The 71,587-nt window shown below is 39.2% G+C and overlaps 3 protein-coding genes, 1 long non-coding RNA gene and 1 other non-coding gene across 15 annotated transcripts; 2 read left to right on the top strand and 3 right to left on the bottom strand.

The window, feature by feature from the left end:
- Window positions 1-2,254: 2,254 nt before the first annotated feature.
- Window positions 2,255-5,040, top strand: LOC103695940. Its single transcript, XR_005507841.1, has 2 exons — window positions 2,255-3,231; window positions 3,299-5,040. It is a non-coding gene; the product is annotated as an uncharacterized LOC103695940 (long non-coding RNA).
- Window positions 5,041-9,698: 4,658 nt separating this feature from the next.
- Window positions 9,699-18,295, bottom strand: LOC103695943 (uncharacterized protein At1g03900). Of its 2 annotated transcripts, none has more exons than XM_039117922.1 (8): window positions 17,994-18,295; window positions 17,824-17,855; window positions 15,737-15,843; window positions 15,564-15,636; window positions 15,345-15,376; window positions 12,405-12,495; window positions 12,127-12,238; window positions 9,699-10,175 (listed from the first exon to the last, which is right to left on the bottom strand). In XM_039117922.1, exons 1-8 carry the CDS (start codon window positions 18,090-18,092, stop codon window positions 9,879-9,881), a joined length of 843 nt encoding a protein of 280 aa, XP_038973850.1. In that variant the 5' UTR covers window positions 18,093-18,295; the 3' UTR covers window positions 9,699-9,878. The 2 variants fall into 2 exon arrangements, with proteins under 2 accessions (XP_038973850.1, XP_038973851.1); XM_039117923.1 differs by having other exon boundaries at window positions 15,743-15,843; window positions 17,994-18,293.
- Window positions 18,296-18,557: 262 nt separating this feature from the next.
- TRNAG-GCC lies at window positions 18,558-18,628 on the bottom strand. Its single transcript has one exon. It is a non-coding gene; the product is annotated as a tRNA-Gly (tRNA).
- A 7,640-nt stretch (window positions 18,629-26,268) lies between these two features.
- LOC103695942 (UBP1-associated protein 2C-like) lies at window positions 26,269-45,585 on the top strand. 9 transcript variants are annotated; one of them, XR_005507842.1, is made up of 5 exons: window positions 26,269-27,707; window positions 44,297-44,439; window positions 44,545-44,755; window positions 44,853-44,904; window positions 45,022-45,585. XR_005507842.1 is itself a non-coding variant. In XM_017840332.3 (2 exons), the coding sequence occupies exon 1, from the start codon at window positions 26,357-26,359 to the stop codon at window positions 27,704-27,706; it is 1,350 nt and encodes a 449-aa protein (XP_017695821.1). In that variant the 5' UTR covers window positions 26,269-26,356; the 3' UTR covers window position 27,707; window positions 42,375-42,763. The 9 variants fall into 9 exon arrangements, 3 of the variants coding, with proteins under 3 accessions (XP_017695821.1, XP_008775614.1, XP_038973853.1); XR_003383223.2 differs by lacking the exon at window positions 44,853-44,904 and having other exon boundaries at window positions 45,028-45,171; window positions 45,266-45,585; XR_003383221.2 differs by lacking the exon at window positions 44,853-44,904 and having other exon boundaries at window positions 44,513-44,755; window positions 45,028-45,585.
- A 17,493-nt stretch (window positions 45,586-63,078) lies between these two features.
- Window positions 63,079-66,683, bottom strand: LOC103698199 (protein trichome birefringence-like 42). 2 transcript variants are annotated; one of them, XR_001878987.2, is made up of 6 exons: window positions 65,713-66,683; window positions 65,414-65,588; window positions 64,694-64,875; window positions 64,220-64,378; window positions 63,812-64,018; window positions 63,222-63,564 (listed from the first exon to the last, which is right to left on the bottom strand). XR_001878987.2 is itself a non-coding variant. In XM_008780186.3 (5 exons), the coding sequence occupies exons 1-5, from the start codon at window positions 66,396-66,398 to the stop codon at window positions 63,234-63,236; spliced, it is 1,533 nt and encodes a 510-aa protein (XP_008778408.2). In that variant the 5' UTR covers window positions 66,399-66,674; the 3' UTR covers window positions 63,079-63,233. The 2 variants fall into 2 exon arrangements, 1 of the variants encoding a protein (XP_008778408.2); XM_008780186.3 differs by lacking the exon at window positions 63,812-64,018 and having other exon boundaries at window positions 63,079-63,564; window positions 65,713-66,674.
- Between the last annotated feature and the right edge of the window lie 4,904 nt (window positions 66,684-71,587).

A 71,587-nucleotide genomic window follows, 5' to 3' on the forward strand; every position in this document is an offset into this window, starting at 1 on the left:
CATCAAAATCAAATAGGGGTTTTAATCAATCACTCCACATGAATGAAGAAAAAAATTTATGTCAAAGGATTACACTATTATATATATTGAACTTTGGATGTCTAGTTGATATATCCAAAAGATAATAGCCAGATCAGTGGTGGAGCACTAAACTCACTTAAGTATCAGCCTTTCTTAGGCACGTATGCCTTTTTGACAAGTTTTTCTTAGATACTATTATTTAGTAGATATAAACACTAGATATCACACAAATTTAGCTTTTAGAAAAGTCTAAGTGCAAACTTAAATTAGTTATTATGGATTAAACAATTTTTGAATTATTCATTTGAATGGGATGTGAAAATTACTTCTTGAGGAGTCCAAATGGATGTATGATAAATCTCTTGGAGGTTAAGCAAATTATTACCTTTTTAGAATAATTGATTGCCTTATTAAAATAATTGATTACTAATTTTGTGCTAGCAAAATAATTATTGCAATTAAGATCTAATATGTCAATTTAATAAATTATATATTAGAATAATTTATTATCTTATTAGAATAATTGATTACTAATTTTGTGCTAGCAAAATAATTATTGTAATCGAGATCTAATATGTCAATTTAATGAATTATATATTAGAATAATTTATTATCTTATTAGAATAATTGATTACTAATTTTGTGCTACCAAAATAATTATTGTAATTGAGATCTAATATGTCAATTCAATGAATTATATATTAGAATAATTTATTACCTTATTAGAACAATTGATTACTAATTTTGTGCTAGCAAAACAATTATTATAATTAAGATCTAATATGTCACAAATTGTAATAAACAATTTAACGAATTGTATATTACTAACAAAAATAAATACTTCTTTAGATTGTTAGCAATAAATCACCTAAATAAGCAAATAAAACTATAATAATAATTAATAGAAAGATCTTAAAAAGAATAATATATATATATTATTCAGAATCAAAAGAAACCTATTTTAGCACAAAAGAAATCTATTCTATGGAATATGTAATAAATTTAAATCATAAATTGTAAATACTATAGATCTACTAATATTAAATTTGAAATAAGATAAAAGAAGATAGCCTGAAAGAAGGCAGGTCGAACTGCGTTGACGCTGTCCCAAGGAAGTATTTGTCCTCACATATGGGTCTTCTGGCAATCCTCCTTAGAGATATGATGATCGTAAGCTTCTTCTTCGGTGTATCTCGGAAGAAACTAACACGAATCCGATCGGACTTGCAGATCCAGCAAAGAACGAAATAAAAAAAAATAAAATAAAACTTCACTAAAGGTAGGCGCAAAAAACAAAAACAGAAAATGGATAAGAGGAGGAAGAACAATTTTTTTCTTTCAGAATTTTTCCAAAATTTTGCCACAATTTTTTTCGTGTCAAGAAAGGTGGAAAATGGGGGTATTTATAGCCTTCTTGGGCCAACGTCTCATTGGCCCAAAAAGGCATCAAGGAGGCATATCCACGGACGCGTCCACGCCTTTCGAGGAGGCATCCGTGCATTCCGTGGACACATTCTGTCCGCGGAGGGTGCCAGCGGGCACCAGCAGGTGCCTGCGAGCTGGTGCAGGCGTGTGCCGGAGACACGCGTCTTGGGTCGTGCGCCAATTAATTTTTCTAACAAAAACAACATGCAAAGCCTCTCTCATTCCTGAGCACCACAAATTTTGCAGGAACTCTGGACTTCAAGTTTCTTGCTAGTCCATGCATGTGCCTCATACTATTATAGTACTAAAGCCCCATTTGGGGAGCTATTGGCAGTAGAGTTTTTAGAAGTAGAGTTTTGAAAGTAGATATTTTTGAAGTAGAGCTTTTATAAGAAGCTGTTTGCTATTTGGTAATTACATTTCTAAAGTGATGTGCCACTTTAACATATGTTTGGTAAATAAACTGAGAAAGTACTTTTGGTATGACAAAATAACTATAAAAGACATTGCATAATATTATACAACAGAGTATAATAAAATATTATATATATTAATACACAAATATATGATATAGTACAATACTACTGTAATGTAACAAAAATATTATTATAATATAGTAATATAATATTGTTACTATAGCATAATAATTTAATATAATATTAAATTATTTAACATAACATATCAATGTATTATAATATTATATTATATTATATTATATTTACAGTATAATACAATAATAAAGATGATGGGGACATCAGAGCCATTCCTTCAGATAATAGAGCCATCAGGCCCCTTGCCGCCGTTCGCACCGAAAATCGACATCATTGTGGCTAGGAGATGACCTTGAGCCATCAGTTTGAGTCGGGCCCTAGATTGGGTCCATTTGAGCCTATGTTATTTCTATTCTATTTCATTATTGGTTGCTTTTGTTTGAGTTGATTTGGTTGTGCTTTTGTTATTATTTGAGTTGATTTGATTGTTGAGTCAAGTGATTAAATCAATTGATCAATGTAAGACCTAAATTATAAAGGTCCAATGTTGGATGTGATCAATTGGTTTTATGGTCTAATGTTAGTAGGGTTAATTGATTTGATGTATGGCCCAATGTGTTAGGGCTCAATTATTGTTTTGTTGGTCAATTATTTGACTTGATGTAAAGCCTATATAAAGGCCAATCCCTCGTGAATTAGGAAATTGATGATTGAATGAAAACTCCTTTCTCTTTGGCTGCCACCTCCTCTCTTCTCTTCTCCCTTCTCCATGTCGTGCGTGGCTTTTCTTCTCCCTTCTCCATCTCTTCACGCTGTGTGGTGATCCCCTCTTTCTTCTCTTCTCCCACGCCTCTTAACCTTCTTTCCTATTTTGGTGTCTTCCTACTCCAACAAGGAATCAAATTTTTCTGCATCGAAGGCGTCCCATCAACAAGCAATCCTAATCCAAATAGGAATAGAATCTTCCTCCAAGTGCCTCCAACTCCAAAGAGGTTTTCCTTGACCAACAAGGACTTTCATTCTCCCACACGCCTTCCCCCCTGGTTTCGTCCTGTGAACCATCTAAGAAGGACCCTTTGATCAGCAAGGAATTCCTCATGCCACTGCATCATGCCAACCCAATCCACTTCAAACTAGGAGTCCTAGTCTCCAAAGAATTCCTCCTTCATCCGCCCGCACATGATCTTTTCTTCCTTTAGATCTGAGCCTTCCATCTTCAGATCTAACATCAGCTCGCGCATCAGCAGCATCCCCTCCTCCGCGGGTCATCAGCCAGCCATCCATCATCTCACTGGTATTCATCTCCAACGCGCAACGATCCAAATTCAGCAAATCAACTTGCTTTTTTTTTTTCTGTGCAGCAACCTTCATCTTTGTCATCGCTTGGGGATCCACCAACGAAGGGTTCTGAATCTCTTCTTCCCTACAGGCAAGGTTCCTCCTTCTGAATTTGCTCACTGATTTATGTTCTAAGTTCTCTTGCATGAAATTTATACCGTTGAAAACTTTGCTGCTAAAATCTCAAAACTTAGATTTATTCATTTCCACCCATCCTACCAACCCTTTTAAAATCTTTGTTATTAAATTAGCACACCCTAGCAACGGAAAGTTTCTCAACATCCCACGATCAGATTACTTTTGGATCAGAACAACCATAATACTCGTTTGTAACCTAATCTCTTAAATTGATTAATCTCATACCTTAACTCCGAATAACTGAAGTAAAAATCAGCAACCATTAAATTTTAAGTTACTCTTGTGAACGCTTGCTGATCTCTGAAATCATAGTAGGTTGCATTGGTAGGTTGTCCTGCATCATATCAATGTATTATGATATAATGTGATATATAATTATATTTATAGTATAATACAATAATAAAAATATAAAATAATATAATTATTAGCATACATTATATTTTCATAATACAACAAATTTTCTAGCTAGGTGATAAAATTGGTTAAATAATTATTAAAGAGACATTTTGTGTAATTATTATATTTTATCATGGATATTTTGGTAAAGAAAAAAGCTTTCCAACCGAGCCTAAAAGTGTTTTGCCAGAAATCTTCAAAATAAAGCTTTTTCCAAAAGGCTATTTTTAGCTTTCTAGAAAAACTAAAACAGCTTACCAAAATTTTTACCTAACACTCATATTTTATTGGAGGGCCCAAAAGCTCCCCAAACGGGGCCTAGCACCTGGGATGTACATAAAGGCATATACATTAAAAATCTGCAAATTATAAATGATTATGATCTATTGATCATTTTCATTATCACTGAAATTTGATTTTATAAAAAAGATAAATTTAAATCTGTTGAGTTTTTCAAAATAGTAAGAATCTGTATGATAAAAAAATAATTTATTTTTGAAAGGTAGAAGAAAAAAAGAATTTGATGGTTCATTTTAAACCTGGGTTTTATATTATGGAGTCTAACATCAGCATGGCCTGTCCTTTTTTGTGGGTCATATTATGGAGTCTGTTGAGATTTTCAAAGTAGTTAAAATATGTATTATAAAAAAAAATTTAATTTATTTTTGAAAGCTAGTATGCTTTTTTTTTTTCCTTAAGAACTTTTCTAATTTGTGGGTCGTAAGCAACAAAAATTCATGGGCTTTTTTTTTCTTTAAGAAATAAGTAAGGAACTAGATGATATTGTTAATCAGAACCAACTTAAGAACCGTAAAATTGTTGAGAAATGGACAAGTAGAAGAAACTTCATTTGGATCATTCCGATTGATGATCAGTTCAGGAATACATAACGTTCATGGTTGGTAGAATTTATCAGAGGAACATGCTATGTGGGATAGAGAGCTACAAGAAGCACCATGTATAGAGAGACATGATAATGGATTCCTGGTAATGTATTACTTGTGGTGAAAAGATGCAATAGAACTTTCAGTCTCCTGCCTTCTCTTCAACCGAAGAATCAAACAATGCAGAGGCTGGAACTGCTTTGGTGGTAGACTCTACTTTTCTGCTCTTCGAGGCCTCAATTTGATCTGCAAGTGAATTTTTTCTTTGCATTCTTTTCATCTTGATATGTTTTATATCCCATTTCTCAATGAGTTGCTGAGGCTCAACTGTCTTCTTGCTTCGAAGACCAACAAATCTCTCCAGCTGCTTCTTACGGTGGTGGAATTTCAATGATAAACATAAAACATTAAAGGAAACACTCATTTAACGTCAAAAATTAGCAGCACATTAGACAGGGTAAACATAAATATATCAGGCTGAGACGTTGCAAGGGATTCAGATAACAAGTAAAATTAAAACAGGAGAATTTCATAATACGTTTGGGAAGTGTAAAAGTAAATACATTAATTTTCTATGTCAATATTTTAATGAGTTTTTTTTTATGAGATAATGGTATTAGTTTTCAATGCTATATCTTAATGATAAGAGATCTACGGGATCATCTTTATAAATTCTGTTGGATCTAGGGAAGATGAGCAAAATGCAGACAGAGTCAATCGCAATAAATAAACAGGGATCCAGTGCGATTATTATAAACAACATGCATAATGAGGCAGGTGCTGCTAATTGAAGTACTGGTCAACAGTTATAAACAGGATGTTTTAAGTGTAAAGCAATGGAGAGAATTTGTGGTATTACCTTAGTCAACCTTGCCTTGAGTTTTAAGCCCCTGGACTAAGCTTTCTTCTTTTTTCAATGGCAATGCCCTAGCCTTTCTAGCTTTCGCCTTCTCTGGACTACCTTTTTTCTGTTTAGTAAACTGTGAAGACCCATGTAGGCGTACGTTTAATTCCATATCGGTTATTCGCCAAGAAGATCTTGAATGCTTATACAAGACTAAGAAACCCAAAAAATATCTTTCAGTAAGCCTTTTTAGGTGACGTCTCGGTTGTGACAAATTGTATCAGAGCAGACTCGACCCATAGCTTATGTGGACTAGAGGACACTACAACATGGGTTTATGGAGGCTGACCACAAGCCCATCATGATACTTGTGATTAGATTTGAATGGATTTGAACTCTTAGCCTGATGATGACGTTAGGGCTCGAACGAAGGAAGTATGTGACGATCCATACGGGCGTGTGTTTAGTCCTATATCGGTTATTCGCTGGGTAGGTCTCGGGTACTTATATAGGATCAAGAAACTTAAATAATACTTTATGGCTAGTCCTTTTGAATGAGGTTCTGGGTTGTTGCACAAATTTTGCAACATTTTTTGCCCTAATCTTTGACACTCTCTCTGCCCTTCACTTTGCAATTTCTCTGGCCCTCGCTTTTACTGCTTCCTCCTGAAGGTATTGATATCTAATATCAGCTTTAATTTTTTCACAGCTATCCCAGTTCAACTCCTGTTGGTCTAGAAAAAAAAAAAGATTTTCATGTCTCTAAAACATAACATGATACATTCATTGTTACGTTTTCCTATCAAAAATTAGGGGAATAGTCTTGACATATCAGGTACCTTAACGCTCCACAAAATAGAAGCCCTCCATGCGAGCCCATTCAGGACATGGTTTACATCTCCCCGCAAAGACGATGCTTTGAATATGACTTCACCAAACTATTAGAAACAAGAAAACATCAGAGGAGGCCATACTGTACAGTATCATCACACAAATATATGTATCTGAAAGGGAGAGTCACGTTTAATACACATTTCGCAAGATTATAGTTTTCTGCGAGAATTTCAGATTTTAGTTTTCTCAGTGGATCTATTTTACTAGGCACAAATAACATTTTGCAAGATTTTACAAAATTTGATGAATATATGCCTAAACGTTATCTAAATTTCTTCAATCCTTTCCTCTGATTATATTCTATTACTTTCTAGAATATTTTGTTCGGACATTTTCTCACAATACTCCTCTGTATCTGCCAAAGTCATAACATGCCTCTAGTTAAATGACTCCAAGTTTTGAATTACCCAGCTAAGACTATCACGAACAAGATTCGTGCAATCTTTTTGGGACCAACTAATTATTCTTCTTCCGTGCTATATCTCCTGTAATTTTACGCTTTGAGTTTTTCTCTTTTTTTTACTACAACAAATGACTCATACATTTCTAATGTGAATACAACCAAAAAAGTCAAAAAATAATAAGTCTTAGAGCGCTCTAGACAACTCCCTCTCACCAAACTAGAGAGCTCCTTTAGAGTGGTCGGCCACATACAAGACCATCCAATCCATAGCTCCATGGGCCTTCATGTAGACATGCTTGGCCTGAAAGACAACTTCTTCACTTACCATGGCCCAAATATTTTGAAGCAATGAGTGGTAGCCATCCATGTCGCCTGTGACCTAGCCCGACCAGTTGTTGATTTGTCTCGTGTCTATTGGCTATCATCTGAGACTGAGACGGGCTCAACGAGCATGGTTGTTCGGCATAAATGCTCGTGCCGGCAACCGTATCTAAGAATATGGACAATATGCTTCCTTTTGTTTCATGTCTTTTCCACGGAAAAAAAATATCTCACTCTTCAACCAAAAAGTCCCACTTGCTCGGCAATATTCTAACAAGCCACGGGAGGATTGGCAATGGGATAATTCGTCTGCATAGATTAACACAATAATACTAGAGTTAGGAATGGCAATCGGGTCAGATCAAACATAAACGGGTTGGGTTAGATGTAGGTTGGGTCAGAAAATTGTAAATCTGAACCCGACCTGTTTATTAAATAGGTCAGAAAATTACAACCTGAACCTGACCTGTTTATTAAACGGATAACCCGACCCAACCCGTTTAATAAAAAAAAATTAGGGCAGCCGGCCCTAGTTTCTTCACGCTACCGTAGCCCACTTCCGCCTTCCCTTCCTTCCGCTGACCCGCCAACGACCGACTCCTCTCTCTTCTGCCGATGATCGAGGATTCCAAGGAGTCGGTCGTTGGCGGGTCGCACTACTCTCTTCCTCCCATTCAAAATTTTGCCCGGCAACGGTACCTCGAGCTCGACAACAACGACTCCGGCGGTACCCAAGACAACGACTCCGACGGAGGGCCCGACCCTAACCTTGAGAAGCTGCAGAACTCGTACCTTCTCATCGTCGCTGCCGTCAACGCCGGAACCCTAACCGTAAGCCGCTAGAGTAGGCTCGGGGTCTTGAGGGCCAAAGAAGGAGAACGAAGAGAGGGAAGGACCTGAAACCCTAACCCTAGCCCCTGTCGTTGCCCTCGTGCTCTCGGATCACCCCCCCCCCCCCCCCCAGGCCATCAAACTCCCGGTACCTTCGTCTTTGGCATCCTCCCACCCCTCGATTTTAGGCCGGCGGCGTCCGAGGGCATCGCGGGGGTCGTCGGGGCTGAGGAGGGGGGCTTTCAAGGGTCCGTGGATGGCAGAGGGTGGCAAGGGTGATCGCCGACTAAGGAGGAGGAGAACTTTCACTACTTGCAGCGGAGGTGGGGCTCGGAGGGGGTGGAGTCGTGGAGATCTTCCGCCATGGAGATGGAGCTGTGGTCTGTTTACAAAAAAAAGGGTTAAACGAAAAAGGGTTAAACAAAAGACAAGAGCTGTGTTACTGTGGTCTGTTTACGGAAGAAGAAAAAAAAAAAGGGGTCAGACTCCCAGTCCCAGCAGGCCAACAAGCAAAAAAAAAAATTATGGGCATCAAATTATAAACGGGTTAAACGGTTAAACGGGTCAGACATCTAAAACTCATATCCGACCCAATTAATAAACAGGTTAAACGGGTCAATCTGTTTACGACTCGAACCTATTTAGGCCAAATTCAAACCTGTTTATGGCGGAACGAATACAGATCGGATTGGCGGGTCGAATTATATTTTGACATCCTTAACTGGAGCGTATCTACCAACGCAGCATAGTAATTCATATACGCTACTTTGAATGATAGTATCGTCCCAACCAAAATGAAAAACAGAAAGAAAGATAGCACCGCTCAAATGAGATCCGACTTCTACATGCAAATTCAGATGACAGCTCGGTCGATGCCTGACTATATTTAGATATGAACTTGAAAAATATATTGTTTTCATGACATATTGACAAGACGTAGACCTTTGTACGCCATAATGCAGATGAAATATCTGAAAATAATCCATACCAGGGAAAATACTAGGCCAAAATCATTTGGGCTGTTATGGCACTCAATGCGGCGAAGCATTCCAGGTTTCGCTATATTTGTAAGATTCCACCACTTACTTTTAAAACTAGTTTGATTCGTAGAAAAAAAATATATATTTAAATATTTTATAACAAAAATTTATATCTAAAAAAATAAAATAATTGCCGTAATTGGCCATAAACAGCTTATATTTAATTTAACATTTACTTTACTAAAAACATTATATAAAGTATCTATTATGTTCTTAATAAAAAAAATTATCTTATTATATTTAAAAATTGAAAGGCACTTTAAAAAAAAATATCCCTGTTTTAAACTCGTGAAATTTAAAATTTCTCATGTTCCATATAAATTTTTTTCTATAAATATAAAAATATTATTTTTAATTAAAAAACTCCTCTTTTTTTCAACTAAATATGAGATATTTTTTATGTTTTTGATTAGCCATATTTTTTCACCCCCTCTTAACGAGTCCTCAGGCTTATGCACCGAGCACACGGTTCATCCTCGTTTCAAATCGATGGATGGCACAAACGCAAGACAAACCGAGACAAACTACATACATGATGTTATTGCCCATATACACCTTCCTGACAAAACTACAACCCTAAGCCGAACTCTGAAACCTGGGCATACGACTGATGACTCCACTTTGCATCCAAACAGACATAGCAATTTTAAACAGCTGGTGTCCCTAATCTTCTTTATGAAGAAAGAAAAATTATGAATAGATTAATAATTCTCATAGCAAACCATAGCACATATATCTAAAATGGCCAAAAACGGATTGTAGTGTCATATAACTTTTTGCGCATTAACCAACATAGCAAATTGAAAAAGATGGTGTAGGCATATCAGCAAAAAGGAAGGGAATATAAAAAATTCAGACAGCTGCCTGAAAATCCCCAAAGTCATCTTCTGGGAAATCCTCAGCACTCTTTTCTGTGGTAGAAGATGATTCTTCGGAATCAGATGGAAATTCGAATTTAGAATGTACACTGGCATCGCTGGTTGATGATCTCTGAGGGCGACCGACGGGAGAAACAGGAGAAAGGGGTCCAGGCGGGGGAGGAGGAGGTTTCAGGCACATTGGAACCTCTTTGTTGGCTGCCTTCTCATTTAATGAGAGATTGCTGAGGCCTTGCTCAACAGATGCAGGCTTTCCTCGGTGGCCTCCTTTCTGCGGCATAAAGAAGGATTAGTCCCACAAATTGACCAGCTAAATTTGCCCGTAAGGATGTCAATGTACAAGAGAATGCAATAAGATTGAAAAATATAGACATGTAATGGGAGCCAAACTTCATGCCATTTAAACTGCATCAGTATTATTTAGAAACAAACAAATACTCAGTCCATCTACAAAGCATGGTCTATGTTTGACATGACTAGTACTTTATAAATGCATCAGCTTATGTAGTAGCACTGGCTACATCACGCATTTCTAGCCACAACTGGTATAGTGCTTATTATGAGAAGTGGTACTATATCGGAACAGGGTTAAAAAGTCAATGTACATTAAGCAACATATGCCAAATGCTATCTGAATGAAAATTGTAATGAAAATGGTTATGAAAATGGGAATGAGAATGACTTAATCTAGTAAGTAATAGTCTAATTTGATGTTCTTCCTTTTCCATATCAAAACTATTGCATGGAAGAATGGAGATCTCCCTGACGAAATATGTAATAGATAGGATCAAGGTGAATGGAATGAGGTGTGTATGGGGTTAATATCTATGAAAAATGCACTCTAAGGAAAATTTTGATGACATAAAAAAGCTTGCAAAGTTGTATAGATTTAAAATTGGGCAAATGGAAAGACCATGCACCTGGTGACTGCTTCATGGATGAACATGGTGGGGATAATGTGGTAAGTCCAGAACAAAAGGACTCGATAAAAGATACGCCACTAAGGGCATGTTCAACTAAAATCTAGGACCCAAGTGCGAAGGAGCTCAGCTTTGTGAAACAGGGGGCTGTGCATGATATCATTAAATGGAAATGATTAGTGGAAACTAATAAAAATTCAGTTGAAAAATGTCGCCTTATGAGATCCACAAAAGCCAATCCCAATTAGTTAGGGCAACTGATAATTGGTCATGGCTATGGTCATACAGCATGCAAAATGTGAAACAGGGGAACTTCGATTTGTATCAACTGAAAATAGAGCGATCTAACAGATTGAGACCAGTAAGGGCATGTTCAACCTTAGTCTAGGGCTCAAGTAAGAAGGAACTCAGCATTGTGAAACAGGAATGCGCATGATATCATTAAATGGAACTGATTAGCAAAAATAATAAAAGTTCAGTTGAAAAAAAAGTCACCCTACTGGATCCACAAAAGCCAATCCTAATTAGTTAGGGCAGTGGTAATTGGTCATGGCTATGGTCTACAGCATCCGTGTAAATTATTAACCGTGGTACTCACTCTATGCATATATATTGACTAGACATTGGCGCACACAATGCATGTGAGCAGCTGTGAATAGTTTTCCTTTTCTGTATATATTCTCAAAAATACAAATCTTTTAAGAGAGTAAGAGAGAAAGACAAGGGCATCGAGATCTGATATTTTCAAACCACCATAGCGATTAGGGATATTCATTTAGCAACTATTTCAAGGAACACTCAATAGGCTTCTGCATTGGGACTCTAAGAAAGAGATTGGTTAGAATAGATTAAGTCGTGTTTCTCTCGAAAATGGATTTAGTGTTGGGACTCTAAAAAGGAGATTAGGTTGAAAAAGACTATATATTCTTTCCACATGCTTTTCACATGAGCATACCATGGAATGTCCAACCAATGGATGACAGATGCTTTAGAGTTACCATTATATATAATAAGAGATGATTCTGCACTGGTTGTATATTTTGACCAATGTTTCTAAATGATATTAATAGGTTTTGAATGATAATTCTTAGTTTTCAAGTTAATGATTCTTTTATTACGCAATTCCTTATATTAAATCTAACAAGAACCAGCAGAGGCGTATGTATAATACATAAAATGTATGGTGAAAGATGTAATACAAACCTGCACCAGCACTGTATCATCCTGATATCAATAAGAACACTGGCCATGGGCTTGTTCTCAAAGTAATATGTCAGAACAACTTCGGCAAAGGAAACTTACATTTTTTATTTGGAGCACCAGAGTTTCGCCTTCTTTTAGACTATAATCAACTGATGATGTAGTCTGATAATGCTGTTCCATCTCTTCAGCTGTTTTCTTTTTGTTTAAATATCTTTGAGATTGTAAAGGAGCAAACATTCAATGAAATGGACTGTTGAAAGTATCCATCCCTACAGAAAGCCAAAGCTCAAGGCCCAATTTTTTTTGGATGCCTGGATGAAAAATGTTTTCTTTTAATTTCTAAGCCACATAGACAGGTGGAATAAACATAAGGATACTTCATATGGTCATAGAGAGCAGCTTGAAAGTCATAAGCTTCCGGCCTTTCTCGGAAACCCAAACCAATGAAAGCATGCCGTCGGCGACCATCTGCAGGTTTTTTATGTTTCAAATTATTAATTTTGTGTTTGTGATCACATCCACGAAATTTGATAAATTCATACAAAAATTAAATGCTCGCCAAAGGAATAGGTCAGTGTTGCATAAAAGCTAATGAAGGCTAGGGCACTATTGGGTTAAGAAAAAGCACTGATTATCTCAATTATTTCAGCAATAACACCAAAGTAAGTGACATGATATCAATGGCAGCACTATGAATAGATCAAATATAAAGCAAGCACATCTCACCTAGCAATGATTTATAAAATTCCAATAGACAATTGGCATTATTTTGGATTTGTAATAATGTCTCCACAAAACTTCAGTTTAGCAATATCTATATAAAGAAAACATAAATCAAAACTAGCAGGTTTTAACGGTTTCTCAAAATGCATCTGAATTCAAATTAAATGTCAGATCATGGGACATGTTCCACAAATTTTAATGCTCTTATAAATTACACTTCATAAGCTGTATTAAATATATTTGGAGTTAACTTTAAGAAGATTCCTTAAAAAAAGTTCTCTACATTCCGCTACCAACTTTGAGAATCTTAATGTTATTTTGATGTTTACAAAGCCATTAAGGCCATATGGAAGTGTTAATGCCATTAACTCAAGTGATTAATTACATAAACACTCAAGGAAGAAAGAAGCGATACATACTCAATACATCCATGATGCACTCTTCTACTACGTTTAAAAAGGACTCTCAAGAACTCATCTTAGGATAAATCTTTTAGAAGAACTTGGGAAAAAATCTAATTTTCAGTTTGACAAAATTGAGAGTGAAGTTTTCTTGATAAAGGGCAATTCTGTCTTTTTACTAATCAAAGAGATGAAACTTGTATGTGCCATTCATCCTAAATTCATTGGAATATCTATTTATTGATTTAATGAGCTGAACTAACCTTAAGATGTAGAAAATCAGGATTAGAGTCGACCCCAGGAAGTTTGGAGTCGACTCTGATACAATTGGCACGCTTTGGCATGCTATGGCACACTATTGAACACTTGGCACAGAGTTGGAGTCGAGCCCAGACGAATTGGAGTCGACCCTGGCACATTTGGCACGCTTGGCACAAGGTTCGAGTCGACCCCAAAAATCAGCATTGAAGCTTGAGTCGACCCCAACAAGTTTCACAAGAAAACAACCCTCTGGATTTAGTGTTAGAGCCGACCCCAAGATGCTTGGAGTCGACCCCAGTCAAGGTCGAGTCGACCCCAGTTAAGCTCGAGTCGACCCAGCTTGAAACATCAGAAAAACAAGTCTCTGAATTTTCTGAGAGGGCCGACCCCAGCCAAGTTCAAGTCGACTCCAGCCAAGGTGGAGTCGACCCCAGCCTATAGAACAATAACTCGAGCCGACCCCAGATTTGCTCGGGTCGACCCCAGCACGACTGACAGCATAACGACTAGTTCTGCAGATGTACTTTTTAGTGCTCCAACGGCTAGAAACGGCTAGTTTCTCCATTCCAGCAACTGGGGAGTAATCATTTGAAGTTGGAAAAGTATTTAAGAGACACTATTTATCAGAGAAAAGAATCTTTTGCAAAAATCAAGAGTGCATTCAAGAGAAAAAATAGCCTAAGTGTTCTTCATTTATTTGCAAATTCTGAAACAAGGTAGTTGGGCAGTCTTCAAGTATCTTCAAGAGCTCTACCAACCCCTTGAGGAGCCCGCCAAATTGCGCAGATTTACTCGTCTGATTGGCCCTTATTCTTTCTGCTGACTTTTTTTGGTCGGCCGTACCGATACTTGCTTGCCGGGCTATACCATCTGCTCTTTCTTCGGCTATTCCACTTGTCGATATTTTTTTCTATAGAATATCTGTGTGATGTCCTTTCCTGGGCAAGCCCCCTTCCTTTCGGTTCTTCGGTAGGGCCTAGGAACACGGTATGCCACCCTGCCCTGCTGCTTTGTTGGCATTGGCATGATGAGGTGTTGTGAAATGGTTCGATGGACTATTGGAAGATGCACAATTGCAGACGGCATCGCGAGCCATTCCGACAGCTAGTCGTTACACTTCGGAGCTTGCCTGAAGCTTAATTCATTAGTTTTGCTTGCGAGGTCTCAAACTAACAGAGGCACAGATGCGAAGGAACATTGGCAAAGAAGAGAAGAGCAATCTACAAAGCGATAACTATTCTCTTACCTCTTCTTTAAGTGCATAATTGTATTACTTTTTCTTTGGGAGCTCGTAAAACTAACGGTGTAGGTTGTTGGTGAGCCCGTAAAACCAATAGTTAAGTTTAATTGGTGATCCCGTAAAACCAATTATAGGGTTTTTGGATTGTGAGCCCGGTAAAACAATCCAACTGTAATCCGAGGAATTATAGTGAATTTCTAAGGAGACGCTTGGAAAGTGGACGTAGGTGCCTTGGGGTGCACCGAACCACTATAGCTCTTTTGTGTTTGCGTTGTGTTTATTTTGCTTCTACTGCACTTATATACCTTAACACAAGCCAAAACAATTCACCCATCTATCAACTTAATTAAGGTCCTAAAAATTTAGAAAACCCAATTCACCCCCCCCCCCCCCCCCTCTTGAGTTGTTATCTTGGGCAACAAGTCCATCCAGATCTCTTAAATACATGTCACAGGGGGTTTCTCAATATCTAACTCATTCACAGATTACTGGGTTATACTCATTCTGTACAACCTTGATTCCTTTTTCCATCACTTTATTTTCTATCATTGCAAATGTACAGTTTTCACTGGCTCAACCTAGAATTGTGCTTTTGCACCAATTATATGCCTAAAACTTGAAAGGAAATTTAACAAGAACCTTGTAAAGTGAACTAAATATTTTAGCATCCAAGGGAAGGACAAGAAACTTACCTATATCTTCTTCAACTCGAAGCACAAAGTATCTGGAGAAACAATGAACGATGATTTAGTGACAAAAAAGTTCAATTGCAGATAAAAATAATTGTTCATGTATTGTCTGTGCAATAACTCAGAGAGCATAGCTTGTATCATCCAAATATTTAAACCAAATGGAATTTGAAACTGGTTCCAAGAATTTATTAGAACAAACAGAAAGATAAAATAATGAACCTGCTGCTGTCAATTACAGGCTCCACTGGATGTGGCTCACCCTCTCTCAGAAATGCTCTAGCATAAAGTTCTCCTGAGTCAAAAGTTTCAGATGACCAGTTAAAATAAGAACTATGAGCAACATCAAAGAATATTCCCTTCTTTTTGATTCTACATACTAACTAAAAAGACACCTGCACCTGTAGTCTTGTCTTCCAGTCTAATAATACACTCCTCCCCCTTGCTAACAACTTTTAGCGCCCCTTCCCAGTTCCATTTGTTCACATTCCACTCATCAGCCCTAAACAGCAACATCATGTTTCAGATTCGCTCAGCTAACGGATTTTATTGTCAGCAAAATCATTTAATGTGAATATATCTTAAATGAGAATGTATTTAGGTGTGCACAAAGAGATCAAAACAGACTGAAGCTTCCATGGAGCGTCAGCACATTTAAATCAAAGACAGAAAACCCATTTTTAAACATAGCAAAAGAAATGTTCAGCAACCACTATTGCCAATATTTTCTAGTTCAATGCAAAGCTAAGATAAACGCTATCAATATCAGCTGTGCAGACCATCTTGATCCTCATGCCAGGACGGCATTCACACATTTACCTTTTTACAATTTGAAAAGAGCTTAGCATAGTGCTACTAGAATTTCAGAATCTTCTTCTGAAAACAAAGCATTGTCGAAAACAGGATATCAACAACAATTTGCTACCCATGGAATTCAAGTACCCCACCCAATATGCTTATCCAAAAAGGGAATTAAATTTATTTTTAAGTATATGACAGCTTATTAATCAAACAATCAAAAGAGGTTTCCGAAACAGTTGCAGTTGCATTACCAGTCCCTCGTGATACGTTATTTCAACCAGCAATCAATGGAAATCCTACGAAGTTGTTTTGAGATATAGTGGAATTACAGTATATAAGAATTGATCTAAGATTGAAGCCGAATTCCCTAAGAAAGTGCTAGAGCTTGTAACGTTGTATGGTTCAGAATCATGGCTAATTAAGACTTTCCAAGCATGAAGGATGCAGCACGAAATCAGGGGCGGCCTAATACATTTGGGGGCCTAAGGCGAATCTAATGAATGAGGCCTCTTTTTTTAATAATAAATTTTTTTAATAAGTATAAAATACTTAAAAAAATGATATGAAAATAGATAGCTATCAAGTACACTATTTCAACAAGGATACATAAATCTAACAAAGATAGACAAGAAGCCTTTTCAATTTAATATAATTCTTGAATGGAAGCACAGAAAAGTAATTGTCCTAAAAGAAGGGCCATGAAACTGATTAAATAACTGGGATAATGCTTGGCAATACTGTTTACCATGTCAAGCAAGAGCAGAATAGGAAAAGGTCATCCCATGGCACTTTATGGTCAAGGTAAAGAAAAGAATTTGTCCCGAAAGGGACCTCTCTATAAGAGAAAGTAGGGGCATTATGGGAAATTCACTCGATCCAATTAATAAAAGTCCCATCCCACCATCTCCCCTTCAAGTGAGTACCCAAGCAGCCACTGCAACATTACAGCACAGCAGCCATTCAACACCCCTCCCTCCTTTTCTTTCTCTACCCTCCAAGAAGTCCATCTCCAATCCCCCTATCTTTCTTCCTGATGGCCCAGCTGGATCAGGAGTAATGTGAGGGAAGGAAAACCAAGACCAAAACCAAAAAAGAGAAGGGATGAAAGATAAAGAGTGGCTTCAGACGTGTATCAAGCCAACCAAATCCCTCCTCTCTCTCTCTCTCCAGTCTCCACCCAAAACAAAACTACTGTCCCCAACTTCCCAAATTGCCCCTCTACAGGCCAGGAAACTCTCCACCTCCCTTCCATCAAGGGGGGAAGACTCGTAGCCAGCTCCTGTTCCCTTTTTATATGGGGCCTTTGCTTCCTTTTGGTCAGCCTCCCGGAGGCCTTCCATTGGCCCGAGGCCTTAGGCGACCGAGGCGGGCCGGCCCTGCACGAAATTTAACTACATGGAAGGAAATCATATATTCATCTTTGAATCGTCAGTATCAATATATCACATAAAAGATTCCATATCTCGTCTCGAGTTGAGCAGTTCATTCCATAAATTCCAAAGAAGCATTAATAATCGGGTCAAAATCCATCTATCCAAAACCCTAATTTCTCAAATAATGGTCTCACCCAACTCCCAGATTCTTCAAGATTGTATCTTTGTTGCAACCTAATCATCGAGAAATAACTACAATTCAAGAAATTAAATTCGAGAAAACGGTGATGAATTAGTGGAAGCAAAACCTGTAGGAAGCTGCGCTCTTCCTCGGAGGTATCTGTTCAAAACCAATCATATATAAGACCCAATGAATCAAGAAGTGGAATTGAAATTTTCAACAGAGGGGATGATTTCTACTGGGAAGACAATAAGAATATGGAAGAATCGGTGATGGGATTAGGGAAAGAGTGGGAACCAAATAGACGTAGCACTCGTTGACTTGGAACAGGACGAGTTCGACGGCTTCGGCCTCTTCGGTCTCTTTCCCCGCGGCGGCTTGATGCTGTTCTTCCATCGGACGGCTGTTCGGAAGGGATCAAAAGATCGCCGCTGTGGCCGCTGCTGCCTCGGTTTGGGTTGGTGTTGGATTTTGGAGGAAGAGGAAGGTCGGTGAGGAGACCCTTCAATTCTATTCTCTCTTTGGCTATTAATTACCTTTCGTCAGGTTCTGGAAGTAGAAATTGAAAAAGATTGGATCCTTCTGGTAGAAAAGATGGATTGAGAGAGAAGGGAGAGAACACAAAGACTGACCTGGCTAGGAGTAGAAATTTACGGCCTGATGTGGATCAAGGAAAGAGATCGCAAGTAGGATTTGTTTAGAATTAGATTTGATGATGGATATATTATGAAAGGAAATTACCAAAAGGACCAGGACTTTCATATATTGAAGGCGGAAGGAGACAAGAATATGCTCCGAAAATTGCACACGCGCCAAAAGAAAACGAGGGGGAGAAATAAAAAAAAAAAAAAACAGAGCCAGTGCACCAGCCGGGAATCGAACCCGGGTCTGTACCGTGGCAGGGTACTATTCTACCACTAGACCACTGGTGCTTGATGTTGAATTTCCTCTTTTATATTCTACACAAATGTAGGCTTCAAAGACGTGCTCACCAATGCCGTTAGTTGAATTATGATTTGCTGTTAGGCCATGAGTCTATTCAAACTTCGTTCCAAAGACTTAGGGCAGCTACCAATGGTCATTCTCATTGTTTGGTAGAAGCGCACTGCTAGGCCTGGTAGGGACGAACAAGAATACTTTATCCCAATATTTCTCACATTCACCGGAGGTTTTCAAAGCTTGTGAGGCTCGTTTGGTTCGCGGAAAGCATTTTTCCTCATAAGAATATGATTCCTGAGACGCAAATTTTCAGAAAAAAGATGCCTGAAAAAGTACTTTTGGCATGTTTGGTTGACCATAAGAAAGTAACAGATTTTCAGAGTGCTTATGTTTGGTTGACCATCCATTTTTTGAGAAAGTTATGTATAATTCCTATTATATCTTTAATAAAAATTAAGTCTTTAATGACTCTTTAATGCTGAAGGGCCTTTTTGAAAAAAAAAATAAAAATGGAGTGGTTTCCGCCTCATGGGAAAGTAACTTTCCATGTTTATTATAGGAAAGACTTTTCCATAAAATGTGGAAATCATATTTCCATAGGAATACAACTTTCTCATCTATCTCCTTTAAAAACTACAACCAAACAAGAGGCATCTCATTACTTTCTTGTTGACCATATTTTTTCCCCTTTTTTTCCTGCGAACCAAATGAGCCCGTGATGTTGGGCTTTATTGACATTGAGACAAGCCATCCCTATGCTTTATGCAGGATATTTCAAGATCATGGCCACTCTTTGACCAAAATTCAGGATTAGCTGTTGTTTTTAAAAATAATTTAATTTTGACTATCAGAATTAATTTAGAATTGCAAACATTGAGAGGGAATTTGAATCCATATGTTAATAATGTAGTACCCCGAAATATATTAGCTTGTATCAATTTAGATGATAAGGGTTGAAATATCAATTTTATCTCTATGAGAGAATGTTTACTGATGATATACAGCAATATCCCATACAGCATAATGCAGATGTATAATAGATGCAACACGCCTATCCCGTTGATAGAAGGAGAGCCTTTATAGGCATAAAAAGCTACATTTGTTGAATAACTAATTGGCTTCAAAAACTTCAATATTTAGGAAAAGGATCAACGGTATATATTAAATTCAACACCCTTTACTTGCAACCCATACCATGCATGTGGAGAGATGATAACAATTAAAATGAGTCAACACAATAATTGAGATAAAAAAATAGTTAGCGTGGAGTGATCAAAGCTCAAGCTATTGGGAAAAAGGTAATCAATGAAAAAGCTATTGTGTAAGTTAGATAACTTCAGGTACTAATAAATAACTAGTATAGATGGGATTCCAGTAAATTTAAATTTTGATACTATGTTAAATAACCAATTGGCCAAAAACTTAAATCACTAAAACAAAAAAGCAATGGTTCGACGAGGATGTAGATTCGGCTCGACAAGATTTAGATATTCCATATAAAATAAATCTACACAACTTATATGAAGAGATTTACATATACCATCTACATTGACATATTTCATATAAGATTTGAAAGGATTGCACGGAGATTACTTCTATCCATAAAAGGAAAATATCTCCTAATTGCATCGCAATCTGTATCTTATTTAATATATCACAAGAATATACAAAAAAAAAGGTAAAGGCAATAGAAGCTGGACTTGCGAAGATTATAGTGGGGCCTTTCCTCCAAAATCATTTTTTTCATATTTTCTTTGCATGAGATGGAGAATTAAAGCATCATATATGGTTAACTAACACTCTTAAAAAACAACTCGTCTCTTAAAGAAAGACAGATCTCCAGATAGTAGACCTGCACTAGCCGCTTAAAGAAAGACATGAAAGATGGCTTGGCCGCCCCCTTGCAATTCTAAGCTAGAATCTTCATAAATCATAATCTACATAGTCGGCCTCAAAATCATCCTCCCCCTGGGCCAGGGAGCTGCCTCAAACTCGCGGCCAAGGCCGCCTTGCTGCTGGTCCTCATCGCATGCATCGGATGCGACACACATGACTGCCGCCCTGGTGCGTTACATGATAGATGGGTGATCCCCATCTGCCCTACCAGCCATAGCTCTGCCCATAGAGCAGTCGCCATTGCCTCCCACGTGCGTGACTCCCTCACAGAGTGCCCCTACTAGCTGCACCCCTAGCGCACCCTCTCGTGGCATCAGTGGCTCGGCCAGACTCCCCTCCAAGTGCGGCACAGGGTGGCCCCCGACCTCACACCCACCGAGGGCAGCCTCCAACTGCTCACCCAAGGTTGGGGTCAGACAACTGAACTGGAAGACCCCATCTGGAGAGGCCCTCATGTACGTCCCATGGCCGCAGCTCACCCAACATGCCCCGCATGAGGAAGATCTGGTCCGCAAGTAGGGGGGTTCCCAGCCTCGAATCCAATCCCTGATAAGGTGGGCTATACTGGAAAGGCCCCGCTAGCGCCTCGGGGTCTAGGATCGACTCTCCCTAGGCCTGCAAGTCCCGCTCGGCCTAGGTCCCCAAGCCCGAGGCTGACTGGGCTTGTGGGCCCACCATGGCCTGGGCCTGTGCGCCCACCACAGCCTGGGCTCACGGGCCTGGCTCTTGGGGCGCAGCCAGGGCCAGTGGCTAGGCCTGGCCCCGCGCAACCAGGGCCCGCGGCCCTGTTGCGATTCTACCCCACGGCCCCGGCTGGGCCTGCATAGCATGCGCTCCCCGAGCGCGCGGCTTGACCATGGTGTGCGGCGCGCCTTGGGCCGCACCCGCTGGCCCACGTGCCCTGCGCCGAGCCCTGTAGGGTCGGGCGCGCTGGGCCGGCCCAGTTGTAGCCGGCTAGGCCGCCTTGCCTGGGCCCTGTAGCGGACCGAGGCTTGCGGGCGACCGGGGCTGCTTGTTCATTTGGACGCGGGCCTCGCTCATCCTGCTAGGCCCCGGGTCAGCCAGCAAGGGGTCCGGACTCACTCCCGGCTCACATCCCTTTCTTGGCCCTGGGTCCCCCGACTTGGCCAAGCTAGGTTCATTGGCCGAGTCAACCTGGAGAGGGCCGAAGGGTTTCGGGTGCGGCCCGTCCCCCCCACCATTCAATAGCAACCGGCGGCGCGTGACTTTCGCTGGCTTTTGCTAGCCGTCAGTGTCCGTCGGGGACATCGGCGAGGTCGGACAAGCCGCCGGAGATGGCGGCCGGGCTAAGGATGACTCAAGCCCTGGTTCAGGCCCGATCGTCTTCGAGCGAGTTGTCGGAGATGGCGGCCGAGTCGACGACGACTCAGGCCTTGGTTTGGGCCCGATCGTCTTGCTCAGCCGCGGCGATTGGTTCTCCCGCGGCAGGGGTCTCCATTGCGTTGCCACCATCCAAGGGCCATAAACTGGCCCCTGGGCCTCCACCCCGGCATCGAGAGGCGGCGGATCAGGCCCGCCCCCCAGGTCCACCACCACCGAGGGCTGACCCTACTCCGTTCGGCTGGTCACTGGAAGACGGCATGCTGCCTCCAAGTGACCTATCCGTCCACACCGGGGGCAGAGGACCGGCACATTTTCGAAGACGAAGGGCTGCCATCGCACCTTCGTCTTTTTCTGGATTATGACCCCCGGTATAGGGGGTGCGGTGGCGTCGACTGCCACCTTCACCCGAGCGAACCCCATCGCCCATCGCTGTTCAGTGACCCCATCCACCGCAATCGGTCGGCCTGCCCGGGCCGCGATGTCGATGATAGTCGACGTCAACCAATACTCCGACGATAGGCAAGGTAGGTGAAGCCATACCATCACTGTTTTCACGGCATCCTCTCCAGGCTCGAAGTTCGGGACTCAAGGGGCCATGGCGAGGAATTGCCCCACCACCACCCACAGTCCCTCGCTAAGGGCCCGGTCCCAGTTTGTCATCGACCGGAACTGCAAGGCCAGGTAGTCGTCTGCTAGTGGGACGGCCACCACTTCATTTAGCTTGGCTCGGGCAGCCACATCCCAATTCTCTCCACCAACCTATAACAAAGGATATGATTTCATAACACAAGCCGAGTTGTAAGAATTTCTATAGTTTAGGTGCCAGGGAGATTTTAACAGGGTAATGCTCCATAACATATTTGGGTTGTGGCGTGGCATTTTGTGGTTTGAATATTCTTCCTATATCACATCAATTTTTGTGAATTGTACAATCCTTTTGTTACAAGCTACATTGCGCGCGCATGTATGTATATATATGTGTGTGTATATATATATATATATTTATAAATATAGCGGTTATATTTATAAATATTCTTGAATTCACATATAGACAAATTTGGCTATTTGTTTTGATTGGTTTATTAATCATATGCTTTTGTTTATCTGACATGTTTTTCTTTTTAAATGCTGGTTATGAGCTAAAAAATTGACAGGAGTTAATTTACCAGGGATCCTTTAGACTGCTTTTCTTTTCTTTCCCTTTTTACTTGAATTGTCTACAATTCTGCAAAGTTGCACCAGACCTTGAGACATTGCAGAGTGAGGTCCAAGTCTCACTGAATACAGTGGATCGCCCTGAAACATTTTGTTGCCGATATCAATGGTGGAATGTGGGATGCAACATTGTCTCCAGTGGCGCAGTTTAAGCTTCTTGGGAAGAAATTAGAAGACCCATGCGAATAGGTCTGCAGCCCAAATTTTATATACTACATGCTTCTTTCTGCCTAATTATGTTAAGCAATGACTTCTTTGCTTTCTTGCAGATTAGGCTCTTCTAGAATGCTTTATTAATTTTATCACATTAGTTTTCTTTAAGAGGTGTTCTATTGTTGTCACTAAGTCATGTCTATGATGTACCTTATGTTGCCCTATTAAGTAAGGTCAAAGCAAGAAGAACAGTTTATACTATTAGTCGGAAGGGATCGCTTTTAAAATAATAAAAAAGGATTAAGTCGAACTGTGGTCACCATGTTCCCTCTATATTAGAGGCTACTAGATTCTTCTTTGCCTTTTGCCTGTATCGGTTGTTGCCTACAAAATGGAATGACTCGAGTTGTTGGTTTTTATGTGAGAGGTTGTGAGAAGAACCGAGAGGTTGGGAGAAGGGTTCATAGCAGATAGGAGAAAGAAAGTCAGATTCCTCTCCAAAATCCGGAAAAATTGAAAAAATCATAGAAAACCCCCCAAAAAAGAAAAAAAAAGACCCCATGAGCAAGAAGTTAGAATTTTTCTTTAATTATTTTTATTATTTTTAGATACAATTTGTTTGGATTAAACAATAACTTTATTAGGGATGGGAAGGGGTGATGAGAAGAGGAAGGATTAGGGTTAGAGGTAGTGGAATTATTGGGATTTTGGCAGATGTAGAGGAGAGGATTGAGGCCGAAGTGGTGAGAGAGAGGATGGATGAGGTTAATGAAGTTGGAGGAGGAGGAGATCCAAGATTAGAGGTAGTGGATAAGGATAGAGCCGGAGTGATCAGCATGGGGGTGGCTAGGCTTGGCAACCATGTCTTGGGTCAGGGTAAGGAATATGACGTCCCTCAAATCTTGATTTTTTTTTTTTCAAATATGGTGCTTCAAAATCCTTTAAATCTACATGTGCGCAAAACACAAAAAAATACATACAAAGAATAGACAATAGGAGTCCTTCAAATTTCGATATTTTTCATATACAAAGGAAGAAAAAAATAAGTTTCTTTTTTATTTTGGATAGACAATAGGAGTCCTTCAAACCCCTATTTTTTTTTGGAATACAACTTTTCAAAATCCTTCAAACCCACACCATATTTTTCATACATAAGAATTTGTTGCTTATTTATTCTTCTTCACACACAAATGTTTATTGTCATGGCAATTGAGACAAAAAAAACCTCGTCTTTGAGTTGGTATTGCATTTTTCATATTATTTCTTTGATTATTCATGTTATTTTTATATACAATTCTTTTGATTAAATATTAACTTTTATTTATTTTAATTACTTCTTTGATTATTTCTATTATATTAAAATTTAATATCTATTTAATATTTATTAAATATTAACTTCTATTAATATGCAATTATTTTGATTGTTCATTTTTAAATATAGATCACATGCATGTGCAACAAAAGAAATTCAATCAAAAATTAATCATTCTGATGCACGCAAGAAAAATTTCTTTTTTAGTGATTAATATGAACAAAAAAGTTTCACTCAATAAAAAGCATGCATGCATGAAAAATGAAATTCAATCATACTAAATTAGATTCAAATAAGGTTTCTAGTGACTAGCAGTACAAAAAAAACATATAATAAGGAAATTAGTTTTTTAGTTATTCATATGCATAAAAAGGTTCCTAATAAAAAAAATGCACATGCTTGCACTAAAATTTCAATGGTAAGTCTAAAACTTGGTTCTTTAGCTAGGAGCGGATTTTGCCACAAGTATTATGTGAACACTCATAATCAACTATTTTTTCCAATTTCTACTTTATCTTGGTCTTGAATTATTCGATATTCGATGCAACTATGTGTTAAACTTTACCTTATTTTATGTTAAAATAAACATTCAATTCTATTAAACCATTAATTATTTGTTATTCCTTACAATAGTAAAATAACATTAATATTTAATGTTAATAATTTATGTTATTGGTGGGTTGTTTTTGTGGACTTAAGGTGAGCTACTGTTTTGCCACAAATGTACAAAATAAAAATATGTTACTATTCATTTTAAATTTATAGTTGTCATACTATAGATGTAATTGTTTGTGCCGAAGTGTTTGGGAGGGTTAGAGTACCAATCTATGCCATGACGATCAAAGCAATTGGGAGGGTTAGTACTGTATTATTTTCTACAATTAATGAGAATTTTAATATATCAATGGCCTAAGCTAAATAGCTTTTCTGCCTTTTTCTTAAATTATCCATTTGTTCTTCTAATAGGAATAATTGAAATGTTTTAGGTATAAATTGGTAGGATATGAAGTCCGAAACTTGATGGCTACAGCAGCTTGGTGTGGGGTTTGGTATTTTTGTGAACTTCAAGCTACTTGCTTATGTTTTCATAGTATCAACAAGATGTTGGAACCAAACTGGTCATTGATAATTAAATACATTCCGCTTATAATTTATTTATTTTTCATTCTATTTCTCAAGAAATTATTTATTCTTCTATTATATAAATTTATATTTACATTCATTATCTCTTCATGCATCGTGAGAGTATCATTTTTGTAAGTAAGAGGTAATAGATATGTCCATTAGCTGGCATAATTAATGTGGAAAACCCATGATCCAATCTAGATTTTTGATTGGTTCTTAGTAAAGATTTGCTCAAATATAACCAAGTTAATGTACATATAAATGTTTGTATATATATGTGTGTGTGTGTGTGCGCGCGCGCGTGTGTGTATGTATGTATGTATGTATGCACATATGTATGAATGTATATATGTGTGTGTATATATATTCTAAGTGGTAATGTATTCTGAACTGACCCTTAAAAGTCTAAAACGAAGCGTAGGCTGTTTTATAGTAAGTCACAGAACTCCGTAGTTAACCAGGCTTGGGGCTAAGCCTAAAGCCCATTTCTTTAGTATCAGGCCAGAAAGCAACGCCTAACCCAAGTCACTTTGGGCCCACTAAGCTCCCGATAAATTCAACCACAAATCCGCCGACGGGACTCCCAATTCCCAAGCGTAAAACCACCGAAGCAGCGTCGCCGCTCTGAGCTTTAGGTTTTAGGGTTAGGGTTTTTCATTTCCGCTCTCCTCCGGCTATGGATCCCAACTTGAAGAAGCGCAAGTCCGACGAGAACGGCGCCGTCGTGGCCTCTCCGGCGAGTCTGATGCCCGAGGACGCCCGCAAGGTCGTGGAGCCCTTCACACGCGAGCAACTCCTCGACATCGTCCAGGATGCCATGTGCCGTGACGCCGGCGTCCTCGACGCCGTCCGGGCCATCGCCGACAGGGACCCAGCCCAGCGCAAGCTCTTCATCCGAGGCCTCGGTTGGGAGACCACCACCGAGGCTCTCCGCAACCTCTTCTCCTCGTACGGCGAGCTCGAGGAGGCCGTCGTCATCGTTGACAAGGCCACGGGAAAGAGCAAGGGCTACGGCTTCATCACCTTCCGCCACATTGATGGCGCTCTCCTTGCCCTCAAGGAACCCTCCAAGAAGATCGACGGCCGCATGACCGTCACCCAGCTCGCCGCCGCCGGCACCGCCGGCCCCACCGCCGCCGCCCCTCCTGCCGTCGACGTCTCCCTGCGCAAGATCTATGTCGGAAACGTCCCCGCTGACATGCCCTCCGACCGCCTCCTCGCCCACTTCTCCTCCTACGGGGAGATTGAGGAGGGGCCTCTGGGGTTTGACAAGCAGACGGGCAAGTTCCGGGGGTTCGCCCTCTTTGTCTACAAGACAGCCGAGGGAGCTCGGGCGTCGCTTGTCGACGCCACCAAGGACATCGATGGGCACCATCTGGTGTGCAAACTTGCGATTGACGGGAAGAAGGGGAAGGCGGGGGCTCCAGCCGCCGGTGGTGCTGCTCCGGTGGGTGGAGTCCATGGCCAGCCAATGGGAGGCGGGGTTGATGTCGGTGGGGATGGGCTCGGAATGGGTCACCAGTCCTCTTTGCCAGGTTCTCTGTCGAGTCAATACGGAGGACCAGGCAGTGGGATCTCTTCTTTTGGGGGTTACTCTGGCGGTGGGATACCAGGTGCTGCTGGTCTGGGTCAACATCATCACCCGAACTCATCCTTGCCATCATCGATTGGAGCGGGCACTCCCGGTCTCTCATCGGTTGGAAGCCAGGTGCCTTCGGCTCTAGCTGGTGCTGGTGCTGGAGCTGGAGCTGGAGCTGGAGGTTATGGAGGGGGTTTTGGGGGTCCTTATGGGTCTTCCTCGCAGTATGGTGGTCCTGGTTATGGTGGTTTTGGCGGAGGATCATCTTTGTACCGCATGCCACCAAGCTCTGTTGGGATGCCTTCTGGGGGTTATCCTGAGAGCGGGCATTACCCGCTGTCATCATCTGCTTACCAGAGCCAACACCACCCACCGACTGGTTCATCTCCTGGACCTAGGGTTCCGAGTGGAGGGGGGCTTTACCAGAACATAAACCCTTTCTACTAGGGTAATCTACTTTTTCCAACTCTCTTTACATCTATATCTAGGCATACTTTGAATTGATTTTTTGCATTTAACTAGCTTCTGTAGCTTCTCAAGGGCTTATTTTATCTTCCTGAGATTAAGTCTTGCAGTTCAATTAAGTTGATCTACCAGAAATATTCTTTGGGGTTTGTTGGTTTATGAAGGAATACCAGACTTGATAATTGGTCTCATTTTGTAGAATTTGACATTTTTGTATCATATCATCTGCATGCTGCTTGATTTTGATTGGAATTCTGGCTGATTATGGGCTTCTGGAATGTGTGATGCATTTTTCATTGATTTTTGCGTTCAGGCTTCTTAGTGACAACTTTCATGTGTTGTTTTATTGCTTGACTGCATGAATTGTAGTGGTTTTGTGTCTTGGATTGCTCATTTAGATGATGTGTTGAATTTAATATATTGCTATGTATTTAATACTTTTTAAGTTGATTCTGATGACTATCACGCCCTGTTACATGCTATTTGATCTATTTACTTCTGACATTGCCTTTTTCCCTCCTTCTCTTTACACTGACAGAGCAGTACCTTCAAGTGAATCATTTGTATGTACATGTCTAGAAATACTGATGTGTAATACTTGTTGTGTGCTCTATATATGCGTGATCCATCTTATATGGTTTGCTTGCTTATTTCTGTCAGCCTGGTCTCCTTCTCTTGCAGTGTTCTTGGTTACTTGGTCTGGTCTCAATATGTGCATCAAAACTTTCTTTCTTGTTTGCTGTTTTCACTCGCTATCAGAACTTCCTGCTACTTAAGGATAGTTTAAGTTAAATTATTTTGTTAATTGTCTTGCAATATTCTTGGTGACTTGGTCTTCTTCTCAAGAAATGTATGAATGTTTCTTTCTTGCTTGCTGTTTTCGCACTCGCTGACAGAACTTCGTGCTTCTTAAGGATATCTGGGGATAAATTCCTTTATTGGTTCTCTTATAGTATCCATGACTACTTGGTGTGCTTCTCAACAAATGCATGAAAATTTTCTTTCTTGCTTGCTGTTTGCACACTTGCTGATAGAACTTCCTGCTACTTAAGGATATTTTGAGATAGATTCCTTTATTAGTTATCTTTATAATCAAGCTACTTGGTATATTTGTTTAAGTACCATCGTGGAATGATCATTTACAGATACTAATATTTGGAATAATAGAATAAGGATAAACGCTTCGGGGTTGATAAGTGCACATCAAAAGTTACTCAGCCCCACTAGTGCTAACTTGGTAATTAAATACTCAACCCTCTCCCTTGTTTGGCAACAATTCTGCTGAGTTACACCAATTCTCTTGTGCCACTCAGCAACAGAGCTTTTTGTGTGCATGAAATTGGCTACGCGAAGCACGTTTCATAACATTATGCTAATGGTAATGTGATACCTCTATAATAGGAGTTAAAGGAGAATATCCCACTTCTAAAGCTTGTACCTTGAGGGGTAACAATTATTCAACTTGACATTTGTGTGGATTGTGTATAAATGAGGGCAAGATTTTCATTTTGGCTAAGATCTCTATTGTGATCTAGGTTTATGTGATGTCAAGGCCTTCATAGTAAAATATATATGGAAAAATCTTGACCCCATTATATTGGCCAATAAAAACCAATAAATTTCAAGATATTGGCCAATATCATACAATATATTGCTGATTTTAGATTAATTTATTAATCTCAAAATTAATGCCTAAAATTCGTTGGTAATTTTGAATTCACTATATTGGTCATGATTTTGATATCTTGGTGATACGAGATCCCGAAAAGTCTCAATTCTTTTCAAACTAAACTACCTAGCTTACAGGCTAAGATAAACCTGAGATCTCGATTCATTGGGTCTAGTTCACTCACCTAGAAGATTGATATCTTAGGATTTAAAAGTCTTGTTTTAGGGGTTCTATAGTTTCGATTGTTAGACTATCTACATTGTATTTTAAGTGAGTAGTATATATGCTAGAGCTTCAACCCGAATCACGTCATGATTTGGAATTTTTCATGGGCCATATTGTCCCGGTTTGGTTGGTTCACAACATATTTGTTACTTGAGTATCAATAGTTAGCTTTTTATCAAAATGTTGTATTAGCGTAGGAAAGGGATCTACAATTTCCATCAAGGTTTGTCGAACTGGTATTGGAGGGCGTTCGATAATCTGTTTGGCATGTGATAGGTCTACACCTTGCTTTTTTGGGGTATCGACACAAGGAACGGAAAGGAAGAAGGAGAGGGAGAGCGGGGGAGAGGAAGGAGGGGGAGAGAGAGGGAGGGGACTCTCTTGGAGGTTTTGTAGTTGGGTCTCCTAGGTTCAACGACTATAGCCGAGGAAGGACGGGGAGTGGGAGAAAGGTCGGAAGGAGGAGGAAGGCGTCGACGGTGGCGAGTAGAGGAGGGAGAGAGGTGAGGATTTTGTCTTTTGAGGACCTTGGATTCTTGGTGCTCTCGACTGGGATTTGAGGGAGAAGAGGCAAAGGGGCCAAAGGAGGGGGAAATCCCATTGGGTGGGGGTTTTGAAGGTTTCAAAGGACATGGGGGGGGAATCGAAAGCGGATCAAGAGGACAAGGTGGATGAGGAGGGGGGTTCCATGATGGCGGGGATCGGTGATTGGGAGGGTCAAAGGGTTTCAAAGGATGTGGGGGGTGGGGTGAGTGGTGGGCGATATCAGGCGGATCTCGAACTGGGAGGGGCTTTTTAATGGGTTCAGCCTATTTACATAGTCTGCAAGGCAAAGATTTTGCTTCTCTGTCAGTTTGGTTTAGTATACCCAACTAGGTGGTTCGGTTCGATATGGGGGGTGGGGTGAGTGGTGGGCGATATCAGGCGGATCTCGAACTGGGAGGGGCTTTTTAATTGGTTCAGCCTATTTACATAGTCTGCAAGGCAAAGATTTTGCTTCTCTGTCAGTTTGGTTCAGTATACCCAACTAGGTGGTTCGGTTCGATATGTTTTGAACTAAACGGTTTGGGGTGGTATGGCGAACCTTGATTTTCATTCATTAGCTTAATTTTATATCATCAAGATATTGAATTTTCATGTCTTTCTAATAGCATGTGTTAATTTAGTTATTTGGTTTCTACTCTCTTTAAACTTTACGAAATTCAACCTTGATCAGTTCAAGGTTGGTCTTTTTAGGATTCACGCTTATAAGATATCACTGGGCATCGACTTCTTGTAACCCTTCTCCTTTATCTAGGCTCGGAATTGACTATGTACAAAATATAGGCTATGTACAAAACCTTCTTAGTTCGAGGTATTTAGGATTGATTATTTATAAGAAACGGGTGATTGAAGAGGTTGTTTTCTATAGTATTAAAGCATGTTGGATCAAAAAGAGAAGTGCAACTAGGATATTATGTGATCATAGGATAGCAGCCAAGTTGAAGGAAAATTTTATAAGACTGCCATGTGACTAGCTATTCTTAATGGTACAGAATGTTGGGTAGTTAAAAAGCAATTTGTGCACAAGGTGAGTGTGGCTAAGATGAAAATGTTGAGATAGATGCGCGGTGATATAAGAAAAAAAGGGTCATTTGTAAAAAAGTGGAGGTAACACCTATCGAGGACATATTGAGAGGATGATTTAAATGGTTTGGACATGTACAACATAGGCCAAGGGATGCATCAGTCAGAAGTAGTAGTTTGATACATACAGAAGGAAAGAGGGGTAGAGATAGATGGAAAATCACATGGGATAAATTATCAAAGGATTTGCTATCTCAGCAGCTTTAAGAAAGTATAGCCTCAAACCAAGCGAAATGGAGGAAAAGGGGTTCATGTAGTCAACTCCAACTAGTTTGGCGTTAAGGGTTAGTTGTGTTGAGTTACCGGTTCAATGCAAGTCTGGATGAGTTTGGTTGGATTATGTTGGGTTAAGGTTAGGTTGTGTGAAGTAGACAATACGTTAGTCCAATCATGTTTTGACCTTAGGAATCCACACCTGTGGGGCTGGGAGTTTGGGGTTTGTTGGATTAAGAAATCCTGACGTAGGGTTGAGTCAGCTTTGGTAGGGTCTTCTTTGCGGATAATATATTGTTCTAACTTGAGTTGTATGGTGGCTTGACATTATTTTAATTCTAAAAAAATGAATTTTAATTACCTCTTAGCATATAGAGAACTTTTTTCTTGGAATTATTAATTGTCATTGCTTGTGGAATTGCAAAATTGTCACTTATGCTTGCTTTATTGGTTGCATTTGAGCTTTCTTTTCCTCAACTGAATAGATGATCAACTTTCACCTGTTATATGTCATGTGTGCTCTATTTTTAGTCAAAAACTTTTTTAAAAAAGTAAGACATCTAACTTTTTCTTTCAGTTTGGAACTTGCACAAATATTGGTTGGTGGACATCAAGACCATTACCTTTTCCAAAGGAAGGCACTAGTTGTATAGAGGTCGGGGAGAAACATATTTAAGTTGCAACATGGAGGGGAATGCTGAATGAGTAGAATTAAGTTTTTCTTGTATGTGTTTTTGTGTTAATAATGTGGCTATGCATGTCCTTGTGCGTGTGTTGTGCATATGTTAGACTTTTTTGAGGCTTTTGTGTTAGAACTTCCTGGACAACTGTGATTTCGATATTGATGAAGCTAGAAAAGCATCAACCCCACCCCGCCCCTCCAAAACCCAAAAAGTGATTAGTGCTTTGGTGGCTAGAACTATAGTTGCTAGGAACGGTTTTCCCACTCTCAGAGGAGTTTCAATGGCAACGAGTGTAAGTAGTCATTTAAATGGCTGAATAAACTCATCGTTTATTATGGCATATCATACCCTTTTTTGTCTCTCATAGATAGAATAAATCTCATTGTATATGAAATTTATGGTTACCATTAAATCACTTCATTATGATAATCTACTGTAAATTTGACTAAAAAGTAGTTCATTCTAGTGATCTTCCATGGGTTTTTAATTTGTTTATATATTTGTTTTAATATTCTTGCTTGCTTTAGGATCATGTGTTCTCTTTCTGAGGTTAGTTTTTTTTTGGGAAAAGAACCTTCATTTCTGTTTTGTGCTCTTAAATGTTTCTTGCATCAGTTTCCCCGTATGGCAAGCATTGGCTAGAACAAAGTTTTTGCTATAGATGCTCTTTCTCCTGAAACCTCTCGCCATTTTCCTATTCTTTTTGTCTACCTGTTGAGATGAAGGAAAAAGTGTTCTCTGAATTGGTGTTGGTGTTACAAGATTTTGACATGAAGAAAAATTAGTGTTCTCTGAAGTTGGTGTTTTGCTGTTTCAAATCTGTAGTGGAAAGAAAAAGTACTAGTTCTGTAACTATGACCATGAAGAAGTGTTTTTAGATGTCCTAATAGCCATATGGTAAATAGTAAAAGGATACAAGGTGAGGACTGTGAGATTATATATATTGATCTGATGGGTTGGTTGGAGGGACCCAAGGGACTATCAATGGGCTTTTTATCTGATTCCTTGCCATTATATTTGAAGTTGATGTTTTTAATCATTAATGTGTTATATTAATATTTTTATGGTCATTGAGTCAAGTGCGTTAGAACTCTTAGAATCATTCATTGTTTAAAAATCAGTTACTAAGGCTGCTATAGCAGTTTGACCCAAACAAGATAAGTACCAAATTGGTGCTATATAGGATTGGGTATGAAGTAGCTAATATTGTAACAACCCAAGATCTTACCCAAAATGGCTAGCCAGAAGTTATTATTTGGATTCCTTGATCCTGTATAAGTACCCAAGATCTACCCAGCGAATAACCGATGTGGGACTAAACACATGCCCACACGGGTCCTCACATATTCTTCCGTTTAAGCCCTGGCGTCCTTGTCAGGCTAAGGGTTCAAATCCATTCAAATTTAATCACAAACACCATGATCGGCCCGTGGTCAGTTCCAATAAATTTGTGCTGCAATGTCCCCTAGTCCACATAGGTTATAGGCCGGGTCCGCTCTGATACTACTTTATGTCACGCTCCGAATTCGGATCATGACACGACCGTGCTATTGCAACCAATAACACAAAACCACTTAAAATTTTATAACAAAATGAACAATTTTATTCACAAATGTCATAACATGATTCATCAAAAAGGAATGATACAGAGCTTCCAAAATTTTTAACATTGCATATTCACATTTTCCAAATCCTGGAGTATGTCAAGCTCCTTGCTTCTTGCAAACCTATTTATCTGTAAAAAAAATAGATAAAGTGGTGTGAGCTATACGGCTCAGTAAGTAACCATGCATAATCTTACCAGATCAAGTATAATGTACTTCATGCCAATGCATTAATTTAAGAAATTAACACTTATAACAAAGTAAGCATTTCGTATAGCATATATTCAAATCAGTCATAAAATAGTGGATGCCCAATCATGCAAGTTCATAAATATGGATATGCATTTTATAAAATTCTTGCCATTATTCATGCTTTAAAATTCGTACAATCAGATTATAGTGCAACTATGACTGATCTTATTCTCACGACAAGGCCTTTACCAACTATTATTCTCCGTTGGAAGGGTCTATACCAAGCTACTATTACCCACCGGCGGGGGTCGTATGCCGAGTTAATCTTGCCCACTGGCGGGGTTCGTATGCCGAGTTATTGTTACCCACTGGCGGGGTTCGTATGCCGAGTTATTGTTACCCACTGGAGGGGTCATATGTCGAGTTACTATTACCCACTGGCAGGGGTCTTATATAGCAATCTGAGAGTTCTTAAATCATATCATGCTTTTCATAAATCTTACTTCATAAATACATTGAAAATTGAATAATGGTATCATAATATGCAAAAATTCATGATCATGCTGCAAACTTCATTTTTCCATGCATCTTTCTACATCATCATAAATTATGTGTAAATAATATAGTAATCATGATGAATGCTGTTTATTCAAAATCATGTAACATTTGCTACACATGCTTGATCCAGAAATATAGCAGTAATATACAATTTCATATTCAATTAATTTCATGTATTTGAAAACAATAAGATTGTGTTAGGATCACTTATCTCAATTTACTGACAAAGTCCTACGTCTAGATGACAATTCTCCAATACCTAGCAATATCATGAAATTATTTGTTACTTGCACATTCAATTTCTATTTATTTACACTCTTTTCTTAATTGAAATCATTTACAACCCATCCATAGGATTCATTTTCATGTTCAGGCTCATAGCCTGATTCAATTTCTGGTTCAGGCCCATGGCCCAATTTAGTTTCTGGTTCAGGTTTGATCCAATTTTTGGTTCAGGTCTGATTCAACTTATGGTTCTCGTTTGATTCAATTCCTGATTCAGACCTGATTCAACCTCTGGTTCAGGTCTATTCTAACTTCTGGTTCAGACCTGATTCAACCTTTGGTTTAGATCTGGTTTAGCTTCTGGTTCAGATTTGATTCAATTTCTAATTCAGACCCGATTCAACTTCTGGTTTAAGTTTAATCTAATTTCTGGTCCGGATCTGACCCAATTTCTGGTTTAGGTCTGACCTAATTTCTGATTCAGGTCTGACCCAATTTCTGATTCAGGTCTGACCCAATTTCTGGTTCAGGTCTGGCCCAATTTCTGGTTCAGGTCTGATCCAATTTCGACTTCTAGTTCAGGTCTGATTTAATTTCTAGTTCAGACAATTACAGGGTTCTTTTATTCAGGCCCAGTGACGTAAATAGTTGGTTGACAATTAGGCCCGTAGCCCAATTACGGACTAGAAATGGTTCTGCCTATGTTTTGTTCTAATCTACAAGGCCCTACTTAGTTTCAGTTAATTTAGGAAAGATCTTGGCTCGGCCCAAGCCCAGTCCGAGCCCAACCACAACACAACCATTTAGTCTAGGCCCTTTGAATCCATTATTAGATCCTGGCTCATATGGCCCAGATCTGGTTTAACATACCCTATTAGATCTTGGGCCCTTTTAGCCTAAGATCTTTTGATATCATTTTCTCTTCAAATTTATTTATTATTATTTTATTTTTTTTTCTTCTTTTCTTCTTTTTCTTTTCTTTTCTTTCTCTTTTTCTCTTCTTCCCAAAGCTTCCCCTCTCTTTCTTTCTTCTCCCCTTACCCTCTTTTCTCGTGACCAAAGAAGGGGCGACCCCTTTTCGGGGGCTTGAGAGGGGGGTCGGCCAGCGGCGGCCGCGGCTCACGACGACCGACCCTCTCTTCCTCCTGCGGAGGAGAGAGCCCGGGAGAAGAAAAGCCCGGGACGCTCATGGCCGAGCTGCTTGCAGTGGGGCCACTCGCGGCCGGCTCGCGGCCGAGCTCTACGACATCGGGTTTTGGAGACCCACGTTCTTCTGACCTGAACTAAGAGCGCTTTCTTATGATAGGAGAAAAAGCTGTAAAGAAGAAAAGGATGATTTTTGTACCGCATGCATAGGGGCCAAGAGGCGTAGTACCCTAATGGCCGTCCAAATGGAGTGGGGAATGCGTACTATACTTTTTTTTACTACTACTTACTAAATTTCTTTTCTCTCTAAAAGAGGCTGATAATAAGTTCTTTCAAAATTGACTATTTGTTCCTCTATTAGAGGTGTTGCAGAAATGTCTGCGATTGAGTAAATAGCTCTACGAACGAATGGATCGGCCGCGCACTTGGTGAGTCTTCTTTCTTTCCGTTTTGATTTTATTTTTAAACTAGATTTACTCTACAAAGCAAAAATTGTAGAGAGGAAAGAGATTAGGGCTTACCTAGCTCTGTGAAGAGGCTGGGATGCTTCCTCCGGTGGCTCGGCGGGGATGTCGAACTGTTTTCTCCGGCAGCTTGGCGGTGGAGCCGAATCGGTCTGTTGCTACCGCTGCAAGGAAAGGGGAGAAAAAGAGGGCGGTGAGTTTTAATTCAATTTCTCTAAGAATCCCCTAAAGCTCTTATAGCCTTCTCCGAAAAAAGACGTGAGGAAGAATGGCCGTCTTCGTGGTGGCTGCCTCTTCAGCAGACGGTTGTAACGCACCTTGCAGGCGGTTGCAGTTCACCCACGAAGGTGGACAATCGGGTCTTCAGATGGGCCGCCGACTTTGGCCTATTTGAAGGCCCATTAGTTACATTTAGTGGTATCAAAGCTTAGGTTTAAGATCATTAGGGATTGTAACAAAAGTGGTATCAGAGCAATAGGTTTAATTAAGAGTAAAAACTATGGCTCGATGCCTGGTATGCCAGCAGGTAAAAGCTGATAGAGGCTTGCAGGTTTGTTGGAGCCACTGGAGATACCAGAATGGAAGTGGAAACATATCACCATGGATTTTATTATTGGGCTTCCTAGGACAGCTAAGAAGAATGATGTAGTGTGGATGATTGTGGACCGTCTCACCAAGTCAGCTCACTTTATACCTTTTAGGATTGGCACTTCTCTTGAAAAGCTGGCACAAAGATATATTGATGAAGTCATGCGCCTACATGGCATACCTGTTAGCATTGTGTCGGATCGGGGCCCATGATTTGTATTCAGATTCTGGAGGAGTTTTCAGGATGCTATGGGAACTGAATTGAGGCTCAGTCCTGCTTATCATCCTCAGACTGATGGCCAGTCAGAGCGGACAATTCAGATCTTGGAGGATATGTTGAGGTCATGTATAGTCGATCTTGGAGGTTGTTGGGACGATCGTATAGCTCTGGTGGAATTTGCTTATAATAATAGCTATCATTCTAGCATCCAGATGGGCTTAAATGGGCCGAAGTCGGCGGCCCATCTGTCCACTTTCGTTGGCGAATTGCAACGACCTACAAGGTGCGGCGGTTACAACCGCTTGCTGAAGAGGCGGCCACCACGAAGACTTTCCTCGAAGAGAACTCACCGCCCTCTCTTTCTTCCCTTTTTTTTGAAGCGGTAGCAGCAGACCCATCCAGTTCCACCGTCGAGCTGTCGGAGGAAGTAGCTCGACATCGCCGCCGAGCCACTGGAGGAAGCATCCCAGCCTCTTCACAGAGCTAGGTAAGCCCTAATCCCTTTCCTCTCTACAATTTATGCTTTGTAGAGTAGATCTAGTTTAAAGATAAATCAAAACAGAAAGGAAGAAGGGACGCACCGTGTGTGCGGTTGCGAGCATCGCCGGTGCTGCTGGCCTCGGCTGTGGGTGCTGTGATGCCGCAAGCTGGCCTTGGGTGGCCCCACTGTGGGTAGCGCGACTGCCGCGGGCTCTTCTCTCGAGCTCTCTCTCCTTGGGTGGAAGAGAGGGCCGGCCGTCACGGGACGGCCTTAGGCCGGCCTCCTTCTCGAGCTCTCGGCAAAGCCTCTTCTTTGGTCACGAGAAAAGAGGGGAAGGGGAGAGGAAAGAAAGAGAGGGGAAGCTTCAGGAAGAAGAGAGAAAGAAGAGAAGGAAAAGAAAAGAAAAAGAAGAAAAGAAAAAGAAAAGAAAGAAAAGAGAAAGAAGAAAAAAAATAAAATAAAATAATAATAAATAAATTTGATGGAAGATGATATCGAAAGAACTTGGGCTAAAGGGGCTCAAGATCTGATGGGGCATGTTAAACCAGATCTAGGCTATATGGGCCAGGATCTAATAATGGATTCAAAGGGCCTAGACTAAAGGGGTTGAGTTGTGGTTGGGCCCGGAGGGCTTGGGCCGAGCCAAGGTCTTTCCTAAATTAACTGAAACTAAGTAGGGTCCTGTAGATTAGAACAAAACATAGGCAGCCATTTCTAGCCCGTAATTGGGCCACAAGCCTAATTGCAAACCTACTGTTTACGTCACCGGGTCTGAATAAAAGAATCCTGTAATTGGGCCTGAACTAGAAGTTAAATTAAGCCTGAACTAGAAGTCGAAATTGGATCAGACCTGAACCAGAAATTGGGTCAGACCTGAACCAGAAATTGGGTCAAACCTAGACCAAAAATTAGATTAGACTTGAACTGGAAGTTGAATTAGGTCTGAATCAGAAGCTGAATCAGATCTAAACTAGAGGTTGAATCAGATCTGAACCAGAAGTTGGAATAGACCTTAACCAGGGGTTGAATCAGGAATTGGATCCGACCCGAACCAGAAGTTGGATCCGACCCGAACCAGAAGTTGGATCCGACTCGAACCAAAAATTGACTTAGGTCTGAATCACAAATTGAATAAGGTTATGGGCCTGAAAATGAAAATGAGTCCTATGGATGGGCTGTAAATGATTTTAATCAAAAAAAGAGCGTAAATAAGTAGAAATTGAATGTGCAAGTAACAAATAATTTGATGATATTACTAGGTATTGGAGAATTGTCATCTGAACGTAGGAATTTGTGAGCAAATTGAGGTGATCCTGACACAATCTTATTGTTTTCAAATACATGAAATTAATTGAATATGAAATTGTATATTACTGCTATGTTTCTTAAAATTAGGATCCAGCATGTGTAGCAAGTATTGCATGATTTTGGATAAATGACATTCATCATGATTACTATATTGTGTACACATGATTTATGATGATGTAGAAAGATGCATGGAAAAATGAAGTTTGCAGCATGATCATGTTTTGCATATTATGATGCCATTATTCAATTTTTAATGTACTTTTGAAGTAAGATTTATGAAAAACATGATATGATTTAAGAACTCTCATAATGTGCTGGACCAGTCTTACAACTTGTCGGCCCACAGGTTCTTTAAAGGATGGCCAGTCTAGTTATTTCATGCCCTGGTCGAATGGGGCATGCAATCAAAGAGGGGAAAGAGAAGTGAATTATGTTATAAGATTGCGGACATCTTTTCTCTGTGGTCGATGGTATGACAATATTTGTATCTTTGTTTTATAATTGATGTTATGTGATTGTGAATATTTGTATCTTATCAATGATGTTATTAGGTTTAGTGGATGATGATGCTTCTTATTAGATTGTCGACCTTTACATTGTGTGGATGTTGCTTTGATATAATGATTTTAGGTGGATGGTGTTTTGCGGTTTTCTTTTTTTCCTAATCGAAATTAATGAAAATATTGATATTTGATACTATGCAAAAATATTGATATATTTTAGTGATCTACTCCACGCTCCCCCCCTCCAAAAAAAAAAAAAACATGGGACCGCTTCCTGCCTGCTAGTCCTTTTTGATAATTTCAGATCCATTTGTACTTCTTTCTTTTTGATTGGGAATCCACTCTAGATTGATGGCGATTTCTTCAATTATATTCTTTCCTCACCCATACTCACCATGTGTTTTGGTGAAATCTGAAAGAACTTGCTAATAAAAATTAAGATAGATTTCCCCCCTTAGAAGTTCTCATTTAGAGGAGAATGACACTTTCCATTGCCAGTTCGATTCGGTTGTGAGGATTGAGTTTTGGGTCACTTTGGTCTGAAATCAAACAATGGCTTGCATGGACCTAGCTTCAGTAGTAGTGCTAATGCTGTAACTTGTTGAATTGCCGGGATTATAATAGCTTAGAAGAAATGATTGATATTATTTTTACCAGAAAATTTGCAGTTGATGATCAACAAATGTTTGCATTTCTCTTGTACTTGCTCATCCCCTACTTTTATTTCTATAGTAGTCTGTTAAGATCAATCTAATTCAACTTAAGGGAGAGGGGCACCTTATTTAGATACTGAAAGATCATGTGGAATCCATATGACTTGAAGCTGGTATATAAATCTAATAAAAAGTTCAAGACTTTGGAAAAGATGGGTGCTCTTCTATATCAGAAATGATGGATATCTTGATGAGAAAATGATAAATATCTGCGGCTGACGAAGAATTATAAGTAGTTAGCATGGACCAAAGATTGTTCTGTTGTGATAATTTCTTAGTTACTCATGTGTCCTAAAACAGTGATTTAGATCAAATGTTTTGACTATATTGTCAATATTGTGTTTGATCATGTTGAGGGAGGTGAGCAAGCTTTGGCCTTTTACATATTGTTTGAGGTGACAATATGTTTGCGCTGGTTTGGATAGTCTAAATTGCTGCCTTTATGGTTGTGATGGATTGGTGATCTCTAGTTGGTAAGTAATAATCTATCATTGATTTTGATGGCAACTAAGGTTTGTGCTGGATGTGTTGTTGCTGTCATATATTGGACGGAAGTTTGACCATGATGGCTTCAAAGTTTGAACTTTGTTGATTTGCTTTTCTTTAGTTAGTTATCTGAGAAACCACATGACATGTGCGTGAGTGTATATCTCTGCATGCAGTTGACTTCCTTCATGGCAGTGTTCTCAGCACTGCTATCAAGATTCCTGTAATTTATGCATGCAGTGGCCTATGTATTGAATCACTTGAGATTTGTGTGCAAGTAATATGGGAAAAGTGTGATCTGCTCTATTTGTTTGGTGTTTGTAAAATACATGGGATTATCGAGTAGTTTCTTCTGCTGTTTTTGTAGATGTACTCTTATGATCGTGATATATTGTGCTCCAACTGTTAATAAATATAGCACCCCTTTCATGAAGGATATCATGTCATTTAATTGCACTTACTTTTGAAGGAATCAATACTTGGATTATTGACAAAATGCAATCCTGTAGAGCAATTGTCGTGTCCATTTTGCTTATAACTTATTATATTGTGGCACTTTGATGGACCAGATGAAGCCCATTGTGTTTGCTTGCTGAGCTGGTGGTATTTTATAGATGTTTGATGGAATCTTTGTTTTATGTTGCCAGGGAGCTGTGATATCTCCCAATTTAATGTCTATACAATTTGCTGTCTGTTTTACCTTGCTTCAAAATTTGTTTGTTGCATTGTATTTGTTTGTTTTCCTGTACTACCTGTGCCTGAGGGGAGACTATTATGAGTTTTATTGGAGTTTTACTATGGATAAATAACAAATGCCACATAGTTTGGGCCCAAAAAGCAGCTTAGATTGTTGTGTGGTAGCAATGGGACCAGGGGAGTTTGATTAGCAGCATGATTTTGGTTGTTTTGTTAGTTAACCCCTTCCATGGAAATTACCTTGTGCTTTTATTCTCACAGAGCTAGTCCATTTTCTTTGTTGCAGGCATCTCAACTTTTACATAACTGTACATTGTTCACCTAAGTTTACTGCTAATCTCTTTCCTAAAGCATGTCGATAGGATGTCAGGTTGTACATAGCTTTTCAAGAGATCATCATATATTTTCTTAATGACAGACTGCTGTCATGTTGATCGCTTTTTTGTTTAACAGATTTCTGTATGCACCTTTATTCTCTAGCTTATTAACTTGTCATATAGTCATATTATTTGTTTGCGCATGATATTAACATGAGATACTAGAAGTGCATTTAATAGACGGAGCAGTTCCATATTATTGCTCATTTATCAATGTATAATGGAGTTTTACAAAAGATGTGGATGCTGCTGCTTTTGAGTTTGATGAACTGATCTAATGCCGGCAACTACTAGAGTATTGCAGGACATATTTCTTTGTGCACATGGTGTGCTTATCTGTAGAGCCTGAAGTATCTAGTTCTTTACATGCATTTTGACATCATTGTTGCTGCTGGTGTCATGTATGAATTGTTATTATTTTAGCTGATATGTTTGAAATTGTTGGCTGTTAAATTTTATGTAAGATGATGCTTGGATGCTCGTGAAGTTTTGGAAGGTAACCAGATGAACTTGAGTGTCATCTATTTTTGGTAAAAAATGGTTTCTGGAAGCTGCTTGTTGAGAATTTCTAAAATTTATTTTCTTTTATGTATGTATTTTATCTTTTCCTTGTACTTTGTTTATAGTTTGGGGTCAACTGTTTATATGACTGGTTTTGTTTAATTGTTTGCAGCAGGATATTTGTTTTGTTTGCAATATGTTGAATGATGAATTGCGTTGTGATGGATGTGTTATTCAGGTGTATGACAACTCTTGGGAGCAAATGCTTTGAATGGTTGTGCTGAATGCCGACTTGTTATCTACTTTGATGAATGGCTTGCAAATTTACTGGATACTTCTCTGCTTCTCTGCTCTGCTATGCAGTGTGCTCTGCGTGTTAGCTGCTGGGAATTATTAGAAGTAGGGTAGGACTTTTGAAATTGTGAACCATAACTGCAAGACCTGTACATTTGCGTCTGTGACTATATTGAAGTTTTTCTCCATTACAAATTTAAAAATGCACTTGTTTGTTACATATGCTTTATATTTTCTTGTGAAGAGATCTTTTCCTTGCTTTCTTTATAAATACTGGATGGCCTCATTGCTAGTCCTGAGATTTTAGTCTTACCTTGATAATATAACATCATTTGTGCATTATGCTAGAACAGTTCTAGTTCAGGGAAAGAGGTTGCTTGGTGATTTTGTGGTTTTTTGACTGGTTCATCTTCCATCAGAAAAGAGGATAAATATCAGCTATGAAACGTTTGCATGGATTGTTTGCTTCCGTTGGTTTTCAACTTCAAGCTGAGCTGCTTATCTTCTTTTTTGCTGATTCTTTACTGTATTCCTTTCTGTTAACTGTTTTTCTTGTTCATTCAGCAAGTGAAACTTTGTGGTTCAGTGATTTTTAAAATTTGATTGGCTGGGGGATTTCTAATATAGAGATGGTAAAGCATCTATCCTCCTATCATTTGTATAAGGAACTAATAAATTTCATATGCTGTACTCAGTTAATAAGCCTATACTGCACGGATAGATGAATATGGCCTATGATGCAGCCATTTTACTCTCGGTTTGCTAGTTTAATCTTCCTCCCATTTTTCTATGGTCAATGTCATCTAGCCTACAACGTTTATCTATTTTTTTAGGCTTCCTTATTTTCTAGTGTTTGAGTTTAATTCACAGTGGTTATTCATAGTGCCGTTTCCTGTGCTTGAATTATTTGTTTCTTTGTTATGCATTTCAATTTAATTTATTATTGTGTTGATGGTGGCTGTGGCTCTGGGCAATTTCCATTTCTGAACTTTCAATGCTTTCGTCAATTATTTTGATATTTAGTTTTTTTTTTCGATTTTCTCTTTTTTTTGGGTGGATGTGCATTCTAGGTAGCAGCTGACATGTTAACGATTGATAATCTTGAGCTTATTTAGTTTTGCTTCATACACGACGTCCCCTTCTCCCTTTCTGTGCACGCCGCTTGCCATTTACAGCTATAACTATTATAACTATTTGTTTCAATGTGGCCTGCATGCTTGGAAATAGCTTGCCGAAGTTGTTTGGACGGTCTCACCCATGCTTAGTCTTTGATTATGTTGATTCTTGATCTGATGGTCATGGTCTTTTTCTTTTCCCCCGAGAACCTAAGGTCACAGGTTTTCATTTTAATATATTTGCTGGCTGTGTTCCACGTGAATTTGATGTGCGAAGGGAGCATACCGTAAGCTAATATTATTTATAATGTGTTCATTTGTTTGCCATTGATTCTTGTGAATGCAAGGACAAATAACTAGTTAACGCTAGTAAACATTGGAATCTCTTCAAGTCCGATGCACAGAAATATTATTTATAGTGTGTTCGTTTGTGTTTTCTTTGACGTTGTCTACAGTTAAAAGCTGTCCAGAGTTTTGATGCTTTGGAAATTCCTTGTTTCTCCCAAAGTATGACGTCCTATCTGCGTTTTGATGCTTATTGATGCATTCTTGGGGAAATCTCGTGTTAGGAAGAAAGTAGTTCATTTCAACTTAGGCTGTTCGGAAGCTCTAACCTTGTTCCATATATCGTATATAAAGTATTTTGTTAAAAAACGTTGTACTTTAAACTCATTGTGTTTTACAGGGGAAGGAAGGAGTTCTTCTAATTTTGGTAATCCGAGTTGAAATGGAAAACAATCCATTATGACAGGTTTGTGGAGCCTGCCGCAAGAACGGAAAGTTCGGACAAGTTTTATTTCATGCGTCGTCATAAACTGCGATTATTTGGTAGGAGTCCTTTATTTGTATCAACTTGTTGCATTATCTTCATGGCTTGCTACTTATGAGCCTTTGTTGGTAGCGGGGTTTTAAGTCCTCGTTTTTTCTTGCTAGGCAAAACTCTATTGGTGTCCGGTAATTGCACGTATGATGGAAGATAAATGGTTCGGTCAATTGCTTTACAGGCCCAGGAGGGGCAAGCATGTTCATTAGGACGGGATCCAGCCTTGTAGGGTGGTATGAGTTTGAAGTGGGGTTGGATGGAAATCACGGGAATGGCAAGTCGGAATAACTTATGCGGATCGGCCAAATTATTTTTTTAGAGGTAAAGTGCAAGTTTTTCGCCTCTAAGAATAAAAATTGAATTCTGACTTTGTTTTTATAACCATAGTACCGCTAGATAGTAGTTGCGTTCTCGCCAGCCATGGTGTGCGTATGATAAAAATGCTGCAATATTCTCTGAAATATAAAATAGTAAGAAATTTTAGACGGGCAACAACTGTGTTTTTCTTTTGGGTACAAAATAACGTATGTGTTCATTTATTTATTTTTGAGTAAAATATGCGTTTATTATCACGTACACTTTCTTAGATGCAGGTAAAGCTGCGGGAGCTTGCATAAACGGTATATGGTGCATTGGGTTACGACACTATTTACTTGCATGTAATCTGAGTCACGCTCCTTCCCCCATAATGCTTGGCATTTGCGTCAAATAGATTCAGCGTTCACTTTAAGAGGCAGGTGTGGCTATTATCTAACGTCCTTTCAACTGTGAATTATCGTACGTCAAGTCAGACCCATGCTAATCGGTGCTGCCATTGCTTTTATTGAATAGTCCAAAGGGGGTTGGTACTTACATTATCAGGGAAAGAATATCCCTCCGCCATTTGTTGCCAAATAATCCCGTGGTGTTGTATGGTGTCTATGTTGATGAAATGCACGGTTCATGCATTTCATCGGATCTGGTCCAACGTTCAAGAGAAGTGTGAGCATCCATGTTTAATCCCACATGTAATTAAAAAATCTAAATAATATCTTTCTATTATTTGTTTAGGTGAGATTTTACATAGTTATAAATACTATTAGAGCGGACTGGCTCATAGTGTATGTAGACTAGAAAGTATTGATTGTGGTGCTTGTGCGTGAATTGAATAATTTGAATTCTGGGTTTGGCGAGGACGTATGGGCATAAGTTTAGTTCCATAAAAATTATTTGTTGGATAGATTTTAGGTACTTGTATAGAAATAAGAATCAATTTATATGTTCTAGCTAGCTCATAGGTAATTACAAAAAAATTGTGCACTAGCCAAAACAATGTGCAGAAATCAGAGTGTACATAAATCCTTGGGTTATTGGTATAGTCTACATCCATGTAATGGGCCTGGCATTGCATCAGTATATGCAAGGCATCTTTAAGTTTTTTTTTACTTTGAGAAAAAAAAAACTAAAAGGGGTTAATTTCTCTTTGCTATCGAATGTGATCGCGGTATATTTCGATTAAGTGTCTTTGGTGGTATTTTATGATTTGAATGAAGGAGGCGTTCAGGGACTTCGCTTTCTCTAAGCTAATGGTCTCAGCAGTACGAGGAAGAGTTGGGGATTTATTTTTGCTTTTCGGGAAATGAGCGCAACATTTCTCTAGTGGACTCCAGCTAGTAAGAAAGCAGGCTGTGGTGGGACGATCGATGTCTCCTTCCCTTTGTTCTCCGCATCTTCTGCTCTTTTATCGATGTCTCCTTCTACGTAGTCAGGATGGTAGGAGCAAGGGCTTTTGTCGTAACTCATAACAATATGGTGGCAACTTTTGCTTGAGCTCCAAATTAAAGCGCTAGAAATACGAATCGTCACAAAGTGCAAAAATATACAGCCAATTAGGGGATTTCGGGATCAATCTGATGCTCATGGTGGTCGCTCCTTCTAGCTTAGCATCAGTGTTTTGGAGAGCCTCTTAGTTCTTTCCTTACTCTGCTATGGAGTTCCTCTTTGACCTGATAAAAAGTATGCAATAAAATGGACTCTGTCTTCTAAACTCCAGCTGTGTCTGCTGCTGAAGAAGCTGTGCTAGCACTTGGCATACCCCAGCAAGATCTGCTTAAGTGGCTACAGCGTTTGGAGTTGGCCTAGCTGGCATGTTGGTAGCTTCTTGGGATAATGCTTTTACTCCTTTTTTTTTATAGTTAGCTAGAACTTCATTCCCGCTATCACTCACCGTCACCTATCAAAATATAATATTAATCATTATCCATTTCATCACATTATATATATATATATATATATATATGTATTTAAATATATATATATATATATAAATTATTATTATTATTATTATTATTATTATTATTTAAAATATCATTATTGTTCTTACTGTGACTCCAATTATGTGAAAACTAACTTAGCTACCCATTCCCATGATTAATTTTAAAGTTTCTTTTTTTTAAAATCATGGTTAAACTTATTGCTCTGATACCACTAAATGTCACGCCCCGAATTTGGTTCTTGACACGGCCGTGCTATTGCGAACCTTTGCCCGCAATAACACGCAACCACTTTAAAACTTTAAATCAATTATGAATAATTTCTTTCTTGTATGTAATCAAACGTTTCATCATTAAGGATTGTTACAGAGCTTCTAAAAAAAATATCAGCATTTAATATTCTACTTTTCCCATCATCCTGAAGCATGTTACGCTTTTTGCTCCTAGCAATTCTATTTGTCTGTGAGAACATAAATGAATGGGTGTGAGCTATAACAACTCAGTAAGTAACTATGCATAATCTTATCAGATCAAGTATAATGTTTTGCATGCCAGTGTATTATTTTAAGAAACTAACAGTTGTAACAAAGTAAGCATTTCATATAAACAAACCAGTTATAAAAGTATGCATGTCCATTTATGCAACTTTATAAACATGGTTATGCATCATAATACTTTTGCTATTATTCTATAATTCATGCTTTGAAATCCGTATTTATCATAATTCATGCTTTGAAAGCCGTACTTATCATTATTCCTGCTTTGAAATCCGTACTATAATAATTCATGCTTTGAAATTCGTGCTTGTCATAACTCATGCTTTGAAATTCGTGCTTTCAGATAATAGTGCAGCTATGGTCACTATTATTACTCGTGACAGGGCCATAATCTTTACCAACTATTATTCTCCGTTGGCAGGGTCTAAGTCAAGCTATTATAACCCACTGGCGAGGGCCGTATGCCGAGCTACTGTAACCCGCTGGCGAGGGCCATAATCTTTGCCAACTATTGTTCCCCGTTGGCAGGGTCTAAGCCAAGCTATTATAACCCGCTGGCGAGGGCCGTATGCCGAGCTACTGTAACCCGCTGGCGAGGGCCATAATCTTTGCCAACTATTGTTCCCCGTTGGCAGGGTCTAAGCCAAGCTATTATAACCCGCTGGCGAGGGCCGTATGCCGAGCTACTGTAACCCGCTGGCGAGGGCCATAATCTTTGCCAACTATTGTTCCCCGTTGGCAAGGTCTAAACCAAGCTACTATAACCTGCTGGCGAGGGCCGTATGCTGAGCTACTGTAACCCGCTGGCGAGGGCCATAATCTTTGCCAACTATTGTTCCCCGTTGGCAGGGTCTTCTTCCAGTTACTATTACCCACTGGCAGGGGTCGTACAGCCAAGTTACTTTTACCCACTGGCGGGGGTCGTAAAGCCAAGTTACTTTTGCCCACTGGCGGAGGTCATATGCCTAGTTACTGTTACCCACTGGCGGGGGTCGTGCATAGCGATCTGAGAGTTCTTAAAACATATCATGCTTTTCATAAATCTTTTCTCATAGATACATTGGAAAGTGAATAATGGCATCATGCTAAATAAAACTCATGATCATGCTGAAAACTTTATTTTTCTATGCATCTTTCTACATCATCATAATCATGTGTATATAATATAATAATAATCATGATCCAAAATCATGTAATTATTTGCTAACACATGCTTGATCCTAATTTTGTGAAAACATAAATAATCATATACAATTTCATAATTGAGTAGTCACAAGTATTTGATAAAACATAAGATTATATCAGGGTTACTTTTTCCATAATTTATATACACAATTCCAATTGCATAAATAATACTTTTTCATCTTATAAAACGTGATACATAATCCATAATAAGATTAAGACATGTTACTTACCTAAATTGCTCACCCAAATGCCAATTCTCCAATACCTAGCAAGATCATTAAATTACATATCACTTGCACAATTAATTTCTATTTATTTATAATCTTAAAGTTATTTACAGCCCATCCATTGGACTCAATTTCATTTTCGGGTCAGGACCATGGCCCAATTCAATTTCTGGTTCTGGTCTAATCTACTTTCTGGTTCGGATTTGATTCCATTTCTGGTTCAGGTCTGGATCAGTTACATCTTGGTTCAGATCTGACTCAATTAATTCTGGGTTTAAGAATATTGGGCTCAGACAAGGGCCCAGTCTAGCCTGGGGCCTTTAAAGCTCGGTTCATTTGAAGCCCACCGCCGGAATCAGGCCCAATTCAGACCCACATAAATTTTTATTTTATTTTCCTTTCTTCTTTTCTTTTCTTTTTTTTTTCTTATCTTTTCTTATCTTATCTTTTCTTCTTTTTCTTTTTCTTTTCTTTCTTCTCCTCCCTTCCCGAACCTTCTTCTCCTTTCTTCTTCCCATCCCGATCTCCTCCCCCTCCTCTTCTCCTCACCTCCCATGAGGCAAGGGGCTTGACGGAGTGCTCGGGCGGAGGCCGGCCCGAAGCCGCCGGCGCTGCGGCCAACCAGCGGCGCGTGCGGCGGCCGCGGCCCAACCTGCAGCAGCCGCGGCCCGGCTGGACGTTCTCCTTCTCCACCTCCGATGGAGGAGATGGGGCATGGCACCCATCGAGAAGAAGGAACCGGCTGAAACCGATGGTGAACGCAGGGTGTGCGGCCACACCCATGGTGCCCGCACAGCCCACGGCCGGCTCTGCGACTGCAGCCCGTGGACAACCCGATGGCGTCCACGACCGGAGAATAGAAGAATCTTCTTCACCTTCTTCTTCTCCGTCACCTCCAGCTGAGATCAAACCGGTTCCACCTATGGGAACCGGATTTGCATGATCCGAGGACCCTTCCAAGAATCAGAAGGTATGTATGCATTTTAGGATTTTAGACCTAGGGTTTTGATTGAAGGGGGAAAAGCCATGATCGGGTGAAGGAGAAAGATCTTCGGCCAATGTCAGATCATGGCCGATCACGAGTGAGATCTCCCCCTTCCTCCACCGCATCTTATTCCTACCCTTCCTCTTCTTCTTCCATTTTGATTATTACACTAGATCAACGGAATGTAGTTCATGAACAAGGGTGATAAGAAATTTACCTAGCTCTGAGGAGCTGTGAGGCCTTTCCGACGGGATACTGTGTCTCCTCCAGCGGCTCAGCCTCCTACTTCGACGGCGTTGCTCCCGATCCGATTCCTTTGTAACAGAGAAAGGAGTGAAAGGCGGATGAAGGGTAAGCGATGGAGTCCCTCGGTGAGGAGGAGTCTGTGGCTTTTATAGCCCTCTTCGAGAAGAGAGGGAAGGGAGATCGGCAGTATCAGGGTGGTTATAACCGCCTGGTTTCTCCTTCTTCCTGAAGCTTCCTTAATTTAGATCCCCAGATGGGCCGACTATGGTCCAGGTCGACCGTACTGGGCCCAATATTTACATCTAGCAAGATCTGAATTCAGTTAATCCCAACTGAATTCAGTTAGTTTACAGCTGTTGTAACCAACTCCAGCTAATCAGTAGCTGGTTTACTTGTATCCTGGATCATCAGCTATAAATACACACCTACTGTAAGCTCTTTGCAATCAATGAAAATCACATTCAAACTCTTCTTTCCTGTTCTCTGCTTTCTCAACAGTTTACTGTAGCAGAGCAGTTTCAGTGCCGTGCCAGTTTTCAAGGAATGTGCCGGCCACTGTAGCTTCAACATATCTTCTCCCAGACTTCTTCATGGTATCAGAGCAAGGATCCAGATCATCTCACCATGATCCACTAGCTCATTAAGATCTGTTAGTAAGATCTGAAGATCTTAAGAGTGATTCTATGGCATCACCTACATTAGTGAATCATACCAGATCAGATGAAGCTGTAAGGTCTTCTGAAGATCAGGTTATATCTTCCAAACTTAAATTCTTGACTTCAAGGATTCAATCACTTGTACCCAGTCAACTTACTTCGGAAAATTATCTTGTCTGGAAATCCCAAATCACCCGAGTGTTCAAAGCAAGTGGATTTTTTGGATTTCTAGACGGATCATCAACTTGTCTACAATCATCAACTAGTTCTGAATTTGATGCTTGGTTTTTGAATGATCAGTTCTTAGCAGTGGCTTTGAATTCAACAATTTCTTCTTCTATCTGTTAGATGTATGCCCTAGAAGCCAATCTGGCGGATACATTATTAATTATGGAACATAAATTTGTACTTCACTTTATTATTATTAAATAATAAATGGCATCTTTTCATTCATATTGTTTATGTGTCTATGAATCGTCCAAGAAATTAATAAGATGATGATACATATTCTCAAGAGTTGAGAATTTGAGCCATGTATCATTAGTGATTAATTTCTAAATGCTCCTGATCAATGGATCATCACGAGGACGGTGATTGATCCGATCAGTGCACAGATCACTTTCCTTCTGGATGGACGAGACTCGAGTCCACAGTGTAGGGACACTGAAGTGATAGTGCAGGTGCTTGTTAGAGAACAAGGGTACTGAGCGTGACCAAGACAAGAAGTCACTTGGATGTCTATCCATTCGTTAGTGACTTACTTGATGTTGCAGTAGTATGACTGGTCCTTTGACCTACGGTGCTTCGGCTACTCACAGTGAGGTTATTGTAGTTTGAATACACGTATACATGGTCTCTAGCCATATGGATCCTTGTAGTGTAGATTGGCTGCAGTAAGTTCACTGTAGGAGTAGGGTATGCACTTACATGGAATCTATCGACCTTGATAGAAGAGGAGTGATCCTATGTGATTTATTAGACTGAGTTCTAAGATCTTGGCCAGGGCAGTAATATAAAGTGGAGAAAGAGTTTTTCACTATCGAACTCAAGTCGAATAAATCTAGACATATGACAGACGACGGGGTTTGACGAGTTATCCATGACCTCCGGTCTGCAGGGAACCACGATAGAAGGACTGTATCATACGATAACTGCACCTGGAGATTCATCATTCTATTCTGCTGGGTAGATACTACATACTGTTAGGTGTCACTGGTGGATGGTGAGATTCACAGGGATCATCTCGATGGTCGATAATTCCTGGTGAGTTGAGTTGGAATTGTTTCAACCCATTGAAAGGAGTTTTCAATGATATTGTGATAGAGATCATAATATATCTCGCTACCAGTCAGAATGGAACCTATGGGGTCATACACATTAGAAGTATTGACCGATCCGATGGTTGAATTGTGATTAAGAATCACATATGATCAATTAGATTGATAAATGGTTAACCCGCTAAGAGTTAGTGGTTAGAAGAAGGAACAATTGCAATCGGATTGCAATTTAATTTAATTAATTGGATTTAATTAATTGGACTTGATCATGAGTCCTACTTGGAGTGGGATTCATGGAGTTCTAATTGAATTAGGATTTCAAATTAAATTAGAGTCTTACTTGGAATAGGATTTCTAAAGTCCTAATTGTCTTAGGGCTGAAATTTGGACAAGTCCTAATTAGATTAGAATTTTCTTAAGTCCTAATTAATTTTAATTTTAATCTAATTAAATAAATGACTCCTAATTGGATTAGGATTGAAGAGTTCAATAGAGTCATGGTTCAATTAAATCCTAATTAGATTAGGATAAGGAGGAAATTGAAATGGGTTCATACAAATCCTATTTTGACTAGGATTGGACTCATGCAATGCACCCAAATTAAAATACCCTTTAATTGGATTAAATGGCAGATTAATATGGACTTGAGGGAGGGGCTTACGCCCCTCCTCTTGGGCATTGCGTGGGAGAAAAAGGAGGGGCGCACGCCCCTCCTAGGTGGCATGAAAAATGAGATAAGGATGAGCTCCTAAAAAATAGGAGCTCATCTTTATCTCTTAATATTTCAAAAGGGGAGCATGGGATTTCGGCCAATGTTAATGTTTTTCTCCTCATTCCAGCCGTGAGCACCCTCCTCCATCTTCCTCCTTTGAGCCACAATCAAGAGAAGAAAGAAAAAAAGCTTAGGACGCCCTCTTCCTTCTTCATCTTGGTTTCAAAAGGAAGAAAAAGAAAAAGGCTGCATAGAACCTTGTTTTTCTTCTTCCTTGGTTCTTCCTTCTTCTTCCTCCTCTCAAGCCAATCAAAGGTTGATTCAAAGGAGAGGACTTCAGCTATCCATAGCCATCTCTGCAAGGGAGCTAGCACCCCGGTGAGATCCAAAGGCTTCGATCGAGTCAGTACTTTGTGTGGATACTTGTAGAGGCCGGACGCGTATGCGGCTTCCATTGAACCCTCATCAAATACCACGTAAATCAGATTTGTAGAGATCATCTACCCGCACAAGGTGAAGATCTGATCTTCTTAATGATTTTAAAATGGTTTAAAATAATTTAATTCTAATCTATCTACAAACGAAAGGTTTTAAAACACGTTCATGCGATGAACGGATTCCGCATATGTTTTTCCGCTGCAATCTGAAAATTATTTCGAAATTTTCATGGCATATGAGGGATGCTAACACTATCCTACCCTATGTAATTAATCTTGAGCATTGCCATCAAATTTGGGCTACATTGGAATGTAGATTGAATTCCTCAACTAGATCTCATGTAATTCAACTAAAGAATGAGCTTCACAATATATGGAAGCAAGATCTACCAATGCAGCAGTATTTAAATGAGATCAGGAATAAGATAGATGCCCTTGCAGCTGCTGGATCCAAGTTAGATACGGAGGATGTGGTGCTATATGTTTTGAATGGCCTCCTAGCAACTTATGATTCCTTCTCTACTGCAATTAGAACTCGGTCATCAGCTATTACTTTGGATGAACTCTATGCATTTTTATGCAGTGAAGAGATTATCTTGTCTAACAAGGAAAAACAACAGTCCTCTGTCGACTCTGCATTTGCACTACTTTCAGTTCATGGCAGAGGTCGTGGACGTTTCTACTTCACCAACCGAGGATGAGGCAGGTCAAGAACATCAGGATGGTCCTTTCCAGGTCGAGGCAGAGACCAGAGAAATTTATTGGAATGCCAAATTTGTAATAAATAAGGTCATTCTGCTGTAAACTGCTGGCACAGCATGGATTCAAATTACAGTAGCACAGGTTGGCAATGAATGGATTCTACTTATAATGCATCCACAACGGCACATACTCCTTAAGCTCTTCTAGCAAACTCTGCTTCTCAAGCTTCATCTGTCAGCTCTTCTCCATCAACAAGAACTGGGGATTGGATCATTGACAGTGGAGCTACCGCACATATGACGCCTGAGCAATCAGTCCTGCATCAACCTATTTCTTACATTGGGTCTGAGCAAGTAGCACTTGGAAATGGAGCTTCTATCCCTATTCATCACATGGGTTCTGGTATACTCCCTACACCGTCTCATTGTTTTAGACTATCTCATCTTCTTCATGCTCCACAAATCTCCCATAACCTCTTGTCAGTCTATAAATTAGCAGCTGACAATCATTGTGTTCTTATTTTTGATTCGAATGGTTGTACCATTAAGGACAAGCATACAAACAAGACTTTGTTTCAGGGACGTTGCAGTGAAGGACTTTATAAGATTCCCTTCACTTTTGTTTCATCATCGGTATTAGCTTCCTCTGCTCCAAAAGCACTCTTAGCTTCAAAATCGTCTTCCTCCATCTGGCATCAGCGTCTTGGACATCCAACCGCCTCTGTGCTTTCCACATTGTCCACTCATATACAGCCACTTTCTTCTCCAAACTCTTTCTCTGTCTGTTATACATGCAGCATGGCGAAGAGTCATATACTCCCATTCAAGTCCAGTTCTGCAGCATCAACAAAGCCTCTGGAACTCATTCATTCTGATGTTTGGGGGCCGTCACTTGTTGCATCTTCAGGAGGAATTAAATACTATGTTCTTTTTGTAGATGATTTTTCTCGTTTTTGTTGGGTCTATCCTCTTCGTAATAAGTCTGATGTCTTTCAGTATTTCTTACAATTCAAATCCATAGTTGAAAGTCAATTTTTCTCTACCATTAAAGTGTTTCGGTCTGATGGCGGGGGTGAGTTTAACAATGCCAAATTTTAAAGTCTCTTTTTCCGAGCTGGTATTGTACATCAAATGTCCTCACCATATACACCTGAGCAGAATGGCCTGGCTGAGAGAAAGCATCGCCATCTCTTGGAGGTTGTTCGAAGTCTACTTATTCATGCCTCTCTCCCTTCAAAATTCTGGGTTGAAGCACTTTTGTCTGCTTCATACTTATAAATCGCTTGCCTACACCACTACTTAATTGCAAATCCCCCTTTGAACTTTTGTTTAACCGTGCTCCTGATTACAGTCATTTGATGGTATTTGGATGCCAATGTTTTCCTTGGCTTCGGCGACAAGCATTGAATAAATTCTCTCCAAGATCTACTCCCTGTGTTTTCATTGGTTATTCTACACAACATAAAGGCTATCGATGCTTCAACTTGAAATCAGGAAAAGTTATCATTTCTCGGCATGTTGAATTTCATGAGTCCTTGTTTCCATTTTCTCAAAAGTCTTCTCTTTCATCCTCTCAGCCAGCGCTTCTTCCTTATCCTCTTCTTGTTCCATCCTCACACTCTTCAGAGTCATCTGCTGTGTCTTTTACTTTCCAACAAATATCACCACATAACTGTTCTCCTGCACAATCTTCCTCTGTTTCTGTTCCTGCTTCCCAGTCTTCTTCTTCTTCTTCCTTGTCATCTTCTTCTCATTTATTGCCTTCTCCTCCACAGCCTTCTCGTCACCACATGGTCACCCGTCTTCAGACCGGCTCCCTTAAACCTCGGCGTATTTTCTCTCTACTTAGCACTGCATCTGTTCCCACTGAGCCTTCTTGCTACTCCACTGCTATTGCCGATCCCCATTGGCGAGCTGCCATGTCACAAGAATTCAGTGCTTTAATTGATCAGCAAACTTGGGAGCTGGTTCCTAGGTGTTCTTCACAGCATGTTCTTGGCTGTCGTTGGATTTTTAGGGTCAAAAGGAATTCTGATGGCTCCTTGGCCCGGTACAAAGCTCGAGTTGTGGCACAAGGCTTTAAACAGGAATATGGAGTTGATTTTACAGAAACTTTCAGCCCTGTGGCCAAGTTTCAAACAATCCGAGTTCTTCTCTCCTTTGCAGTTACTTCAGGCTGGGATATTCGTCAATTAGATGTTTCAAATGCATTTTTGCATGGTAAATTGGATGATCAGGTGTTTATAGAACAGCCAAAGGGTTTTCTTAATCCTCATTATCCGGATCATGTTTGCCGTCTTAAAAAGGCAATCTATGGCTTAAAGCAAGCACCAAGACAATAGTTTGCTACATTCACTAGTTTTCTCATTGAGCAGGGATTTTAGAGCAGTTCAGCTGATCCCTCTCTTCTGCTTTTCAATTGAGATGGAGTTTTCCTATATCTGCTGATTTATGTTGATGATATATTGCTCACTGGTAACAATACCAGTGCTATGTCTTCTCTTTTTCTTCAGCTGCAGAGTAGATTCAAAATGAAGGACCTTGGCTCATGTTCTCATTTCCTGGGCATCACAACGACCTTCACTTCAGCTGGTGTTTTTCTTAGCCAGGCTACTTATGCCAATACTTTATTACACCGAGCTGGGATGCTGACTTGCAAGCCAGCCTCTTCCTCATTGCCACTTAAACTTGGAGCCTCCTGTCCGAATGATGCCTTGTTTACTTCACCTGAATTGTATCGAAGCTTGGCAGGTTCCCTTCAATATTTAACGGTTACACGCCCTGACATTTCCTATGCCGTTAATTACCTCTGCCAATTCATGCATTCTCCAAAGATCTCTCATTTTCAGCTGCTAAAGAGAGTTCTTCGTTACATTAAAGGGACCTTGAATCATTCTCTTCATTTTAAGTCAGGACCTCTCATTCTCTCCGCATTTTGTGACTCAGACTGGGCTGGCGACTCACTTGATCGTCGCTCTATTTTTGGTTTTTGTGTCTTTTTGGGTTCCAATTTGATTTCTTGGTGTGCCAAGAAGCAGCCGACTGTTGCTCGCTCTTCTACTGAAGCTAAGTACAGGGCCTTGGCTATCACAGCTTCTAAGTTGATCTGGCTGCATTGAGCTTGATATTTCAGTTGATTCACCCACTGAGATCTACTGTGACAACATTTCGGCTATTGCTCTTGCTTCAAATTCCGTCTTCCATGCACGAACGAAGCATATAGAGGTGGACTGTCATTTTATCAGGGAGAAGGTGCTTTCCAAAGAGCTTCATATTGCTCATGTATCTAGTGCTGATCAACCTGCTGATATCTTCACAAAATCACTCACTGCTAGAAGACATTCTCTCCTCTGTTCCAAGCTGAAGGTCTCTTCCCTACCTTCAGCTTGAAGGGGGTGTTAAGCTACTAGTCCATTCCAGAATTCTCTAGCACACTCTGTAAACTTCTAGCAAGATCTGAATTCAGTTAATCCCAACTGAATTCAGTTAGTTTACAACTGTTGTAACCAACTTCAGCTAATCAGCAGCTAGTTTACTTGTATCCTGGATCATCAGCTATAAATACACACTTACTGTAAGCTCTTTGCAATCAATGAAAATCACATTCAAACTCTTCTTTCCTGTTCTCTGCTTTCTCAACAGTTTACTGTAGCAGAGCAGTTTCAGTGCCGTGCCAGTTTTCAAGGAATGTACCGGCTACTGTAGCTTCAACATATCTTCTCCCAGACTTCTTCACATGAATGTGAAGATTCAAGTCATGGATAAAAAAACTCAGTTCCAATTTAAGCTAAAGTTACCGAATCTAATAATTGAGATGGCACGGCTGAAAAATAAGAGCCAGTCATATCTTTTGCTCATTGCACAACCGCTCTTCCGTCGCCACATGAAGTTCTTTCCTCTAGATCCCATCAAAATGAAGTAATGGAAGGAGAATTCATGCTGTCAGGTTGTACTTTATCAACAGTCATAAATGGAATTTCATTTCCTATCAAAATTCTACATGTTTCTTTATACTTTGAATTTGTATTGGTGCATCAATTTTTCCCCCAATTTATGTTCTTACCTTGATGCTGGGACAGGAAATTGTGCAAGAGAAGAATTGGAATCACTTTTGGGTTCTCAACGGAAGGAGTCTGAGCAACAAAACGAACCTAGCATATCGGAGGATTTTGTGCGATTGCCTGACCCTGGTGGGCACATAACTGCACTATTCTTCATTTCTTGTTTCAGTTTTTCTTCCCCTTTTCTGTCCCCACTATTATTTTTCCAGTGCATATGCCGTAATGATCACATCTTTGCACTTTGGGGGCTTATTTGGTTCGTGAGAAAAAAAAAAAAAAAAAGAAAAGTGTGGTCAACGGAAAACTAAAGAGATGCCTCTTGTTTGATTGGAATTTTTAAAGGATAGAGACGAAAAAGTTGTATTTCCGTGGAAATATAATTTCCATGTTTCATGAAAAAGTCTTTGCCATGAAAAATATGAAAAAGTTACTTTTCCGTAAGCCGGGAATTGAAACATTTTTTTTTCCCCAAAAAGGCCCTTCAGCTATCTTTATTTGATCTAAAGCATTAAAGACCTAATTTTTATTAAGGGTATAATAAGAATTACACGTCATTTTTCTAGGAATGTGAATGGTCATCCAAGCATAAACACTTTAGAAATCTGCCACTTTTTTATGGTCAACCAAACATGCCAAAAGTACTTTCTCAGGCATGCTCTTTTCAGAAATTTACTTCTCAAAAATCATATTCTTACCAGGAAAAACGCAAACCAAACGGACCCTAGGATGTTTCCTTTGCTGCACTCATTAAAATTGCCAAACCTTTTGAAGACTAATTGGCATGCAGAGTTTAGTCCTTCCATATTGTACTTTGACAAGCTACATGAAACGGTGGCTGTAGAATGAAATAATTGTCATCCATCATATTTTGTTATTTGAAGATACTTTTGTTCATCCTGTAATTTCTTTGCCGCATAATTCTATACCGTTTGGGCTCTTTTGCATTTCATTTTGAAATTCCAGGCATGATGTATAATTCCGATTAAATCATGACTAACCAATAAAATTTTTGGCTTAGCTTGGCACTCTCTAGGCTTAGTTTTTCAGATGAATGGTGCAAGTAAGACTCACATCAAGTTGTGGCCTTTTAATAAGGTAAAACGTAGACAGGAGAAGCATTGTAAAAAGGAACATTGGGAATAGCATGTAGTGTGAGACAGCTGGAGGGATGTTTTTATCAACTGGTGCCCCTTTCCGTTGGTTGATTAACCAAATTCACTGGATTCTACCAAAAATGATCCAATGGAACTTGCTGATGAAGTTCCACTGCATAAAGATTATTTGTGTTCGCAATGGCAATGGATTAATATAATTGTGAGCCTCCAATGTCAATCATAAAGGGTTTCAGCGTGAGGCGTAGGGGGTTGATCAAAATAAATAGTGAACATGGCTGTCATTATAAGTGTCTTGACTTGAGGCTGGTTCTAGCCTTGGTATCTGGTTTGTAAGTCTACCACATGTCGTCAGAGAGAGAAAAGATGGTTTGCCTCTTATATTTGATTTTTGGGTGAGGTAAAAGGAATTGATCAAAATAAATGATGCAGCCCTAGTCCCAACCCTAATATGGTATCTGGTTCGTAACTTTATTGCTTGTCATTGGAGAGAGAAAAGTTGATTTTTCTAATATATTTGATTTCAGGGTGAGGCATAGGTGGTTGATCAAAATAAATGGTGCAAAGGCTGTCATAGAAAGTGTTTGTCTTGAGGTTGGTGCTAGCCCTGGTCTCAAGCCTAATATGATATCTAGTGTGTAACTCTACTCCATGTCATCAGAAAGAGAACTGATGGTTTTCTTGCTATATTTGATTTTTGGGCGAGGCAGGGGTTGATCAAAATAAATGGTGCACATGGATCATCGCAAGAAATGTTCAACATGAGGTTGATTTTCAGCCCTGGACCAAAGCCAAACAAGGTATCTAGTCTGCAACTCTACTTAACATTTAGAGTGTTAAAAGATGGTTTTGATGCTATATTTGATTTCGGAATGAGGCATACGGGTTGATCAAAATAAATAATGCAGATCGGCGATCATGAAAAGCTCTGACCTGAGCCTAGTTTCCAGCCTTTGTCTCAAATCTAATATGGTATATGGTCTATAACTTTGCTACCTGTCATCATAGAGAGAAAAGATAGTTTTCTTGCTATATTTGATTTAGGCATGAGGTGGGAGGTTTATCAAAATAAATAGTGCATGTGGGTCCGCAAAAAAAGTGTGTGACTTGAGGTTGGTTTTTAGTCCTAATCCTAAGATTGGAGGGCGTACAAATTGACGATCAGCTCGGTATACTACGGATTTGTACCGTGCCATTTCAGGACATATTAGAAATAAAGAGAGGGAGGGAGAAATGGAGAAAGAAAGAGAGGAAGAGGGAGAGGGAGGAAGAAGGGTCGAGGGTTAAACTCTAACCCTAGCCGGGAGAGAGAGAGAGAGAGAGAGGCATAGGGGATTGATCAAAATAAATGGTGCGCATGGGCCATCAAGAAAAGTGACTGATCTAAAGCTGGTTTGCAGCCGTGATCCCTACCCTGATGTGGTATCTGGTTTGTAACTTTGCAGCATGTTATCAGAGAGAGAAGATGGTTTTCCTTGCTATATTTGATTTTAAGGTGAGGAGTGGGGGCTTGATCAAAATAAATAGTGCACATAAGTCGTCATGAAAATTGTCTAACCTGAGGCAGGTTCCAACCCTGATCTCAAGCCTAATATGGTATCTGGTTCGTAATGGTGCACATAGGCCATCACAGAAAGTGTCTAACTTGAAGTTGGTTCTATAGCCCTGGTCCCAAGCCTAATATGGTATCTGGTTCGCACCTACATTTCATCAGAGATAGAGGAAAGATGTCTTTCCTACTATATTTGACTTCGGGGTGAAGCATAGGAGGTTGATCAAAATAAGTGGTGCACAGGGCTGTCACAGAAAGTGTGACCTAAGGCTGGTGCCAACCATGATCTCAAACCTAATATGGTATTTGGTTTGTAACTATGCTACATGTCATCAGAGAGAAAAAAGATGTTTTTCCTACTATATTTGATTTTTAGGCTGTCACAGGAAGTGTCTAATTCGAGGCTGATTTACAGCCCTGGACCCAACCCTAGTATTGTATTTGGTCTATATCTGCTACATGTTATTAGAGAGAGAAAAGATGGTTTTCTTGCTATATTTGATTTTGGGGTGAGGCATTGGGGGTTGATCAAAGTATCTGACTTGAGATTGGTTTCCAGCCCTGGTCCCAAGCCTAATATGGTATCTGTTCTATAACTTTGCTACATGTCAGTCATCATATGCATGAATATTTAAATACAACCATGGTGTTTGGTCTTGGTCATTATTTATAGCTATATCTGCCTTCTTATAATTGGTGTTCTGTTTGAGACTATGGGCAATCTACTCATCGGCAGCAAACATTATAATGGTTCATTATTATCATTTTCTTTTTGAACATGTCTACCACAACTAATAGTTATGTAATTTACTTGACTTTTACCTTATAGTCCTACAAACAACTATCATAGAACTAACTTGCCAAACCGTTCTATTATGTATGAAGCCATCTAGACATTATTGTAATATAGATCCATGAATCCAAATTATCAAAAGCTTTTGTGCATTTAATGATGGAGAACCATGCTAGAATCTCCTCCAATGAACTTTCCCTTTTCATACAAAATTAGAGGTCAACTAGCGGAATGACTCCTTGAACTATAATACTGAGATTCCTTATGAAAGAAAATGTAGCTGAACGTGAGCAATCTAATCCATAACTTGGTCTAAAACTAAATTCTTGCCGGTTACATTGTGGTGTGGTGTAATTAGATCTGCTAATAATGATTAAGAAATCTTCAGTGAAGTCTTACATGGATCTAAACCCTAAGCAGTCTAATCCAGAACTTGGTCTAAAACTAAATTCTTGAATTAAGGCCCTAGCCCGAAGAATAAAAAGATGTTTTAACAATGAGTTTCGTACATGTATATCCTTTTAAATATATGAAATTGCATGAATACCCTTGTCAAATTAGTATTTACATGTATATCCTTCTTTTTTTTTTAATATGTACCCATACTATCTAACATCATTAAAAAATAAAGGACTTAAAACTAAAATGACTAAAATACCCTTATAGGTAGATATGTAGAAAAAAGTTATAAGGGTATACACGCAAATATCAATTTTATAAGGATATTCATGCAATTTTTCATATTTAGAAGGGTGCACATTCAAAAATTTTGTTTAAAAAAAAGATCAAAACTTGGCTGAAACTTGCTAAGTCTTTTATGATTCAGTTGGATCGATAAGTTAAAAATGATTGAGCCACATTGTCAATTTTCTTTTTTAAGATCATGACTCGGTCAAGTTGGAATATTAGATGATTATTTTGGTAATACTATTCTCCATTTGATTTTGATATAATTATTATTATTGAATCTATAACATCTATATATTCTTCATTATTTTTAAAAGATTAAAGCATATCAAATTTAAATTAATTATAGATCGATGCTTAGATTAGTATAATATTTTTTAGTGATTTGTAAATATTGAGTTATTGTTTATTTTTGAGGTGAGAATTTCGTAAAAACAACATAATTCATTCTGTAAGAGTTGATATTAACGTGAGATCATGTGACAAGATAATGCCAATCTTTTTTTTTATTTTTTTATTAGGAACAACTCAATTATTTTTACTGAATTTTGATCATTTTTTATTGATTTTTTTAAGTGTATATCCTTCTAAATATGTATAATTGCATGAATACCCTTGTAAAGTTGTTATTTGTATGTGTATTCTTATAAAAAATTTTCTCTTTCGTGTCTACCTATAATGGTATTTTAATCATTTCAAATTTAAATCATTTATAAGGGTATATATACAATTAATAATTTTATAAGGGTGCTCATATAATTTTATATATTTTGGAGGATTTACATGCAGAAAATCCTTTAACAATCTGAAACCCAAGCAGCAAGTTCATGTGCTATGAACTCTGCTGAAACAACTTATTTTGGCAATATAAATATTACCAAATTTTGCCTGCCATTGACAATTACAAGAAGTGGTGGATGACAAAAAGCTGGCTAGTTTCTGTCAGTCTAGATATTTCGTTGTTGCTTGTATTATGATCTTACCTTTCAGTTCCTGTGACTATGATGATAATGCAATGCAATTATGACGGCCCAACTATGATAAGAGGTAATGATGTTGATGCTGCTTTAAGTTGATCATTTTTACTCTCCGATTATGAGCAAGCATAATGTATGGATATAGTTCTTCATGAGACTCACTACTTCAGTTTGCTGATATCAGGCAGCTCTTTGTACCCAAAAAAAAAAAGAAAAAAAAAGGTTTTACAAAAATAAGGAGTGATCTTCTTTTTTCACTTTTTTGGTTTGGGGGAGGGTCAGCAATCGACATGGAATATGAGCATCTATAAGTTATTGGCTGTATTTATTTTTGCAACAAGCCTTCCTTTTGCCTTACATTTGAAATATAAACAGGTTTGCTATTCTTATGTTCAAATAAAGAATAGATATGGAAATTAAAGAATAGCAAGTGGAAGAAGATCTATGATACAGCGGATGGGTTTCCAAAGAGGGAGGCAAACAGAAGCATGTTCCAAGTATCAGGTAGTCCTGGAAGGCACCAATGGCTGCAGTCGGCATATCTTTCAGGTTGCTTTCGCTGCTCTGCAGTCAGGAGTTTCCCCTGCCTTGAGGTGTACACTGCTGTGTGTGCATCTCTCCGGTACTCTGATAGCCGTGTGATGTTCAGATATCGAACCGGCGTTCTCATCTTCTCCACTGTCCTCTCCACCAAAGATATCATTTTTCCTGGAAACCGCTGCACGTAGGTCTCAGTGGTCATTGGTGTCGTCTGATTGTGGCACCAGTTCTCCCTGTGCATTTGGACATATATACTTTGGTGAATCCAGGTGCTTTGCATTTTTAGCCTTTGAATGCAAGTTTTTTGTGGAACAATGCACACATGAGCAGGTGTATGTAATTCTTAAGAGAAAACTAATTGTGTTGATAGCATATGATATGCCGTACCATAACAAACCGAATGGTATCGAATGTACCGTAGCGGTTTGGTACTGGTATCGGTGGTGTACTGATCTTTGATATGCAAAAAAAATTTTATACCATACTGTACTGATACGATGCTAGTATGGCACTGATATATTGAATCTTGGTTGATAGTGGTAAGCCATCAAGCAGGTGCCTGGTTAGGCAATTCTCTTCACTCTAGAGTTCCATCCATCTGAACCCTGACACTGGCTCAACTACTAAGAAAGTGAGCAAGGCTGGCTTCAAAAAGGATGAGACCCACCGGATGTGCTTTATTTGATGCTGCAATGAAATCATTTGGGAAAAAAATATTGATTGGATCCGGAGAATGATTCTGTTCCTGCCTACCTTAATTATATCAATTTAATAGCGAAGGGAAACTTTCAATTATATCAATGTTGACACTCATGGAGCGAGTCCAAAGGGTCCCTCTCAACATAAAAACACACCATGGAAAAAAAAGTGGAGGCTGCCCTCCATTACCTCTTGTGCTCAGGAGAGATGCCCCGGAAAAAGACAGTAGTCTTGGTGGAGTCCACATGTCGGTCAGCCCAGCGAGCCCACGTCCCCAGAGCCTTATTAAACGCTTCAATTACTCCCATCTCTTCTACCAATTGGCCCCCGCACTCGAAATAGTCCCACCTGCACCATTCCACTCAACCCTCTCAGTTTGAACTTTGAATTCTATCAACTTGGTTTGGAAATAAGAAAAAAAAAGTGGGATATGAATAGTAATTCCATTCATAAATCTTTCCAAGATTTTTTTGGCCGGAACTTCTAAAATAACTCTAGACTAAAGGTATCTTCATAGAAAAAATTGATAAAATAAATTATGCCAACAAATTTTCTGTGAAGGTTACTAGGTGGTCGTCTTATATTTTCTTTAGTAGTGAGCTAAATGCTGGCCAAGTGCGATTACTGAGACATGGTTTTGATATGAAGGTTCGTAGAACTAACGCTTTTATTTTTCCATGGTGAGTCCACCAGTGACCAGTGTTGAAAACCAGGACATCCGCACCTCTCCAACGCTTGGATGACCCCGGAAGCTTGTCAAGCTTGAGCACCTTCGTGTTGTCCCTCCTTTCCTCCAGCTCTACAAGGAACGGGTTCCAGTAGAACTCCACCGTGCAATCAAAGTCCTTGTCCCCAACAACAACAACAAAAAAAAAAAAAGAAGAAGCAAGCAAATGGTTAAACACTTAAGCTAGCTAATTTGCCATCATTCTCCCTTTGAAATGGGCTCATCATTTGTCACGTCTATATAAAGACATAGCAACCCAGTTGGTCCACGTGTCAGTCAGCAGTGGGTGCCAACTCGAGTGTTTATGGGATTTGGCGTACGGGGCACTCTTCCTAGATGCAGGGTAATAATTGCTGTGTCCAAGCTGAAAGCTTCCAGCTTTCCCGAGTCAGTGATTTTTTTTTTTTTTTTTGGTGTGCTGTGATTGTAGAAAACTAGTTGTATTTAAAAGGAAGCTAATAAGAGATCTTCTTAATCAAAATGCTGAAAAAATATAGAAGCTTTTTGATTATGAAAATCTCTTAATAGCTTCCTTTCTATATTTATCTTTCTTCAGACAAATTACCTAATATTCCTGGAATTAAACTCATCTTGAGAACAAGAAATATGAAAAATATCAAACAAATAAGACGGAGGAGGATGGTAAGCAAATTTACTAAGGCTCGGAAGATCTTATATTGTGGAATGTTCGATTTGACATAGGCCCTTGATCGGCTCCCCGAAGAGTAGAGGATACAGGCGAGTGATTCCCACATGTTCCTGTTAAGAGAGTCGCCGATGATCACCACTCTTTTCCCCCTCCACCTCTCTAGCATTTCCTTCCCATTATACCTTCCAAGCCAAATTATATATAGTATTTGTATAATAGCAGTTCTTTTTGAAAAAAGATCCTATCAATCTATGGAAGTTGGAGAAATTCAATTAAGTAGCTGAAGTTTGGATTGCCGAGTTATACCTAGGAAGTTCGCAGCCTTTGGGTTGCCACCTCCAATGCTCGTAGTCTTTGTCTGGTCTTCCATTCTTCTGGCAAGTCACCTGATCGCTAAGGAACGGACACCAATGCGCTCGGTAGAGCGGATAGCCTTTCCGGTCATAAACCCAGTTGCCGTCGAAGATATCACACTTCTTCTTCTCTTTCTTCGGCTTTTCCTTCTCAGCACCACCACCCACCGATAGCAACAACGTTGTATTTTCCTTGTACCGAGGCATCTCCGTCTTGCTTTGAGAGGAGACCAGATTTGTTCCATTAGATTCTGAGGAGACTACTGGAGCTCCACTAGATTTTGGTGGTGACACCAACGCTATAGGTGGAGACAAGTAAATATATCCGGATAACGGAGACAAGGCTGTGCTGGTTGCTGGGGGTTGAACAATATCTACCACTCCAGGTTGTGGAGAGAACTCTATGTTTTGTGTGCTACGAATTGGACCGCTACTCTGCAAGGATTGGGAAGAGAGCAGCTCGCCGGACTCCAGCAACGTTGCGTTGAGGCTCGTCTCCGAGTCGCGAAAGGATGCGAGCGCCGGGCCCGGACGGGAAGCTTTGTTAAGGCTGAAGGAGACGAAGAGGAGGCCGAAGAAGCTAGCCAAAGAGCAGAGGAACCACTTACGGTTGACGAGAGAGGGAACGAGGGACTCCATTGGCAATCCTCGTCGTTGGAGCACAAGATAAAGGCGTGCGAGAGAGGAAGTTTTCTTTTGGGAGAAGAGGGATGAGGGAATACTTAATTAATGTTCCAGCTTTATTTGGTAACACCATGATGCCTTCTTATTTTGGGTCGGTTCTGAATTATGATAGTAAATAGATGCACGAGAGTTCTAGCATTTGGTCTCTCAGACTGGGAAAGAATTCGGTGGCCCTTTTAGTCTGTGACTAGTTTTTTTGTGGATTGGCAGCAGAGAGGGCGCTGTGAATTGCATGAGGATGCTACGGGAAAGGTGAGGGTTTTGGTGCATTTGGAATGTACTTTTTTCCGTTTGGTATAATTTAAGTGGAGTTGGTGCGTCTCAACCCTTGTTTAGGGAAAGGACAGGATGCTGGAAGTAAACTATGAAAAGCCAGTAGTCCTTTTGTTCTTTTACTTTTTCCCTTTTTTTTTTTTTTCCTTTAAAGTTTTCTTTTAGCACTGCATTCAAGGTTCAGAATAACGGGCATTATAACAGCAGGCTCCTTCCATTAAGTTGCCTACGTAATAACAGAGAAAAGATAATAGCTATTACAAAGCATTATTTAGCATCATAATAACGCAAACAAAAATGACTGTTATTTTTATTTGCACTGTTTCTCTAAATTAAAATATTGTTATATTGAAAATAAAATAATTTTGTGTTGCTTTTCCCTTCACAAAAGATTGTATAATTTGAAAACAAATTTACTTTGATTGCTCTGTGAAGGATAATACTGGGGGCGATGGACTTAATGTTTAGGATTATTTTGGAAGATTGATTTTAGCTGCTCAAGAAATTTTTTCTAGTTGTTTCTATCCCATAAGCTGAGCTCTGAGCAGCTTGGGAAGAGCTCGTTAATGTGGTCTCCATATTGCGTTGCAGAAAGTCATTTTGAAGGATGGTTCTGCAACAATGGTTTTATGGATTTCAGATGTTTTTCTTTATAGATGTTCTCTCTCTCTCTCTTAATGGATTTGTTTCACCTGATTTCCACTCTCGAGTTCTTCCAAGTGTGCCATATTTATAAAGAGACAAATCAAGTGGCTATTTGGCGGGCGGGTTCCGATTCAGTGATCAATCTTCAGGTTGGAGTCTTTATTTCTTCGAATCTTTCTCTTCTTCTGAACTTGCTTCAGGAGTTTGTCTTTTTTCTTTTGTCGTTACTGATTTGTTTTATTTTTTTCTGTGTTATTCTTTTCTTTCTTTTCCACGGCTCTCTGTACCCAAAAAATAATATTCTTTTATCAATGAAAAATGATTGAAAAATGATGCCATTATTTTTTATTGTTGCCTTTTTTTTAATATCAAAATATTTATAACAATGAATATTTTAACACTATAAATTTGAAATAGAATATTTTGATGCAAATAACTGAAAATGACAGCCGACAGAAGTCCATTTGATCATAAATATAGCAGTCTAACCCACCCATTCCACAGCGGAGAGCTTTCAAGCCACTAAGATGGTAGCTCAGTGGAATAGAGCCTTACTTCCAACGAAATGGTTTCGAGTTCGAAATGTACAGCGCCAATTAAATTATGGAGACCGGATGCTTTATGCTCGGACACGGAGTTTGGAAGGACTACTGGTCCGCTGGTAGCCTTGGTGGTGCCAGGTGTGATGTACTCACATGGTGGGTTCGTGCCGGAGCCCATAGGGATATCTGAGTCGAGCCCATGAATGGGGAGGGTATGAATAAAACCGATCGGGGTGCTCAACATATGGTCATTTTTGCTCGCATCGAACAGTCTTTTGGCGGAATGGGGGCCCAGTGGGGGCTGCTACGTGGAAATGGGCTCGTCCCTTCCTCCCTCCTTCCCCTTTTTCTCAGCAAAAAAAAAAAAAAAAAAAAAAGGAGAGCTTTCAAAGCCATGGAATCTGCATACCATATATGCAGATATTTACAAATTCCTATATAACTCCATTATTTAATTTTAGAAGTTTTGAAAGAATCTTACAGAACTTTTACCAAAAAAAAAAAAAAAATCTTACAGTAGATTGTTTCCGCTATAAGTAAACATAGCCATCAATTGTAGCACAATTATTATAAGAAAACATTTTCGATGGAGTCCATTATAATGGAATAATGCCGTTATTGGCTACACATCAAAGTGATGAATATCTCTTTAAGTGACATTTTCGAGTGAAGAGATGCTTAAAATTTATAATTCCATTACATAACAGAGACTTATCTAACTATCTAATACACCACTTACACCTCAGGTACTCATACTATTTTGCAGACCCTGTGCCTATTAAGTACATATGATTAAATGGACCTCTTGAATCTAGATTAGATTGTTAATTATAAATTTCAAGTGAAAATCAGAAACAAAAGTTATGCAATTTCTTTTTCTAAAAAAAAAAACTGTATATTAAATTTAATGATGCCGGTATACACACATATATCTTTCTTAACTTAATTTATTAAATTCAATTAGCACGCAATCCTACATTATTCTTACAATTGTCATTCTATTTCCCATGGCAATTGCAGCATGGACTTCCTTGTAGAAATAATTGCCATTACGGGTAGCATTGGCAAACTAGTAAGCACACATGGCTTTTAATTTGTCCCTCTGTTGAACCACCTAGAATAAGATTATCCATCCCGCAAGTATGATAAATATCTAGTACCTAAATCTATCACATTTAATTGTTCAGTTCATGCTTAATTTATTAGATAACAACAGGCTAGTAGCTCTCATTAAGTTATAACTATTTCTTTACTAGAATCTAGTTTAGACACCCTAAAATCTTGGCTCCTTCTTGTTTGCAGCAAGAGCGTGTCGTTCAAGAAAAGAGAGAAGTATCATAATACTTCAAAATACAGAAGAAGTATCAAGAAGAAATCGTAAAGAATTATGAAAGCAGTATTATGATTAATCCTTGAACAACTGTTTTTTATTAAGAGAATAAAAGTTTAATCCCTTCAAATGATTATACTTATTTTTGTGCAGAATTATGTGTATTTTTTCATAAATTTAAGCTCAGGTTTGTTTTTGCACAGAATTATGTATACTTCTTCATAAGTAGGTTTGACTTCAGTCTGCTTTGCATTGAAAGGAAAAGTGTTTTGGGATAAGCGTGGGAGAACTTGAATGTTCCAGAACAATGAAGTATATACAACATCAAATTCAGCATCAATAGTCTTGTTCATATAACGAAAGATATGTGTGCGTGAGGGACATAGCATTTTCCAGGGGAAATTGCTTTTTTTTTTTTTTTTTGGTGGTGACGGCTGTTTATACCACTCTAGCTTGAGCACAACCATCTGAATCTAAAACAAAAAGTGACAAAGCAAAAGGAGGGATGTCCTCTGTGATGTCCAGAGTATCTCGCTAGAATATTGTGTAGCATAGGAACAACCCAATCCACAGCTCTGTTCATCTCTCGGTACATGAGTGCTGCTTGAAAGATCCTGCAGCCGCCCTCCATCTCCCAAATGTCGCATAATAGAGGATTGTTTCCCCCCTCGGCTCTTCTCGGCGAATCTACTTGATCACCGTGGTTGCATTTCTTTTAGGAAGATACGCTCCGCCCCTAGCACCCTCCTCGCATAAACGATGCCTTCCCAAGCTGCTGTGAGTTCTGCACTAACGGTCGACAATCTGACCATGTGTTGCCCTCCAGCCGCAATCAGTCTCAAGTCATGGCTCCTTTGCGGTCTAACTAATGCTATAGGATTCTTGTTTCATTCAAAAACAAACTTCCCCTATCACGCTGCAAGAAGCAATTGGTGTAACTCAAGTAATTTGGCATGTTATATGAATTATGAAACTCCCCCATATATATATATATATATGTATATGTATATGTATATGTGTATATATATATATATGTATATGTATATGTGTATATATATTTATATGTATATGTATATGTATATGTGTATATATATGTATATGTATATGTATATATGTATGTATATGTATATGTATATATGTATGTATATGTATATGTATGTATATGTATATGTATATATATGTATATCATATATATATATATATGTGTGTGTATATATATATATGTATGTATATATATATATATATATATATATATATATATATATATGTATGTATGTATGTATATATATGTATAAAGTTTTGGTTGAATATATATCTTCCCACGTTTTGTGTTGTTTTGATTAAAACGTGCCCGTGTGGAGTAGGGCTTAGGGACAGGAGACTTGGATTTGACGGGAACCAAGTCCAATAATATATATATATTTTTTTGGTGGGAGTATTTCTTGATGTACATTTTATTTCTTATTTCATAAAAAAATAAAACTAAGGATATATATATATATATATTAAATTTATTTAGATGATCGAGCTGAAAATTTTATGGGCTGAATTTTTTTCTCCTATAAAATGCAGATAGACCCACTTCAAAACTACTTTTAGGGTTACACTGGTCCAACACACAAATTTATTATATTTTTAGCCTAATTATCTAAATAAATCTTGGAGGATTTCTCGAGCTTTATCGCTCTATTATTAAGACTTACTAAAAGAACATTTGTAAGGTATTTGATAAATTAGTTTAGTAAAAAACTATAAAATTAAGGAATAAATTAAGCAAGCATGCTAAAATTGCCTCCAATAATTCTCGTACGGTGCGGCATAATCTAGCGGGCCAGAATGTCGAGCTGGGGGACCGAGCTGTCTTCTCTGGAACAGCAAACAGCCTTCCGAGGCGATACCATTCGGGCGATTCCCCAAGTCAAGAGAAAGCCGGCCGCACGCCATAAAGTGGTCAGAGCCGGACCAGCCGGGGAAAGACGGACCGCATTCACGTGGGGAGCCAGACGATGTCCATCATGCGGTACGGGCAAAACCCTCCTCCTCCCGTTTTGTCCTCATCATTTTTGGACTGTATCAGCGCCGAGAACAGCGAGGGGCACCAAGACACCGAGAAGCTGGAAACCTAAGCAAGCATCCATCCAGGACCAGCTTTAAAGAATTTCTATAGGTGAAAAAAGAAGTTTCTCTTATGATTACACCGCCTTAATCTTCTTAAAATATTCGCTTTTCAACTTTGTTGCGACTGGCAACTCTAGCGGCGTGCCTGGAGTTTTATGACTGCCAACTTTTTTTAATTGAAATGCTTATCTTAATTGTATTATTAAACGAGCAATGTATATTATAATCATTAATAT

Source organism: Phoenix dactylifera, unplaced genomic scaffold (genome assembly GCF_009389715.1).
Source record: "Phoenix dactylifera cultivar Barhee BC4 unplaced genomic scaffold, palm_55x_up_171113_PBpolish2nd_filt_p 000285F, whole genome shotgun sequence".
NCBI lineage: Eukaryota > Viridiplantae > Streptophyta > Magnoliopsida > Arecales > Arecaceae > Phoenix > Phoenix dactylifera.

What these genes read in the sequence shown, in the direction of transcription:
- LOC103695942 (XM_017840332.3), top strand. Translation starts at nt 26,357, where the DNA reads ATGGATCCCAACTTGAAGAAGCGCAAGTCCGACGAGAACGGCGCCGTC.
- LOC103698199 (XM_008780186.3), bottom strand. Translation starts at nt 66,398, where the DNA reads ATGGAGTCCCTCGTTCCCTCTCTCGTCAACCGTAAGTGGTTCCTCTGC. An exon ending in AAAGGCTGCGAACTTCCTAG is followed by an intron (nt 65,589 to 65,712) that starts GTATAACTCGGC and finishes TTGGCTTGGAAG; the next exon opens with GTATAATGGGAAGGAAATGC. An exon ending in CACCATGGAAAAATAAAAGC is followed by an intron (nt 64,379 to 64,693) that starts GTTAGTTCTACG and finishes GGAATGGTGCAG; the next exon opens with GTGGGACTATTTCGAGTGCG.
- LOC103695943 (XM_039117922.1), bottom strand. Translation starts at nt 18,092, where the DNA reads ATGGAAGAACAGCATCAAGCCGCCGCGGGGAAAGAGACCGAAGAGGCC. An exon ending in AAGAGCGCAGCTTCCTACAG is followed by an intron (nt 15,844 to 17,823) that starts GTTTTGCTTCCA and finishes GTTGCTGTTTAG; the next exon opens with GGCTGATGAGTGGAATGTGA. An exon ending in TGGTGCTCCAAATAAAAAAT is followed by an intron (nt 10,176 to 12,126) that starts GTAAGTTTCCTT and finishes TTTATGCCGCAG; the next exon opens with AAAGGAGGCCACCGAGGAAA.